Below are 72,089 nucleotides of genomic sequence, written 5' to 3' on the forward strand. Positions count from 1 at the left end.
CCATTTCTGTGCCACTTGTATTTTCATACCATATCCATTCTGTGCCACATCTAGTTCTGTACTGCCCCACAGTTCCTCTATTTATCTATGATAGAAGGAATGTGACTACCATTTCTGTACTATGCCCATTTCTGTGCCACTTGTATTTTCATACCATATCCATTCTGTGCCACATCTAGTTCTGTACTGCCCCACAGTTCCTCTATGATAGAAGAAATGTGACTATACCATTTCTGTTGCACTAATATTTTTCTTCTACACCCAATTGTTTACCGTTTCTGTGCCACACCCATTTCTGTGCCACACCCATTTTCGTGCCACACCCATTCCTGTGTTATGCCCATTTCTGTGCTACGCCCATGTCTATAAATGTGACTATACCATTTCTGTTGAACTAATATTTTGCTTCTGAAAACAATTTGTGTAACACCTATTTTTTCTTCTACACCCAATTTTTTACCACACCCACTTCTGTGCCACAGTTATGCTTACATAATTTCATTCTTGCATTACAATTTATTAGTGTCCACTATTTCCTCATTGCAGGTGAAGATATTAAAGAAAACATTCGTTTGATGTTGACAGAAGCTGTTAGGAAGCGACTGATGGCACATCGTAGAATCGGATGTCTGTTATCAGGTAATCATAGTTTATATTAATGTAGGATGCTGTTGTGAGTATGGGGTCTATTGTTTGAACCATCACACCTGAAAATATTCCTTAAAAATCAACAAAAAAGCATTCCTCAATCCTTAAAACACTGGGAAACCAGCAAGTACAAAAAATTACCAAGTCAAGCGTGTAGAGTGGTTAAATATTACAGAAGGAGAAACTGCTTTTGCTATCTTATTGCCAGAGTACTGTAGAATACTTTATTTTCGCTTGGAATTTATTTTCGCTATTTTCGCTGAAGGGATGATTCCGTGAAAATAAAATCCAGTGAATATACCTTTTTTCCTATATTTAACATTAAGCTCATCAAAAATCAGTGAAAATAAATTCCATACAAAACGCCTAAAAAGCTTTTTCAGCAAAAATTAATTCCAGCGAAAATAAAGTATTCCACAGTATTACACAACGTGTACAATAAGATGTTGATTGTGAGCTTAATCCTATTTCATCCTAGTTTTAGTTTCTGTATATTAGTTTTGATTTATCTATATATTTATAATTATTTAAAATGTTTCTTTGATGTTTGATGCTTTCACCCACTATTCAACAGGACCATCTTACACTGTGTTCCTGAAACATCTCATCCCAAACAGATAAACCGTCCATATCCAAGCACATCCTATACCATTTCAGCCACCGAACATCCCATCTCCAGCCTCAAATATACCCATCTTTATCTAGCATTAGCACATGAACATCCTATCTCAAACCTCAAATATACCCATCTTTATCTAGCATTAGCACATGAACATCCCATCTCAAACCTCAAACATACCCATCTTTACCCTAGCATTAGCACATGAACATATCCCATCTCAAACCTCAAACATACCCATCTTTACCCTAGCATTAGCACATGAACATCCCATCTCCAAACCTCAAATAAACCCATCTTTACCCTAGCATTGGCACATGTACAACCCATCTCAAACCTCAAACATACCCATCTTTACCCTAGCATTAGCACATGTACATCCCATCTCAAACCTCAAACATACCCATCTTTACCCATTAGCACATGGACATATCCCATCTCAAACCTCAAACATACCCATCTTTACCCTAGCATTAGCACATGTACAACCCATCTCAAACCTCAAACATACCCATCTTTACCCTAGCATTAGCACATGTACATCCCATCTCAAACCTCAAACATACCCATCTTTACCTTAGCATTAGCACATGAACATCCCATCTCCAAACTCAAACATACCCATCTTTACCCTAGCATTAGCACATGTACAACCCATCTCAAACCTCAAACATACCCATCTTTACCCTAGCATTAGCACATGTACAACCTATCTCAAACCTCAAACATACCCATTTTTACCCTAGCATTAGCACATGTACATCCCATCTCAAACCTCAAACATGCCCATCTTTACCTTAGCATTAGCACATGTACAACCTATCTCAAACCTCAAACATACCCATCTTTACCCTAGCATTAGCACATGTACATCCCATCTCAAACCTCAAACATGCCCATCTTTACCTTAGCATTAGCACATGTACATCCCATCTTAAACATACCCATCTTTACCCTAGCATTAGCACATGAACATCCCATCTCCCATCTCAAACCTCAAACATACCCATCTTTACCCTAGCATTAGCACATGAATATATCCCATCTCGAAACATCAAACATACCCATTTTTACCCTAGCATTAGCACATGACCATATCTCATCTTCAAACCCAAACATACCCATCTTTACTCTAGCATTAGCACATGAACATCCCAACTCCAAACTCAAACATACCCATCTTTACCCTAGCATTAGCACACTAACAACCCATCTCTAAACTTAAACATACCCATCTTACCCTAGCATTAGCACATGAGCGTCCCATTTTAACCATATGTATCAACTCCTAACTCCTAATCTTTAACATCAACCCATTCCATTCCTAGCATTACCTACGAGGACATATACATGATTCCTATTATTTCTGTACTTGTAGGTGGTCTGGATTCCAGTCTGATTTGTTCATTACTGATAAAGACTGCAAAAGAACAAGGAATCACTTACCCAGTGCAGACATTTTCAATTGGTATGGAAGGAAGTCCTGATCTTAAAGCAGCAAGGAAGGTACACAATAAAAAAAAATGTTTAATTTAAAATTGTGATTTTAGAATTATTTAGACAATGAAGATATTAGATATACAAATGTAGTAGGTGGAACTGATTTAACAGTTCACAAATTTAACCTATGTTTTCACTTAACATTGTATTGAGAAATTATTATGAAATATTTGTAAATCTGCAAAAAATTATTGGTTGATGTTATTTGCTTAAACCTTTTCATCATACTATCTCACCCAAATTTGTCTGCGTTTTTTTTATATTCTTCAATATTTTCAGATTTAAACCCTAATTTTAGAGCCAACAAACAAAATTTGAGTTAATTTTCATGTTTTTTAGCTCTGCAGTCGACTTTGTATGAATCTGTCTTCCGCATCAACTTTTTCGACCTCTTCCTGAAAACTACAAGCCTGATTGCTTTGATACTTGATGTATATGTACCTTGGGTAGACCTTACTTAGTTTTGTTCATTTCATAATGATATCTTTAATTCTCTAATATTTTTGTTATTTTTGTTAAAGAGTGATATTTTTGAGTTCTTGTTAAAAAACCACAAGTCCAATTGCTTTGATATTATACATATAGGTACCTCAGATGGACCTGTCTCAGATTTGTTAATTTTGTGATGATATCTTCAATTCTCTAATTTTGATAAATATTTTGGGAAAAATTGATATTTTTGACTTAAAAACAGCAAATCTGATTGATTTGATATTAAACATAAAGATACTACAGATGTTCATTTTCTAATGATATCTCAGCAAAGAGGCTGCTTGTTTAAAATTTGACTATTTTTATCCCAATCTTTTGAAGAAAAGTGCAGACTATAAACTGGACTATTTTGTGAATTGGTGATGAAAAGGTTATGAAACCAGAAACTAGAGCCTGTGACACTAGTTGTATATGTACATTTCACAGAAACATTATTATTCTTATGAAGGTGGCAAATTACCTAGGTACTGAACACCATGAAGTAGTATTCACAGCAGAAGAGGGAATTGAAGTATTAGAAGATGTTATCTATTCTTTGGAAACCTATGATATTACTACAATTAGAGCTTCTGTGGGTAAGTCAGCTATCTGTGACAAAAATAATTATCTTCTAATGAAATCAAAGAAATTATGAAAACAAAAAATTATGAAAGTGAATTTCAGTCTTATAAAAACAAAAGAATTATAAAATATAGTTTTCACAAAAAAATTATAAATACATTTCAGAAATCACAGCAAGTCTCAGAAGTACTGGGCAGCCAATTTGCAAACTCATTGGCGAATTGGTTAACTGCTTTGGTTTTGCCTAAACAGTTGGCTTTCGAATCTTGTTGGTGTCGACTTGTGATCATGCCCACTCTTGGCGAGTCTATATTGTAGTAGGGGACATAGAATGTTTTCTAAATTCCCCATTTCAAAGGTGATGTGCTGTGTTAAGCCATCAAAACCAAAGCAGTTAGCCAATTCACTGGAGAGTTTGCAAATTGCTGACCCAATACTTCTGAGACTTGTTGTAAAACAAATGAAAGTGAAAATCATCAGTTAAAAACAGAAAAAATGTGAAAACACAAATTCAGAAATAAAAACATAGGAATCACAAACATAAAAACAAAAGAATTATGAAAATAAATATTATCTAATGCATGTACAATTAAAGGAATTATGAAATTGATGATCCATTATTAAAACAATAAATTTATTTAAAAGTAATGAAAACTAAATAATTACGGAAAAGCAAGCAGTGGAATTATCAAAAACTAAATTTTCAAAACAAAAGAATCATTGAAAACAAGATCCAACAATAAAAAAATATGAATTATAAAAACAAAACTCACAGGAATAAAAACAAAAGAATTATGGGAACAAAGATCCAACAATAAAACAAATGAATTATGAAAACAAAACTTACAGGAATAGAAACAAAAGAATTATGGAAACAAAGATCCAACAATAAAAACAAATGAATTATGAAAACAAAACTTACAGGAATAGAAACAAAAGAATTATGGAAACAAAGATCCAACAATAAAAACAAATGAATTATGAAAACAAAACTTACAAGAATAGAAACAAAAGAATTATGGAAACAAAGATCCAACAATAAAAACAAATGAATTATGAAAACAAAACTTACAGGAATAGAAACAAAAGAATTATGGAAACAAAGATCCAACAATAAAAACAAATGAATTATGAAAACAAAACTTACAGGAATAGAAACAAAAGAATTATGGAAACAAAGATCCAACAATAAAAACAAATGAATTATGAAAACAAAACTTACAGGAATAGAAACAAAAGAATTATGGAAACAAAGATCCAACAATAAAAACAAATGAATTATGAAAACAAAACTTACAGGAATAGAAACAAAAGAATTATGGAAACAAAGATCTAACAATAAAAACAAATGAATTATGAAAACAAACTCACAAGAAGGAAACAAAAGAAATATGAAAACAAAAATTCAGCAATAAAAACAAAAAAATTAAAGATTATAGCCATCTGAAACATAACAGTATTCTTTTCAATTTAAGGTACAAAAGTAAAACTATTATCATTTTACATTTATTGTCATGTTACCTACAAAGATGAAGGAAGAGAATATCAATCAATAAAATAAAATACTGTTTAGGACATTTTACTATTGTTATCTATGGCAAGAATATATCTCAATGTCCCAAAATATAATATTGTTCGGTAACATAGGATCAATAAAAGATATGTAGTGTTTTACTTATTTACCCTCTGAAATAAAGTTTTTAAATTACCTTATGTAGGTAGTTTTAATTTTAAAAATGACATTATGTAAAATATGTACTCTACTCTCCAATTCTAATGCTACCTCTGGAAATAAACTGACTGAGAAGGGCTTTAGAATTGGTGGAATTCTGCCAAAACCATCTTCACCGAAAATAGATCTGACAATTGCATCCTCGTACAAATTTATTGACTCTGTTTTCCGTCTTTATACAGGAATGTATTTAGTATCAAAGTACATCAATAAAATGACTGACAGTGTTGTCATCTTTTCTGGCGAAGGAGCTGACGAAGTATGTCAGGGTTATATCTATTTTCATAAAGCACCATCAGCTGAGGAAGCTTCTGTAGATAGCCATCGACTTCTGAAAGATCTCTACATGTTTGATGTACTACGAGCTGATAGGACAACTGCAGCGCACGGGTATGTTGTTAAATCAAGTCGGCATCTTTGTAAAACCAGTATTTAGAAACTTGTAATGATTAAAGCAGGGGAGTAGTCACCTGCGCATGCGTCAGATAGCCATAGCGTGTCATTGTTCACAAACAAGCGTCTACCCATGAGCCTTTGCGTTTTTACCGTCTGTTGTTATCGTCCCTTGGGACTCAATTCTCGCACGTGCGCATGTGATGACCCTCCTGCTTTAAAGAACAAGCTAAAACTCTTCCATTAAAGACTTTCCGTTTTTGACATTGTGAAATTCTTTCGTTTTGGGGGAGAAAAAATTCTGAAAAAAATGATTTTGACAAGATAAATCAAAAATTTATATTAAAAATAATTCATGTATTCGAAATGTATTTACTTAGTAAATAATTTTCATAATTACCAGTTACACAAGAATATTACAGAAAAAAAGATAATTTGCTATATTCTCTATATTTACGGTATGCCTTTTATTTGTATTGAATTATGACTGAAATAAGCTGAATGAAATTACAAACTATGTATGTAGTGTGTTCAACAACTCATTTGTGAACTAACTTTATATGATAAATATGATTTTACTTGGTAAAAGTACTGTATTTTTTGCATAAAAATGAAAGAATTTCAAAATATTGAAAACGGAAAGTCTTTATCGTAGTGTTCTAACTTGTTGAAAACATAAGTGTTATGTGATAACAACATACCCTGGATCGAAAGAATAATATTATTTTTAACTTGCCTGTAATGATAATGAAGGTTGCACGGTATAGTGTTTTTTATTGTGACCAAGTAATTTGTGTCCAAACTTTTTCCCCAAAATCTTGACCATATTTAATTTTTACAAGTCCTACATGTACGTATGTGGGAATAATTAACATCCCCATTGTATTTGGTTTTGAAATACACTACATTATTTCCAGGTGTCAGATTAGATCACTCAATGTTGCTAGATGATCTGCAGGTCTGACCTTCATTTGTTTCTAATTTATCATGCTTACAGGAAAATGTTTTTCTATTATATTTCACCGTCAAATTAACCGAAATAAAACATTCTTTCACAGGTAAGATATACAATAATTTCTTTTCTGTTCTATTTTTAGTCTGGAGTTGCGTGTTCCTTTCCTGGACCACCATTTCACTTCATATTTCCTTTCCCTACCATCTGAATTAAAACAACCAACGAAGGGTATTGAGAAATATATACTGCGATCAGCTTTTGATGGCCTTGGTTTGCTTCCAGATGATATTTTATGGAGACCAAAAGAGGCTTTTAGTGATGGCGTTTCATCAGAGAAACGTTCTTGGTTTGAAGTTCTACAAGATTATATTGAAACTCAGGTAAGGATATAATTTATGTATCATGTGAAAATTTTCGATATCAGACCCGCAGTGTATGCAATTTGGGATTGTGACATCAGAGTTTAGCCTTCTTTCAAGATGGGAACATTTTTTTGAGACGACTGAAATATGGGATACCTGGAATATGATAAATCTGAATGTTTTTTGCTATATACCGATGGTTACAGACGTTCATCAATTTTTGTTTTTGGATTTAAAGTTGCATATCTTGTCAACGCATAGCATTTGTTTTCCTAGTTTATGCCTTCCACTACTGCTTGCTTGTAAGATGCATGAAGGTGACAGAATTACTTCACAATTTAGTAAATTGTAAATTGCTTTAATTCTGTGAGAGATGAATCACAAAGTTCTAGGAAGAGTGAAAAGATCACTTATGATTTTTTGTCCCATGAAAGTTAAAAAACACTGAAAATTAAACCATTTACAGCTTTTTGTGTTGTTTTTGTATTTTTATCATATGGCCTATCATATGGCCTATTGGTATCACATGACCTGCAGCCAATTTTCAAACTTTGAATGATGACCAATTAAATTTATTGGTTAATTTGATTCTCTCATCCAGGTTAATGAAGAGGTATTAGAAGATGCCGCTAAGAAATACCCATTCAATCCACCCAAGACGAAAGAAGGATATTTTTATAGATCCGTGTATGAAAAACATTTTCACGGCCAGGCTGAAAATCATATCAAATATATCTGGATGCCAAGTTGGAGTGAAACCAGTGACCCCTCGGCAAGGACACTCAAACATTATAAGAGCTCTTAAGATTAGGAAATAGAGGTTGGAATCTTGTGGTGTGGCTGTTAATATTTTAATCAGTGAAGATGCCATTCTGTCTTCCATGTTCTCCCCAGCTGTATAACCATCAAATGATACATTAAATTTCTATCAAACTTATACCGCAGCTGTCATGAATTGGAAATTGTTTTTTGACCAATGTTGGTGTGTAAGACGTTTCGAATAAAGTAGTGAATTTATGTCATTTCTGAGTTGTTGGTTCTTTGATCTCATGTATTATGCCATAACCATTTTATATGACCACGACAATTCTAGAATGCCTATTGGTCAATTCACGACAGCTGTGGTGTAAAGATCTTCACTACTATGAAAACACTAACAATGGTGATTTTTTTTTAAATGTATTTTAATTTAATTGATCTATATTTTTAGTTCTAGATCTTCTTAAACTGTGCCTTTGTGTTTATGTCTTCCAAATTATTACTTGCAAATATTATCTCATATTTTTGTCCAACTTTTGAATTGATTTCTTGATGTGATGATGGTGTTTAGTAACAAACTTCGATGATATTTAGTAGTGAATAAAGGATGAATACTCTGATTAACGTGTCAATAATTAATCATATGTCAACTTTTGTCAACTTTCACAAAACATACCTGCATTCAAACCAGTTCCCTCTTTTCATCACAAATTCACAAAATAGTCCGGTTTATATAGTCTGCATTTTCCTTCAGAAGATTGAGAAAAAAATAGCCACATTTTTTAAGTAAAAAGTAAAAACTTACTCAAAATTTGTCTGTTGTCTCCAAAATTTGGGTTCATTTCCTGAAATATTGAAGAATATAAGAAAAAAGTGCAGAAAATTTGGGCGAGAAAGTCTGGTGGTGAAAAGATCCATGTGAAATTATGTTATGTCTATTTTGTTCGAAAGGAAACAAGGAAAGACAAACAACTAACCAAATTGGCAGCCAATATCTGTCAATGTTTGCAAGCATTGACCTATGTGATTATTGTGAATATTTCAGATTCCTTGAAAAGCGTATAAATTGTTTGTCACAAAGTAACGAGAAATCTTACTGTAAGTCATCATGTGATTGGTTGATCCCTGTATTCACCAATAGTGATAACACTGCCATGGTGTATCTATCATATCCACATGTTGTGTGTTTCTTTCTAAAACTAGTCTAATATAGATGATTACTTGTAAGATAATTGAAAACATCGTTTTCGTCTATTTTTCTAACGATGACTTGTTGCGCACATTGTTTCTGCATCATGAAAAGCATCTTGTTAAAAACTGTTCTCATTAATGGATGCTGTACAACAAAAAATATGATCAGAGATAAACCTACTACCATTACTATCCATGTACCGGTAAGTGGCCACTATATTTCAGATTTGTCCATAGAATGATTTCATTTTGCTGTAATAGGCATCTACCATTTTGCAAGGTTTCACTGTGATCAGGTCATTGACCTCAGTGTGGGTGGGTGTGCCAACAATTATATTCATTTTCAAATTTAACCAATAGATTTTTGTTATTTCAAAACAAATTTGTATAAATGTAGCCAGTTTATCATTGTATAATATGATTTGTGGTTTGACTTTTCTCTGGTGGTCACCCATTGCTCCAACCCGTTTGTGTCATCGTCAATATTCAAATAGATTCTAGATATTTTTAATTTTCGAGATCGTTGAGTTGTGCGACATTCCTAAATGATGATATTAAAATGAGTTTTGTCCTAAGAATATGTATTACAGGTGATACTAGCAGGGTGGAGGTATTAGGAATCACGTCCAACAGCTCAGTTCACTGGAGTCAGGGGTCAGCATTCACTATGTTATCAGGTTGCCTTTGTCATAAAGAGGTTCCACCCAATGCAATTAATTCTGTAAGGTGAATTAGCAATTGACATGCAAATTGGAGTGTATCTAACAGAGAACCAAGTGAACAGGTTGGCTAGTTTGGTAGTGCGATACACCCTGATTTTTTTCTGAACTCTACCAATTAAAATAGAAGACTAAGTTCAGGGATTCAGGATTTCTGTTTCAACTAACATTCAAACTAAGGACATTCCAAAGTGTTTTGACATTCTTTTTCCTACAGTGAATTGGACATGGTTTTCAATTTCACTTCTACACTGAAGATAAGCACATTGTTGACCTAAATATCAACACAAATGTATATTTCACTTCCACACAAGGGGCCCTTATTTCTACAAGTGTGTTTCACTTAGGGCTTCTCTGTAATTCTACGTCACATTACCCCTTCCTCAAGCTCAATGCACCAGGGTTGATTTTACACTCAACCTAACAGACCCCTACACTAAAGTTAAGCACATTCTTGATCTATATATCAAAACAAATGTGTATTTCACTTCCACGCAAGGGGCCCTTATTTCTACAAGTGTGTTTCACTTGGGGCTTCTCTGTAATTCTACGTCACATTACCCCTTCCTCAAGCTCAATGCACCAGGGTTGATTTTACACTCAACCTAACAGACCCCTACACTAAAGTTAAGAACATTCTTGATCTTTATATCAAAACAAATGTGTATTTCACTTCCACGCAAGGGGCCCTTATTTCTACAAGTGTGTTTCACTTAGGGCTTCTCTGTAATTCTACGTCACATTACCCCTTCCTCAAGCTCAATGCACCAGGGTTGATTTTACACTCGACCTAACAGACCCCTACACTAAAGTTAAGCACATTCTTGACCTTTATATCAAAACAAATGTGTATTTCACTTCCACGCAAGGGGCCCTTATTTCTACAAGTGTGTTTCACTTAGGGCTTCTCTGTAATTCTACGTCACATTACCCCTTCCTCAAGCTCAATGCACCAGGGTTGATTTTACACTCGACCTAACAGACCCCTACACTAAAGTTAAGCACATTCTTGACCTTTATATCAAAACAAATGTGTATTTCACTTCCACGCAAGGGGCCCTTATTTCTACAAGTGTGTTTCTGTATAATTCCTAGTCACATTTAGCCCCTTCTAAGGCTCAATGCACCTGCCAAACATACCTAACATATTAAATTACAATTGCAGTTCTCTCAATTTTATGAAATGTTGCAAATTATTAAGAACACACAATTTAATTGTGATATTCTATATCCTTATTACTGATAATTAAATGTTTTCCTTTTCCCCATTCCTGTGATGAGAAGTGGGTGTTGAAATTTGTTGCATACTGCTATCCAAAGTCTAACAAATTAAAAAACTAAAAATAAATAAAACTTTATTCAAATTTCTCATGAGAGTGGCTTCCTACTTGCTATGCTAGATACAAATATAAAAGAAAATTTCAAAATAATAAATAAAAACAAAAGAAAATATAGCTGCAAAGCAGCAATCACCGGTTTTCAAGACCATGGCACATGGCCAAGTCACATGCAATGCATGGCAATGTATGACTGTTTGCAATAGCCCTCAAAATTAACGTTGGTTCCATGTTTGTATATGTGTTCGTGTCCGAGATATTATAGCCATGCATATTTAATGAGTTCCATGACCATATATAGTCACCGGGTATGTTTGTCAGTTCTCTTGTCCAATGTCTTCAATATAGCATTGGTTCAATGTTCCTACTTGCAACAGTGCCTAATATATTAGAGACATGCATATTTAATGAGTTCTATGACCATATATGGTCATCGAATGTGTTGGTCAATTCTCTTGTCCGAAGTCTTCAATATAGGTTTGGGTACATGTCTATATCTTTAAAAGTGCTCGAGATATTATGGATATGCGTATTTAATGAGATCTATGACCATATATGGTCATCAACTATGTTGGTCAATTATTTTGTCCAATGTCTTCAATATAGCATTCGTTCAATGTTTGTACTTGCAATAGTGCCTGAGATATTAGAGACATGCATATTTAATGAGTTATATGACCATGTATGGTCATTTTATATGTTGGTCAATTTTTTTGTCCAATGCCTTCAATATAGGTTTGGGTAAATGTCTATATCTTTAAAAGCGCTCGAGATATTATGGATATGCATATTTAATGCGTTCTATGACCATATATGGTCATCAAATACGTTGGTCAATTCTCTCGGCCAATGTCTTCAATATAGCGTTGGTTCCATGTTTGTACTTGCAGTAGTGCCTGAGATATTAGAGACATGCATATTTAATGAGTTGCATGACCATATATGGTCATCCAATATTTTGGTCAATTCTCTTGTCCAATGTCTTCAATATAGCGTTAGTTCCATGTTTGTATATACAATAGTTCTCAATATATGTCAATTCAATGTGTATCGTATATAGGCCCTCCCCCCTTTCCCATAATGCAACATTGCTGACTATTTTATATAAAATGTGAAAAATATTCATAAATCAACTGCTCCAAAACTACTGGTCACACTTTCAAGATTCTTTGATTAATCGGTAGTATGTATGATGTTCTTCAAAATTATGGCGTGGAATTTTGATACGATCAAAATTATGCAAATGAGATGCAACACAATATTTCAGAAAATTCTAGAAAAAAAAGTCACATGACCGTTCAACTTTTTTTTCATGAAATACTTAGTTCTTGGGCCAATGCTGCTTTTTAGCGAAAGTTTGAGACTCCTAGACCCTCAGAAAGGTGTTTAAATGAGCATGCCATTTTTCGCCTTAAATTCAAAATGGCCGCCGTACCACGTGACCAGTATGCGTCATCTTAGGATATGCACTAGATCTCATCAGACTTTACAAACATGTGCAAACATTTTCAAGATATGTGCAACGGTGTTCGAATGGCGCTTAGCGAAAAATCTGGCGGAATAATAATAATAATAAATATAGCTGCGTTGCAGCAATGTCGGGTTTCGAGCCCACTGACTTATTAGCAGCGTTCCAAAATCAGCATCATTGACAATAATATATTAAAGGAAATTGCATGGCCTTCATACTAAACATGTTGCATGTTCCTGTCTGTAACAGTGCTTAAGGTATTACAATCTTGCATATTTAATGATGTCCCATGACCATATATGGTCATCGGATGTTTTTGTCAGCTCTGTTGTGCAATAACTTCAATATTGCATTGGTTGCATTTTCCTATCTGTAAAAGTGCTTGAGATATAACATTTATGCATGCAGTTAGTCACATCTCTTGTTCCATAGATTCGATATTGCACAGGTTGCATGTTCCCGTCTGTAACAGTGCTTGAGTTATTACATTTATGCATATTTAATGATGTCACATGACCGTGTATGGGCATCAGATGTGTTAGTCACATATCTTGTCTCATAGCTTCGATATTGCACAGGTTGTGTGTTTCTATATGTTACTGTGTTTCAAATATAACATTTATGCATATTTGATGAGGTCACATGGCCATATATGGTCATCACATTAGTTAGTCACATCTCTTGTCCCATAGCTTCGATATTGCACAGGTTGCATGTTCCCGTCTGTAACAGTGCTTGAGTTATTACATTTATGCATATTCAAGGAGGTCACATGACCATATATGGTCATCTTGTTTGTTAGTAAAATTTCATGTACCATCACTTCAATATTGCACTGGTTGCATGTTCCTGTCTGTAACTGTGCTTGAGTTATTACATTTATGTATATTTGATGAAGTCACATGACCATATATGGTCATCACATTAGTTAGTCACATCTCGTGTCTTATAGCTTCGATATTGCACAGGTTGCATGTCCCTATCTGTAACAGTGCTTGATATATTACATTCATGCATATTTAATGAGATCACATGACCATATATGGTCATCTTGTTTGTTAGTAGAATTTCATGTACCATCACTTCAATATTGCAGTGGTTGCATGTTCCTATCTGTAACAGTCCTTGAGATATTGCAATTATGTCTATAAAATGAGGTCACGTGACCATATAAAAGAACCAAAAAATATGAAAAAACATTCTAAAATCTTCTTATAAAAAACGGCTTATCGCCTGGAGTCCATATTTTGGAATTAAATACTATGTCATATGATCTTTCAAAGTTATTCAGGGTTAGTTGATTTGTCGAAAATTATGCAAATGAGATGCAAAACAAAATTTAAAAAAATTCTTTAAAAAAAAGTCACGTGACCGCTAAAGTTTTTTTTCATGAACTTTGTAGCTCTTGTCGCACTGCTACTATCATAAAAAAATTGGAGCACTCAGACCCTCAGAAAGGTGCGCAATTCGGCATTGAAAATTTCGCTTTTAATCTAAGATGGCGGCCTGGTCATGTGACCTATGTGTCTGAACTTAGGATATGCACCAGATCTCATACAGCTTTACCATTGTGGCAAGTATGGAACTGATCGGTCCAACGGTGTTGACATAAAGCGTGACCAAAAATTTAGGCGGAAGAATAATAATAATAATAATAATAATAATAATAATAAACGGAACAATTACAAAAGGGTTTCGACCAAATGGGCTCGAAACCCTAAATATAGCTGCATAGCAGCAATCACCGGTTTTCAAGACCATGGCACATGGCCAAGTCACATGCAATGCATGGCCATGTATGACTGTTTGCAATAGCCCTCAAAATTAATGTTGGTTCCATGTTTGTATATGTGATAGTGTCCGAGATATTATAGCTATGCATATTTAATGAGTTCCATGACCATATATAGTCATCGGGTATGTTTGTCAATTCTCTTGTCCAATGTATTTAATACAGCATTGGTTCAATGTTCCTACTTGCAACAGTGCCTAAGATATTAGAGACTTGCATATTTAATGAGTTCTATGACCATATATGGTCATTTAAAATGTTGGTCAATTCTTTTTTCCAATGCCTTCAGTATAGGTTTGGGTACATGTCTCTATCTTTAAAAGTGCTTGAGATATTATGGATATGCATATTTAATGAGTTTTATGACCATATATGGTCATCAACTATGTTGGTCAATTCTTTTCTCCAATGTCTTCAATATAGCATTGGTTCAATGTTTGTACTTGCAATCGTGCCTGAGATATTAGAGACATGCATATTAAATAAGTTCTATGACCATATATAGTCATTTTATATGTTGGTCATTTTTTTTGTCCAATGCCTTCAATATAGGTTTGGGTATATGTCTACATCATTAAAAGTGCTTGAGATATTATGGATATGCATATTTAATGAGTTCGATGACCATATATGGTCATTTAAAATGTTGGTCAATTCTTTTGTCCAATGCCTTCAGTATAGGTTTGGGTACATGTCTCTATCTTTAAAAGTGCTTGAGATATTATGGATATGCATATTTAATGAGTTCTATGACCATATATGGTCATCAACTATGTTGGTCAATTCTTTTCTCCAATGTCTTCAATATAGCATTGGTTCCATGTTTGTACTTGCAATCGTGCCTGAGATATTAGAGACATGCATATTAAATGAGTTCTATGACCATATATAGTAATTTTATATGTTGGTCATTCTTTTTGTCCAATGCCTTCAATATAGGTTTGGGTATATGTCTACATCTTTAAAAGTGCTTGAGATATTATGGATATGCATATTTAATGAGTTATATGACGATATATGGTCATCTACTATGTTGGTCAATTCTTTTGTCCAATGACTTCAATATAGCATTGGTTCCATGTTCCTACCTGCAACAGTGCCTAAGATATTAGAGGCATGCATATTTAATGAGTTCTATGAGCATATATGGTCATCTTATATGTTGGACAATTCTCTTGTCCAATGTCTTCAGTATAGGTTTGGGTACATGTCCCTATCTTTAAAAGTGCTCGAGATATTATGGATATGCATACTTAATGAGTTCTATGACCATATATGGTAATCGAATATGTTGGTCAATCCTTTTGTCTAATGTCTTCAATATAGTATTGGTTCCATGTTTGTGCTTACAATAGTACTCGAGATATTAGAGACATGCATATTTAATGAGTTGTATGACCATATATGGTCATCGACTGTGTTGGTCAATTATCTTGTCCAATGTCTTCAACATAGGTTTGGGTACATGTCTCTATCTTTAAAAGTGTTCGAGATATATGGATATGCATATTTAATCAGTTCTATGACCATATATGGTCATCGAATATGTTGGTCAATTCTCTAGTCCTATATCTTCAATATAGCGTTGATTCCATGTTTGAACTTGCAATAATGCCTGAGATATTAGAGACACGCATATTTAATGAGTTATATGACCATATATAGTCATACACTATGTTGATCAATTCTTTTGTTCAATGTCTTCAATATAGCATTGGTTCCATGTTTATACTTGCAATAGTGCCTGAGATATTAAAGACATGCATATTTAATGAGTTACATGACCATATATGGTCATCCAATATTTTGGTCAATTCTTTTCTCCAATGTCTTCAATATAGCGTTAGTTCCATGTTTGTACTTGCAATAGTGCCTGAGATATTAGAGACATGCATATTTAATGAGTTGCATGACCATTTATGGTCATCCAATATTTTGGTCAATTCTCTTGTCCAATGTCTTCAATATAGCGTTAGTTCCATGTTTCTATATGCAATAGTTCTCAATATATGTCAATTCAATGTGTATCGTATATGGGCCCTCCCCCCTTTCCCATAATGCAACATTGCTGACTATTTTATATAAAATGTGAAAAATATTCATAAATCAACTGCTCCAAAACTACTGGTCGCACTTCCATGATTCTTTGATTAATCTGTAGTATGTATGATGTTCTTCAAAATTATGGCGTGGAATTTTGATACGATCAAAATTATGCAAATGAGATGCAAAACAATATTTCAGAAAATTCTAGAAAAAAAAGTCACATGACCGTTCAACTTTTTTTTCATGAAATACGTAGCTCTAAGGCCAATGCTTCTTTTAACCGAAAGTTTGAGACTCCTAGACCCTCAGAAAGGTGTTTAAATGAGCATGCCATTTTTCGTCTTAAATTCAAAATGGCCGCCGTACCACGTGACCAATATGCGTCATCTTAGGATATGCACTAGATCTCATCAAACTTTACAAACATGTGCAAACATTTTCAAGATATGTGCAATGGTGTTCGAATGGCGCTTAGCGAAAAATCTGGCGGAATAATAATAAAAAACATAACGATTACAATAGGTTTCCAAGACATGTGTCTTGAAAACCTAAATATAGCTGCATAGCAGCAATCACCGGTTTTCAAGACCATGGCACATTGCCAAGTCACATGCAATGCATGGCCATGTATGACTGTTTGCAATAGCCCCGAAAATTAACGTTGGTTCCATGTTTGTATATGTGATCGTGTCCGAGATATTATAGCCATGCATATTTAATGAGTTCCATGACCATATATAGTCACCGGGTATGTTTGTCAGTTCTCTTGTCCAATGTCTTCAATATAGCATTGGTTCAATGTTCCTACTTGCAACAGTGCCTAAGATATTAGAGACTTGCATATTTAATGAGTTCTATGACCATATATGGTCATTTAAAATGTTGGTCAATTCTTTTGTCAATGCCTTCAGTATAGGTTTGGGTACATGTCTATATCTTTAAAAGTGCTCGAGATATTATTGATATGCATATTTAATGAGTTCTATGACCATATATGGTCATCGAATGTGTTTGTCAACTCTATTGTCCGAAGTCTTCAATATAGCATTGATTCCATGTTTGTACTTGCAATAGTGCCTGAGATATTAGAGACATGCATATTTAATGAGTTATATGACCATATATGGTCATTTTATATGTTGGTCAATTTTTTTGTCCAATGCCTTCAATATAGGTTTGGGTACATGTCTCTATCTTTAAAAGTGCTCGAGATATTATGGATATGCATATTTAATGAGTTCTATGACCATATATGGTCATTGAATGTGTTGGTCAATTCTTTTGTCCGAAGTCTTCAATATAGCATTGGTTCCATGTTTGTACTTGCAATAGTGCCTGAGATATTAGAGACATGCATATTTAATGAGTTATATGACCATATATGGTCATTTTATATGTTGGTCAATTTTTTTGTCCAATGCCTTCAATATAGGTTTGGGTACATGTCTCTATCTTTAAAAGTGCTCGAGATATTATGGACATGCATATTTAATGAGTTGCATGACCATATATGGTCATCCAATACTTTGGTCAATTCTCTTGTCCAATGTCTTCAATATAGCGTTAGTTCCATGTTTGTATATACAATAGTTCTCAATATATGTCAATTCAATGTGTATCGTATATAGGCCCTCCCCCCTTTCCCATAATGCAACATTGCTGACTATTTTATATAAAATGTGAAAAATATTCAAAAATCAACTGCTCCAAAACTACTGGTCGCACTTTCATGATTCTTTGATTAATATGTAGTATGTGTGATGTTCTTCAAAATTAAGGCGTGGAATTTTGATACGATCAAAATTATGCAAATGAGATGCAAAACAATATTTTAGAAAATTCTAGAAAAAAAAGTCACATGACCGTTCAACTTTTTTTTCATGAAATACGTAGCTCTAAGGCCAATGCTTCTTTTAAGCGAAAGTTTGAGACTCCTAGACCCTCAGAAAGGTGTTTAAATGAGCATGCCATTTTTTGCCTAAAATTCAAAATGGCCGCCGTACCACGTGACCAATATGCGTCATCTTAGGATATGCATTAGATCTCATCATACTTTACAAACATATGAAAAAATTTTCAAGATATGTGCAACGGTGTTCGAATGGCGCTTAGCGAAAAATCTGGCGGAATAATAATAATAATAATAATAATAATAAATATAGCTGCATAGCAGCAATCAACGGTTTTCAAGACCATGGCACATGGCCAAGTCACATGCAATGCATGGCCATGTATGACTGTTTGCAATAGCCCTCAAAATTAGCTTTGGTCCCATGTTTGTATATGTGATAGTGCCTAAGATATTAGAGGCATGCATATTTAATGAGTTCTGTGACCATATATGGTCATCTCATATGTTGGACAATTTTCTTGTCCAATGTCTTCAGTATAGGTTTGGGTACATGTCCCTATCTTTAAAAGTGCTCGAGATATTATGGATATGCATATTTAATGAGTTATATGACCATATATGGCAATCGAATATGTTGGTCAATCCTTTTGTTCAATGTCTTCAATATAGCATTGGTTCCATGTTTGTGCTTGCAATAGTGCTCGAGATATTAGAGACATGCATATTTAATGAGTTGTATGACCATATAAGGTCATCGACTGTGTTGGTCAATTCTTTTTTCCAATGTCTTCAATATAACATTGGTTTCATGTTTGTGCTTGCAATAGTGCCTGAGATATTAGAGACATGCATATATAAAGAGTACTATGACCATATACGGTCATCGAACGTATTGGTCAATTCTCTTGTCCAATACCTTCAATATAGGTTTGGGTACATGTCTCTATCTTTAAAAGTGCTCGAGATATATGGATATGCATATTTAATCAGTTCTATGACCATATATGGTCATCGAATATGTTGGTCAATTCTCCCGTCCTATGTCTTCAATATAGCATTGGTTGCATGTTTGTACTTACAATAATGCCTGATATATTAGAGACACGCATATTTAATGAGTTTTATGACCATATATGGTAATCAACTATGTTGATCAATTCTTTTGTTCAATGTCTACAATATAGCATTGGTTCCATGTTTATACTTGCAATAGTGCCTGAGATATTAAAGACATGCATATTTAATGAGTTACATGACCATATATGGTCATCCAATATTTTGGTCAATTCTCTTGTCCAATGTCTTCAATATAGCGTTAGTTCCATGTTTGTACTTGCAATAGTGCCTGAGATATTAGAGACATGCATATTTAATGAGTTGCATGACCATATATGGTCATCCAATATTTTGGTCAATTCTCTTGTCCAATGTCTTCAATATAGCGTTAGTTCCATGTTTGTATGTGCAATAGTTCTCAATATATGTCAATTCAATGTGTATCGTATATGGGCCCTCCCCCCTTTCCCATAATGCAACATTGCTGACTATTTAATATAAAATGTGAAAAATATTCATAAATCAACTGCTCCAAAACTACTGGTCGCACTTGCATGATTCTTTGATTAATCTGTAGTATGTATGATGTTCTTCAAAATTATGGCGTGCAATTTTGATACGATCATAATTATGCAAATGAGATGCAAAACAATATTTTAGAAAATTCTAGAAAAAAAAGTCACATGACCGTTCAACTTTTTTTTCATGAAATACGTAGCTCTATGGCCAATGCTTCTTTTAAGCGAAAGTTTGAGACTCCTAGACCCTCAGAAAGGTGTTTAAATGAACATGCCATTTTTTGCCTAAAATTCAAAATGGCCGCCGTACCACGTGACCAATATGCGTCATCTTAGGATATGCACTAGATCTCATCAGACTTTACACACATGTGCAAACATTTTCAAGATATGTGCAACGGTTTTCGAATGGCGCTTAGCGAAAAATCTGGCGGAATAATAATAATAATAAATATAGCTGCATAGCAGCAATCACCGGTTTTCAAGACCATGGCACATGGCGAAGTCACATGCAATGCATGGCCATGTATGACTGTTTGCAATAGCCCTCAAAATTAACGTTGGTTCCATGTTTGTATATGTGATAGTGTCCGAGGTATTATAGCCATGCATATTTAATGAGTTCCATGACCATATATAGTCATCAGGTATGTTTGTCAATTCTCTTGTCCAATGTCTTCATTATAGCATTGGTTCAATGTTCCTACTTGTAACAGTGCCTAAGATATTAGAGACTTGCATATTTAATGAGTTCTATGACCATATATGGTCATTTAAAATGTTGGTCAATTCTTTTGTCCAATGCCTTCAGTATAGGTTTGGGTACAAGTCTCTATCTTTAAAAGTGCTCGAGATATTATGGATATGCATATTTAATGAGTTATATGACCATATATGGTCATCGAATGTGTTGGTCAATCCTTTTGTCCAATGTCTTCAATATAACATTGGTTCCATGTTTGTGTTTGCAATAGTGCCTGAGATATTAGAGACATGCATATTTAATGAGTTCTATGACCTTATATGGTCATCGAATGTGTTGGTCAATTCTCTTGTCCAATGTCTTCAATATAGATTTGGGTACATGTCTATATCTTTAAAAGTGATCGAGATATTATGGATATGCATATTTAATGAGTTCTATGACCATATATGGTCATCGAATATGTTGGTCAATTCTTTTGTCCAATGTCTTCAATATAGCATTGGTTCCATGTTTGTACTTGCAATAGTGCCTGAGATATTAGAGACATGCATATTTAATGAGTTGCATGACCATATATGGTCATCCAATATTTTGGTCCATTCTTTTGTCCAATGCCTTCAATATAAGTTTGGGTACATGTCTCTATCTTTAAAAGTGCTCGAGATATTATGGATATGCATTATTAATGAGTTCTATGACCATATATGGTCATTGACTGTGCTTGTCAATTCTTTTGTCCAATGTCTTCAATATAGGGTTGGTACCATGTTTGTACTTGCAATAGTGCAGAAGATATTAGAGACATGCATATTCAATGAGTTCCATGACCATATATGGTCATCGAATGTGTTGGTCAAATCTCTTGTCCAATGTCTTCACTATAGGTTTGGGTACATGTCTATATCTTTAAAAGTGCTCGAGATATTATAGATACGCATATTTAATGAGTTCTATGACCATATATGGTCATCAACTATGTTGATCAATTCTTTTTTTTCAATGTCTTCAATATAACATTGGTTCCATGTTTGTAATTGCAATAGTGCATAAGATATTAGAGACATGCATATTTAATGAGTTTTATGACCATATATGGTCATCAACTATGTTGGTCAATTCTGTTGTCCAATGTCTTCAATATAGGGCTGGTACCATGTTTGTACTTGCAATAGTGCATAAGATATTAGAGACAGCATATTTAATGAGTACTATTACCATATATGGTCATCGATGTTTGTAATTGCAATAGTGCATAAGATATTAGAGACACGCATATTTAATGAGTTATATGACCATATATGGTCATCAACTATGTTGATCAATTCTTTTGTTCAATGTCTTCAATATAACATTGGTTCCATGTTTGTACTTGCAATAGTGCCTGAGATATTAGAGACATGCATATTCAATGAGTTCCATGACCATATATGGTCATCGAATGTGTTGGTCAAATCTCTTGTCCAATGTCTTCACTATAGGTTTGGGTACATGTCTCTATCTTTTAAAGTGCTAGAGATATTATGGATATGCATATTTAAGGAGTTATATGACCATATATGGTCATTGAATATGTTGGTCAATTCTCTCTCCCAATGTCTTCAATATAGCCATGGTTCCATGTTTGTACTTGCAATAGTGCCTGAGATATTAGAGACATGCATATTTGATGAGTTATATGACCATATATGGTCATCCAATATTTTGGTCGATTCTCTTGTCCAATGTCTTCAATATAGCGTTGGTTCCATGTTTGTATATGCAATAGTTCTCAATATATGGCAATTCAATGTGTATCGTATATGGGCCCTCCCCCCTTTCCCATAATGCATCATTGCTGACTATTTTATATAAAATGTGAAAAATATTCATAAATCAACTGCTCCAAAACTACTGGTCGCACTTTCATGATTCTTTGATTAATCTGTAGTATGTATGATGTTCTTCAAAATTATGGCGTGGAATTTTAATACGATCAAAATTATGCAAATGAGATGCAAAACAATATTTCAGAAAATTCTAGAAAAAAAAGTCACATGACCGTTCAACTTTTTTTTCATGAAATACGTAGCTCTAGGACCAATGCTTCTTTTAAGCGAAAGTTTGAGACTCCTAGACCCTCAGAAAGGTGTTTAAATGAGCATGCCATTTTTTGCCTAAAATTCAAAATGGCCGCCGTACCACGTGACCAATATGCGTCATCTTAGGATATGCATTAGATCTCATCATACTTTACAAGCACATGAAAAAATTTTCAAGATATGTGCAACGGTGTTTGAATGGCGCTTAGCGAAAAATCTGGCGGAATAATAATAATAATAATAATAATAATAATAATAAAAAACATAACAATTACAAAAGGTTTCCAAGACATGTGTCTTGAAAACCTAATAAACATAACAATTACAAAAGGTTTCCAAGACATGTGTCTTGAAAACCTAATAATAATAAATATAGCTGCATAGCAGCAATGACCGGTTTTCAAGACCATGGCACATGGCCAAGTCACATGCAATGCATGGCCAGGTATGACTGTTTGCAATAGCCCCCAAAATTAACGTTGGTCCCATGTTTGTATATGTGATAGTGTCCAAGATATTATTGCCATGCATATGTAATGAGTTATATGACCATATATAGTCATCAGGTATGTTTGTCAATTCTCTTGTCCAATGACTTCAATATAGCATTGGTTCCATGTTCCTACCTGCAACAGTGCCTAAGATATTAGAGGCATGTATATTTAATGAGTTCTATGACCATATATGGTCATCTCATATGTTGGACAATTCTCTTGTCCAATGTCTTCAGTATAGGTTTGGGTACATGTCCCTATCTTTAAAAGTGCTCGAGATATTATGGATATGCATACTTAATGAGTTCTATGACCATATATGGTAATCGAATATGTTAGTCAATCCTTTTGTCCAATGTCTTCAATATAGTATTGGTGCCATGTTTGTGCTTACAATAGTACTCGAGATATTAGATACATGCATATTTAATGAGTTGTATGACCATATATGGTCATTGACTGTGTTGGTCAATTATCTTGTCCAATGTCTTCAATATAGCGTTAGTTCCATGTTTGTATATACAGTAGTTCTCAATATATGTCAATTCAATGTGTATTGTATATGGGCCCTTTCCCATAATGCAACATTGCTGACTATTTTATATAAAATGTGAAAAATATTCATAAATCAACTGCTCCAAAACTACTGGTCGCACTTTCATGATTCTTTGATTAATCTGTAGTATGTATGATGTTCTTCAAAATTATGGCGTGGAATTTTGATACGATCAAAATTATGCAAATGAGATGCAAAACAATATTTCAGAAAATTCTAAAAAAAAAAGTCACATGACCGTTCAACTTTTTTTTCATGAAATACGTAGCTCTAGGGCCAATGCTTCTTTTAAGCGAAAGTTTGAGACTCCTAGACCCTCAGAAAGGTGTTTAAATGAGCATGCCATTTTTTGCCTAAAATTCAAAATGGCCGCCGTACCACGTGACCAATATGCGTCATCTTAGAATATGCACTAGATCTCATCAAACTTAACAAATTCTCTTGTCCAATGTCTTCAATATAGCATTGGTTCAATGTTCCTACTTGCAACAGTGGCGAAGATATTAGAGACTTGCATATTTAATGAGTTCTATGACCATATATGGTCATCGAATATGTTGGTCAATCCTTTTGTGCAATGTCTTCAATATAGCATTGGTTCCATGTTTGTGTTTGCGATAGTACCTGAGATATAAGAGACATGCATATTTAATGAGTTCTATGACCATATATGGTCATCGAATGTGTTGGTCAATTTTTTTGTCCAATGCCTTCAATATAGATTTGGGGACATGTCTCTGTCTTTGAAAGTGCTCGAGATATTATGGATATGCATATTTAATGGCTTCTATGACCATATATGGTCATCGAATATGTTAGTCAATTCTCTCGGCCAATGTCTTCAATATAGCGTTAGTTCCATGTTTGTATGTGCAATAGTTCTCAATATATGTCAATTCAATGTGTATCGTATATGGGCCCTCCCCCTTTCCCATAATGCAACATTGCTGACTATTTAATATAAAATGTGAAAAATATTCATAAATCAACTGCTCCAAAACTACTGGTCGCACTTGCATGATTCTTTGATTAATCTGTAGTATGTATGATGTTCTTCAAAATTATGGCGTATATGATTATGGCGCATATTATGACCATATATGGTCATGGAATGTGTTGGTCAATTCTTTTGTTCAATGTCTTCAATATAGCATTGGTTCCATGTTTGTACTTGCAATAGTGCCTGAGATATTAGAGACACGCATATTTAATGAGTTCTATGACCATATATGGTCATACACTATGTTGATCAATTCTTTTGTTCAATGTCTTCAATATAGCATTGGTTCCATGTTTTGTACTTGCAATAGTGCCTGAGATATTAGAGACATGCATATTTAATGAGTTGCATGACCATATATGGTCATCCAATATTTTGGTCAATTCTCTTGTCCAATGTCTTCAATATAGCGTTAGTTCCATGTTTGTATGTGCAATAGTTCTCTATATATGTCAATTCAATGTATATCGTAAATGGGCCCTCCCCCCTTTCCCATAATGCAACATTGCTGGCTATTTTATATAAAATGTGAAAAATATTCATAAATCAACTGCTCCAAAACTACTGGTCGCACTTGCATGATTCTTTGATTGATCTGTAGTATGTATGATGTTCTTCAAAATTATGGCGTAGAAATTTGATACGATCAAAATTATGCAAATGAGATGCAAAACAATATTTCAGAAAATTCTAGAAAAAAAAGTCACATGACCGTTCAACTTTTTTTTCATGAAATACGTAGCTCTAGGGTCAATGCTTCTTTTAAGCGAAAGTTTGAAACTCCTAGACCCTCAGAAAGGTGTTTAAATGAGCATGCCATTTTTCGCCTAAAATTCAAAATGGCCGCCGTACCACGTGACCAATATGCGTCATTTTAGGATATGCACTAGATCTCATCAAACTTTACAAACATATGAAAAAATTTTCCAGATATGTGCAACGGTGTTCGAATGGCGCTTAGCGAAAAATCTGGCGGAATAATAATAATAAAAAACATAACGATTACAATAGGTTTCCAAGACATGTGTCTTGAAAACCTAAATATAGCTGCATAGCAGCAATCAACGGTTTTCAAGACCATGGCACATGGCCAAGTCACATGCAATGCATGGCCAGGTATGACTGTTTGCAATAGCCCTCAAAATTAACGTTGGTCCCATGTTTGTATATGTGATAGTGTCCGAGATATTATTGCCATGCATATGTAATGAGTTATATGACCATTTATAGACATCGGGTATGTTTGTCAATTCTCTTGTCCAATGTCTTCAATATAGCATTGGTTCCATGTCCTGACCTGCAACAGTGCCTAAGATGTTAGAGGCATGCATATTTAATGAGTTGTATGACCATATATGGTCATCTCATATGTTGGACAATTCTCTTGTCCAATGTCTTCAGTATATGTTTGGGTACATGTCAATATCTTTAAAAGTGCTCGAGATATTATGGATATGCATATTTAATGAGTTCTATGACCATATATGGTAATCGAATATGTTGGTCAATCCTTTTGTCCAATGTCTTCAATATAACATTGGTTTCATGTTCGTGCTTGCAATAGTTCCTGAGATATTAGATACATGCATATTTAATGAGTTATATTACCATATATGGTCATCGAATGTGTTGGTCAATTTTCTTGTCCAATACCTTCAATATAGGTTTGGGTACATGTCTCTATCATTAAAAGTCCATATTTAATCAGTTCTATGACCATATATGGTCATCGAATATGTTGGTCAATTCTCTCGTCCTATGTCTTCAATATAGCGTTGGTTCCATGTTTGTACTTGCAATAATGCCTGAGATATTAGAGACACGCATATTTAATGAGTTATATGACCATATATAGTCATCAACTATGTTGATCAATTCTTTTGTTCAATGTCTTCAATATAACATTGGTTCCATGTTTGTACTTGCAATAGTGCCTGAGATATTAGAGACATGCATATTCAATGAGTTCCATGACCATATATGGTCATCGAATGTGTTGGTCAATTCTCTTGTCCAATGTCTTCACTATAGGTTTGGGTACATGTCTATATCTTTAAAAGTGCTCGAGATATTATAGATATGCATATTTAATGAGTTCTATGACCATATATGGTCATCAACTATGTTGGTCAATTCTTTTGTCCAATGTCTTCAATATAGCGTTGGTTCCATGTTTGTACTTGCAATAGTGCCTGAGATATTAGAGACATGCATATTTAATGAGTTGCATGACCATATATGGTCATCCAATATTTTGGTCAATTCTCTTGTCCAATGTCTTCACTATAGGTTTGGGTACATGTCTATATCTTTAAAAGTGCTCGAGATATTATAGATATGCATATTTAATGAGTTCCATGACCATATATAGTCATCGGGTATGTTTGTCAATTCTCTTGTCCAATGTATTTAATATAGCATTGGTTCAATGTTCCTACTTGCAACAGTGCCTAAGATATTAGAGACTTGCATATTTAATGAGTTCTATGACCATATATGGTCATTTAAAATGTTGGTCAATTCTTTTGTCCAATGCCTTCAGTATAGGTTTGGGTACATGTCTCTATCTTTAAAAGTGCTTGAGATATTATGGATATGCATATTTAATGAGTTCTATGACCATATATGGTCATCAACTATGTTGGTCAATTCTTTTCTTCAATGTCTTCAATATAGCATTGCATCCATGTTTGTACTTGCAATCGTGCCTGAGATATTAGAGACATGCATATTAAATGAATTCTATGACCATATATAGTCATTTTATATGTTGGTCATTTTTTTTGTCCAATGCCTTCAATATAGGTTTGGGTATATGTCTACATCATTAAAAGTGCTTGAGATATTATGGATATGCATATTTAATGAGTTCTATGACCATATATGGTCATTTAAAATGTTGGTCAATTCTTTTGTCCAATGCCTTCAGTATAGGTTTGGGTACATGTCTCTATCTTTAAAAGTGCTTGAGATATTATGGATATGCATATTTAATGAGTTCTATGACCATATATGGTCATCAACTATGTTGGTCAATTCTTTTCTCCAATGTCTTCAATATAGCATTGGTTCCATGTTTGTGCTTGCAATCGTGCCTGAGATATTAGAGACATGCATATTAAATGAGTTCTATGACCATATATAGTCATTTTATATGTTGGTCATTCTTTTTGTCCAATGCCTTCAATATAGGTTTGGGTATATGTCTACATCTTTAAAAGTGCTTGAGATATTATGGATATGCATATTTAATGAGTTCTATGACGATATATGGTCATCTACTATGTTGGTCAATTCTTTTGTCCAATGACTTCAATATAGCATTGGTTCCATGTTCCTACCTGCAACAGTGCCTAAGATATTAGAGGCATGCATATTTAATGAGTTCTATGAGCATATATGGTCATCTTATATGTTGGACAATTCTCTTGTCCAATGTCTTCAGTATAGGTTTGGGTACATGTCCCTATCTTTAAAAGTGCTCGAGATATTATGGATATGCATACTTAATGAGTTCTATGACCATATATGGTAATCGAATATGTTGGTCAATCCTTTTGTCCAATGTCTTCAATATAGTATTGGTTCCATGTTTGTGCTTACAATAGTACTCGAGATATTAGAGACATGCATATTTAATGAGTTGTATGACCATATATGGTCATCGACTGTGTTGGTCAATTATCTTGTCCAATGTCTTCAACATAGGTTTGGGTACATGTCTCTATCTTTAAAAGTGTTCGAGATATATGGATATGCATATTTAATCAGTTCTATGACCATATATGGTCATCGAATATGTTGGTCAATTCTCTCGTCCTATGTCTTCAATATAGCGTTGATTCCATGTTTGAACTTGCAATAATGCCTGAGATATTAGAGACACGCATATTTAATGAGTTATATGACCATATATAGTCATACACTATGTTGATCAATTCTTTTGTTCAATGTCTTCAATATAGCATTGGTTCCATGTTTATACTTGCAATAGTGCCTGAGATATTAAAGACATGCATATTTAATGAGTTACATGACCATATATGGTCATCCAATATTTTGGTCAATTCTTTTCTCCAATGTCTTCAATATAGCGTTAGTTCCATGTTTGTACTTGCAATAGTGCCTGAGATATTAGAGACATGCATATTTAATGAGTTGCATGACCATTTATGGTCATCCAATATTTTGGTCAATTCTCTTGTCCAATGTCTTCAATATAGCGTTAGTTCCATGTTTCTATATGCAATAGTTCTCAATATATGTCAATTCAATGTGTATCGTATATGGGCCCTCCCCCCTTTCCCATAATGCAACATTGCTGACTATTTTATATAAAATGTGAAAAATATTCATAAATCAACTGCTCCAAAACTACAGGTCGCACTTCCATGATTCTTTGATTAATCTGTAGTATGTATGATGTTCTTCAAAATTATGGCGTGGAATTTTGATACGATCAAAATTATGCAAATGAGATGCAAAACAATATTTCAGAAAATTCTAGAAAAAAAAGTCACATGACCGTTCAACTTTTTTTTCATGAAATACGTAGCTCTAAGGCCAATGCTTCTTTTAAGCGAAAGTTTGAGACTCCTAGACCCTCAGAAAGGTGTTTAAATGAGCATGCCATTTTTCGTCTTAAATTCAAAGTGGCCGCCGTACCACGTGACCAATATGCGTCATCTTAGGATATGCACTAGATCTCATCAAACTTTACAAATATGTGCAAACATTTTCAAGATATGTGCAACGGTGTTCGAATGGCGCTTAGCGAAAAATCTGGCGGAATAATAATAAAAAACATAACGATTACAATAGGTTTCCAAGACATGTGTCTTGAAAACCTAAATATAGCTGCATAGCAGCAATCACCGGTTTTCAAGACCATGGCACATGGCCAAGTCACATGCAATGCATGGCCATGTATGACTGTTTGCAATAGCCCTGAAAATTAACGTTGGTTCCATATTTGTATATGTGATAGTGTCCGAGATATTATAGCCATGCATATTTAATGAGTTTCATGACCATATATAGTCATCAGGTATGTTTGTCAATTCTCTTGTCCAATGTCTTCAATATAGCATTGGTTCAATGTTCCTACTTGTAACAGTGCCTAAGATATTAGAGACTTGCATATTTAATGAGTTCTATGACCATATATGGTCATTTAAAATGTTGGTCAATTCTTTTGTCCAATGCCTTCAGTATAGGTTTGGGTACATGTCTCTATCTTTAAAAGTGCTCGAGATATTAGAGACATGCATATTTAATGAGTTCTATGACCATATATGGTCATCGAATATGTTGGTCAATTCTTTTGTCCAATGTCTTCAATATAGCGTTGGTTCCATGTTTGTACTTGCAATAATGCCTGAGATATTAGAGACACGCATATTTAATGAGTTCTATGACCATATATGGTCATACAATATGTTGATCAATTCTTTTGTTCAATGTTTTCAATATAGCATTGGTTCCATGTTTGTACTTGCAATAGTGCCTGTGATATTAAAGACATGCATATTTAATGAGTTCTATGACCATATATGGTCATCGAATATGTTGGTCAATTCTCTCGGCCAATGTCTTCAATATAGCGTTGGTTCCATGTTTGTACTTGCAGTAGTGCCTGAGATATTAGAGACATGCATATTTAATGAGTTGCATGACCATATATGGTCATCCAATATTTTGGTCAATTCTCTTGTCCAATGTCTTCAATATAGCGTTAGTTCCATGTTTGTATATACAATAGTTTTCAATTTATGTCAATTCAATGTGTATCATATATAGGCCCTCCCCCCTTTCCCATAATGCAACATTGCTGACTATTTTATATAAAATGTGAAAAATATTCATAAATCAACTGCTCCAAAACTACTGGTCGCACTTTCATGATTCTTTGATTAATCTGTAGTATGTATGATGTTCTTCAAAACTATGGCGTGGAATTTTGATACGATCAAAATTATGCAAATGAGATGCAAAACAATATTTCAGAAAATTCTAGAAAAAAAAGTCACATGACCGTTCAACTTTTTTTTCATGAAATACGTAGCTCTAGGGTCAATGCTTCTTTTAAGCGAAAGTTTGAGACTCCTAGACCCTCAGAAAGGTGTTTAAATGAGCATGCCATTTTTCGCCTTAAATTCAAAATGGCCGCCGTACCACGTGACCAATATGCGTCATCTTAGGATATGCACTAGATCTCATCAAACTTAACAAACATGTGAAACAATTTTCCAGATATGTGCAACGATGTTCGAATGGCGCTTAGCGAAAAATCTGGCGGAATAATAATAATAATAAATATAGCTGCATAGCAGCAATGACCGGTTTTCAAGACCATGGCACATGGCCAAGTCACATGCAATGCATGGCCAGGTATGACTGTTTGCAATAGCCCCCAAAATTAATGTTGGTCCCATGTTTGTATATGTGATAGTGTCCAAGATATTATTGCCATGCATATGTAATGAGTTATATGACCATATATAGTCATCAGGTATGTTTGTCAATTCTCTTGTCCAATGACTTCAATATAGCATTGGTTCCATGTTCCTACCTGCAACAGTGCCTAAGATATTAAAGGCATGCATATTTAATGAGTTCTATGACCATATATGGTCATCTCATATGTTGGAGAATTCTCTTGTCCAATGTCTTCAGTATAGGTTTGGGTACATGTCCCTATCTTTAAAAGTGCTCGAGATATTATGGATATGCATATTTAATCAGTTCTATGACCATATATGGTCATCGAATATGTTGGTCAATTCTCTCGTCCTATGTCTTCAATATAGCGTTGGTTCCATGTTTGTACTTGCAATAATGCCTGAGATATTAGAGACACGCATATTTAATAAGTTATATGACCATATATGGTCATCAACTATGTTGATCAAATCTTTTGTTCAATGTCTTCAATATAACATTGGTTCCATGTTTGTACTTGCAATAGTGCCTGAGATATTAGAGACATGCATATTCAATGAGTTCCATGACCATATATGGTCATCGAATGTGTTGGTCAATTCTCTTGTCCAATGTCTTCACTATAGGTTTGGGTACATGTCTATATCTTTAAAAGAGCTCGAGATATTATAGATATGCATATTTAATGAGTTCTATGACCATATATGGTCATCAACTATGTTGGTCAATTCTTTTGTCCAACGTTTTCAATATAGCGTTGGTTCCATGTTTGTACTTGCAATAGTGCCTGAGATATTAGAGACATGCATATTTAATGAGTTGCATGACCATATATGGTCATCCAATATTTTGGTCAATTCTCTTGTCCAATGTCTTCAATATAGCGTTAGTTCCATGTTTGTATATACAATAGTTCTCAATATATGTCAATTCAATGTGTATCGTATATGGGCCCTCCCCCCTTTCCCACAATGCAACATTGCTGACTATTTTATATAAAATGTGAAAAATATTCATAAATCAACTGCTCCAAAACTACTGGTCGCACTTTCACGATTCTTTGATTAATCTGTAGTATGTATGATGTTCTTCAAAATTATGGCGTGGAATTTCGATACGATCAAAATTATGCAAATGAGATGCAAAACAATATTTCAGAAAATTCTAAAAAAAAAAGTCACATGACCGTTCAACTTTTTTTTCATGAAATACGTAGCTCTAGGGCCAATGCTTCTTTTAAGCGAAAGTTTGAGACTCCTAGACCCTCAGAAAGGTGTTTAAATGAGCATGCCATTTTTTGCCTAAAATTCAAAATGGCCGCCGTACCACGTGACCAATATGAGTCATCTTAGGATATGCATTAGATCTCATCAAACTTTACAAACATATGAAAAATTTTTTAAGATATGTGCAACGGTGTTCGAATGGCGCTTAGCGAAAAATCTGGCGGAATAATAATAATAATAATAAATATAGCTGCATAGCAGCAATCACCGGTTTTCAAGACCATGGCACATGGCCAAGTCACATGCAATGCATGGCCATGTATGACTGTTTGCAATAGCCCTGAAAATTAATGTTGGTTCCATGTTTGTATATGTGATAGTGTCCCAGATATTATAGCCATGCATATTTAATGAGTTCCATGACCATATATAGTCATCGGGCATGTTTGTCAATTCTCTTGCCCAATGTCTTCAATATAGCATTGGTTCAATGTTCCTACTTGTAACAGTGCCTAGGATATTAGAGACTTGCATATTTAATGAGTTATATGACCATATATGGTTATTTAAAATATTGGTCAATTCTTTTGTCCAATGCCTTCAGTATAGGTTTGGGTACATGTCTCTATCTTTAAAAGTGCTCGAGATATTATGGATATGCATATTTAATGAGTTCTATGACTATATATGGTCATCGAATGTGTTGGTCAATCCTTTTGTCCAATGTCTTCAATATAACATTGGATTCATGTTTGTGTTTGCAATAGTGCCTGAGATATTAGAGACATGCATATTTAATGAGTTCTATGACCATATATGGTCATCGAATGTGTTGGTCAATTCTCTTGTCCAATGTCTTCAATATAGGTTTGGGTACATGTCTATATCTTTAAAAGTGCTCGAGATATTATGGATATGCCTATTTAATGAGTTATATGACCATATATGGTTATTTAAAATATTGGTCAATTCTTTTGTCCAATGTCTTCAATATAGCATTGGTTCCATGTTTGTACTTGCAATAGTGCCTGAGATATTAGAGACATGCATATTTAATGAGTTCTATGACCACATATGGTCATCGAATGTGTTGGTCAATTCTCTTGTCCAATGTCTTCAATATAGGTTTGGGTACATGTCTATATCTTTAAAAGTGATCGAGATATTATAGATATGCATGTTTAATGAGTTCTATGACCATATATGGTCATCGAATATGTTGGTCAATTCTTTTGTCCAATGTCTTCAATATAGCATTGGTTACATGTTTGTACTTGCAATAGTGCATAATATATTAGAGACATGCATATTTAATGAGTTCTATGACCATATATGGTCATCAACTATGTTGGTCAATTCTGTTGTCCAATGTCTTCAATATAGGGTTGGTACAATGTTTGTACTTGCAATAGTGCATAATATATTAGAGACATGCGTATTTAATGAGTTCTATGACCATATATGGTCATCAACTATGTTCGTCAATTCTTTTGTTCAATGCTTTCAATATAGGTTTGGGTACATGTCTCTATCTTTTAAAGTGCTAGAGATATTATGGATATGCATATTTAAGGAGTTCTATGGCCATATATGGCCATCAACTATGTTGGTCAATTCTTTTGTCCAATGTCTTCAATATAGCATTGGTTCCATATTTGTACTTGCAATAGTGCATGAGATATTAGAGACATGCATATTTAATGAGTTATATGACCATATATGGTCATTGAATATGTTGGTCAATTCTCTCGTCCAATGTCTTCAATATAGCCATGGTTCCATGTTTGTGCTTGCAATAGTGCCTGAGCTATTAGAGACATGCATATTTAATGAGTTGCATGACCATATATGGTCATCGAATGTGTTGGTCAATTCTCTTGTCCAATGCTTTCAATATAGGTTTAGGTACATGTCTCTATCTTTTAAAGTGCTAGAGATATTATGGATATGCATATTTAATGAGTTCTATGACCATATATGGTCATCAACTATGTTGGTCAATTCTTTTGTTCAATGTCTTCAATATAGCATTGGTTCCATGTTTGTACTTGCAATAGTGCATGAGATATTAGAGACATGCATATTTAATGAGTCATATGACCATATATGGTCATTGAATATGTTGGTCAATTCTCTCGTCCAATGTCTTCAATATAGCCATGGTTCCATGTTTGTACTTGCAATAGTGCATGAGATATTAGAGACATGCATATTTAATGAGTTTTATGTCCATATATGGTCATCCAATATTTTGGTCAATTCTCTTGTCCAATGTCTTCAATAAAGCGTTGGTTCCATGTTTGTATATGCAATAGTTTTCAATATATGGCAATACAATGTGTATCGTATTAAGGGCCCTCCCCCCTTTCCCATAATGCATCATTGCTCACTATTTTATATAAAATGTGAATAATATTCATAAATCAACTCCTCCAAAACTGTTGGTCGCACTTTCATGATTCTTTGATTAATCGGTAGTATGTATGATGTTCTTCAAAATTATGGCGTGGAATTTTGATACGATCAAAATTATGCAAATGAGATGCAAAACAATATTTCAGAAAATTCTAGAAAAAAAAGTCACATGACCGTTCAACTTTTTTTTCATGAAATACGTAGCTCTAGGGCCAATGCTTCTTTTAAGCGAAAGTTTGAGACTCCTAGACCCTCAGAAAGGTGTTTAAATGAGCATGCCATATTTCGTCTTAAATTCAAAATGGCCGCCGTACCACGTGACCAACATGCGTCATCTTAGGATATGCACTAGATCTCATCAACCTTTACAAACATATGAAAATTTTTTCCAGATATGTGCAACGGTGTCGAAATGGCGCTTAGCGAAAAAATCTGGCGGAATAATAAAAAACATAACGATTACAATAGGTTTCCAAGACATGTGTCTTGAAAACCTAATAATAAATATAGCTGCGTTGCAGCAATGTCGGGTTTCGAGCCCACTGACTTATTAGCAGCGTTCCAAAATCAGCATCATTGACAATAATATATTAAAGGAAATTGCATGGCCTTCATACTAAACATGTTGCATGTTCCTGTCTGTTACAGTGCTTAAGGTATTACAATCTTGCATATTTAATGATGTCCCATGACCATATATGGTCATCGGATGTTTTTGTCAGCTCTGTTGTGCAATAACTTCAATATTGCATTGGTTGCATTTTCCTATCTGTAACAGTGCTTGAGATATAACATTTATGCATATTTGATGAGGTCACATGACCATATGTGGTCATCACATTAGTTAGTCACATCTCTTGTTCCATAGATTCGATATTGCACAGGTTGCATGTTCCCGTCTGTAACAGTGCTTGAGTTATTACATTTATGCATATTTAATGATGTCACATGACCGTGTTTGGGCATCAGATGTGTTAGTTACATATCTTGTCTCATAGCTTCGATATTGCACAGGTTGTGTGTTTCTATCTGTTACTGTGTTTCAAATATAACATTTATGCATATTTGATGAGGTCACATGACCATATATGGTCATCACATTAGTTAGTCACATCTCTTGTTCCATAGATTCGATATTGTACAGGTTGCATGTTCCCGTCTGTAATAGTGCTTGAGTTATTACATTTATGCTTATTTGACGAGGTCACATGACCATATATGGTCATCGGATATGTTAGTGACTTCTGTTGTGCAATAGCTTCAATATTGCACTGGTTGCATGTTCCTATCTGTAACAGTGCTTCAGATATAACATTTATGCATATTTGATGAGGTCACATGACCATATATGGTCATCGGATGTGTTAGTCACATCTGTTGTGCAATAGCTTCAATATTGCACTGGTTGCATGTTCCTATCTGTAACAGTACTTGAGTTATTACATTTATGCATATTTGATGAAATTACATGACCATATATGGTCATCACATTAGTTAGCCACATCTCTTGTCTCATAGCTTCGATATTGCATAGGTTGCATGACTCTATCTGTGATTCTGCTTGAGATATTACAATTATGCATATTTAATGACGTCACATGACCATATACGGTCATCACATTAGTTACTCACATCTCATGTCCCACAGCTTCGATTTTGCACAGGTTGCATGTTTATGTCTGTAACAGTTCTTGAGAGAATTCAATTATGCATATTTAATGAAGTCACATGACCATATATGGTCATCACATTAGTTAGCCACATCTGTTGACCCATACCTTCGATATTGCACAGGTTGCATGTCCCTAACTCTTGCAGTGCTTGATATATTATATTTATGCATATTCAATGAGGTCGCATGACCATATATGGTCATCTTGTTTGTTAGTAAAATTTCATGTACCATCACTTCAATATTGCACTGGTTGCATGTTCCCGTCTGTAACTGTGCTTGAGTTATTACATTTATGCATATTTGATGAAGTCACATGACCATATATGGTCATCACATTAGTTAGTCACATCTCGTGTCTTATAGCTTCGATATTGCACAGGTTGCATGTCCCTATCTGTAACAGTGCTTGATATATTACATTTATGCATATTTAATGAGATCACATGACCATATATGGTCATCTTGTTTGTTAGTAGAATTTCATGTACCATCACTTCAATATTGCACTGGTTGCATGTTCCTATCTGTAACAGTGCTTGAGATATTGCAATTATGTCTATAAAATGAGGTCACATGACCATATAAAAGAACAAAAAAATATGAAAAAACATTCTAAAATCTTCTTATAAAAAACGGCTTATCGCCTGGACTCGATATTTTGGAATTAAATACTATGTCATATGATCTTTCAAAGTTATTCAGGGTTAGTTGATTTGTCGAAAATTATGCAAATGAGATGCAAAACAAAATTTAAAAAAATTCTAAAAAAAAAAGTCACGTGACCGCTAAAGTTTTTTTTGATGAGATTTGTAGCCCTTGTCGCACTGCTACTATCATAAAAAAATTGGAGCACTCAGACCCTCAGAAAGGTGCGCAATTCGTCATTGAAAATTTCGCCTTTAATCCAAGATGGCGGCCTGGTCATGTGACCTACGTGTCTGAACTTAGGATATGCACCAGATCTCATATAGCTTTACCATTGTGGCAAGTATTGAATTGATCGGTCCAACGGCGTTGACATAAAGCGTGACCAAAAATTTAGGCGGAAGAATAATAATAATAATAATAATAATAATAATAATAAACGGAACAATTACAAAAGGGTTTCGACCAAATGGGCTCGAAACCCTAATAATAATAAATATAGCTGCATAGCAGCAATCACCGGTTTTCAAGACCATGGCACATGGCCAAGTCACATGCAATGCATGGCCATGTATGACTGTTTGCAATAGCCCTGAAAATTAACGTTGGTTCCACGTTTGTATATGTGATAATGTCCGAGATATTATAGCCATGCATATTTAATGAGTTCCATGACCATATATAGTCATCGGATATGTTTGTCAATTCTCTTGTCCAATGTCTTCAATATAGCATTGGTTCAATGTTCCTACTTGCAACAGTGCCTCAGATATTAGAGACTTGCATATTTTATGAGTTCTATGACCATATATGGTCATGTAAAATGTTGGTCAATTCTTTTGTCCAATGCCTTCAGTATAGGTTTGGGTACATGTCTCTATCTTTAAAAGTGCTCTAGATATTATGGATATGCATATTTAATGAGTTCTATGACCATTTATGGTCATCGAATGTATTGGTCAATTCTCTTGTCCAATGTCTTCAATATAGGTTTGGGTACATGTCTCTATCTTTAAAAGTGCTCGAGATATTATGGATATGCATTTTTAATGAGTTCTATGACCATATATGGTCATTGACTGTGCTGGTCAATTCTTTTCTCCAATGTCTTCAATATAGCATTTGTTCCATGTTTGTACTTGCAATTGTGCCTGAGATATTAGAGACATGTATATTTAATGAGTTCTATGACCATATATGGTCATCGAATATGTTGGTCAATTTTCTTGTCCAATGCCTTCAATATAAGTTTGGGTACATGTCTCTATCTTTAAAAGTGCTCGAGATATTATGGATATGCATTTTTAATGAGTTCTATGACCATATATGGTCATCGATTGTGTTGGTCAATTCTCTTCTTCAATATCTACAATATAGCGTTGGTTCCGTGTTTGTACTTGCAATAGTGCATGAGATATTAGGGACATGCATATTTAATGAGTTCTATGACCATATATGGTCATCGAATATGTTGGTCAATTCTCTCGTCCAATGTCTTCAATATAGCGTTAGTTGCATGTTTGTATATGCAATAGTTCTCAATATATGTCAATTCAATGTTTATCGTATATGGGCCCTCCCCCCTTTCCCATAATGCAACATTGCTGACTATTTTATATAAAATGTGAAAAATATTCATAAATCAACTGCTCCAAAACTACTGGTCGCACGTTCACGATTCTTTGATTAATCTGTAGTATGTATGATGTTCTTAAAAATTATGGCGTGGAATTTTGATACGATCAAAATTATGCAAATGAGATGCAAAACAATATTTCAGAAAATTCTAGAAAAAAAAGTCACATGACCGTTCAACTTTTTTTTCATGAAATATGTAGCTCTAGGGCCAATGCTTCTTTTAAGCGAAAGTTTGAGACTCCTAGACCCTCAGAAAGGTGTTTAAATGAGCATGCCATTTTTTGCCTAAAATTCAAAATGGCCGCCGTACCACGTGACCAATATGCGTCATCTTAGGATATGCACTAGATCTCATCAGACTTTACAAACATCTGAAAAAATTTTCAAGATATGTGCAACGGTGTTCGAATGGCGCTTAGCGAAAAATCTGGCGGAATAATAATAATAATAAATATAGCTGCATAGCAGCAATGACCGGTTTTCAAGACCATGGCACATGGCCAAGTCACATGCAATGCATGGTCAGGTATGACTGTTTGCAATAGCCCCCAAAATTAACGTTGGTCCCATGTTTGTATATGTGATAGTGTCCAAGATATTATTGCCATGCATATGTAATAAGTTATATGACCATATTTAGTCATCAGGTATGTTTGTCGATTCTCTTGTCCAATGACTTCAATATAGCATTGGTTCCATGTTCCTACCTGCAACAGTGCCTAAGATATTAGAGGCATGCATATTTAATGAGTTCTATGACCATATATGGTCATCTCATATGTTGGACAATTCTCTTGTCCAATGTCTTCAATATAGGTTTGGGTACATGTTTCTATCTTTAAAAGTGTTCGAGATATATGGATATGCATATTTAATCAGTTCTATGACCATATATGGTCATCGAATATGTTGGTCAATTCTCTCGTCCTATGTCTTCAATATAGCGTTGATTCCATGTTTGAACTTGCAATAATGCCTGAGATATTAGAGACACGCATATTTAATGAGTTATATGACCATATATGGTCATACACTATGTTGATCAATTCTTTTGTTCAATGTCTTCAATATAGCATTGGTTCCATGTTTATACTTGCAATAGTGCCTGAGATATTAAAGACATGCATATTTAATGAGTTACACGACCATATATGGTCATCCAATATTTTGGTCAATTCTCTTGTCCAATGTCTTCAATATAGCGTTAGTTCCATGTTTGTACTTGCAATAGTGCCTGAGATATTAGAGACATGCATATTTAATGAGTTGCATGACCATTTATGGTCATCCAATATTTTGGTCAATTCTCTTGTCCAATGTCTTCAATATAGCGTTAGTTCCATGTTTGTATATGCAATAGTTCTCAATATATGTCAATTCAATGTGTATCGTATATGGGCCCTCCCCCCTTTCCCATAATGCAACATTGCTGACTATTTTATATAAAATGTGAAAAATATTCAAAAATCAACTGCTCCAAAACTACTGGTCGCACTTCCATGATTCTTTGATTAATCTGTAGTATGTATGATGTTCTTCAAAATTATGGCGTGGAATTTTGATACGATCAAAATTATGCAAATGAGATGCAAAACAATATTTCAGAAAATTCTAGAAAAAAAAGTCACATGACCATTCAACTTTTTTTTTCTGATATACGTAGCTCTAGGGCCAATGCTTCTTTTAAGCGAAAGTTTGAGACTCCTAGGCCCTCAGAAAGGTGTTTAAATGAGCATGCCATTTTTCGCCTTAAATTCAAAATGGCCGCCGTACCACGTGACCAACATGCGTCATCTTAGGATATGCATTAGATCTCATCAAACTTTACAAATATATGAAAACATTTTCAAGATATGTGCAACGGTGTTCAAATGGCGCTTAGCGAAAAATCTGGCGGAATAATAATAATAATAATAATAATAATAATAATAATAATAATAATAATAATAATAAAAAACATAACAATTACAAAAGGTTTCCAAGACATGTGTCTTGAAAACCTAATAATAATAAAAACATAACAATTACAAAAGGTTTCCAAGACATGTGTCTTGAAAACCTAATAAATATAGCTGCGTTGCAGCAATGGCGGGTTTCGAGCCCACTGACTTATTAGCAGCATTCCAAAATCAGCATCATTGACAATAATATATTTAAGGAAATTGCATGGCCTTCATACTAAACATGTTGCATGTTCCTGTCTGTAACAGTGCTTAGGGTATTACAATCTTGCATATTTAATGATGTCCCATGACCATATATGGTCATCGGATGTTTTTATCAGCTCTGTTGTGCAATAACTTCAATATTGCATTGGTTGCATTTTCCTATCTGTAACAGTGCTTGAGATATAATATTTATGCATATTTGATGAGGTCACATGACCGTATGTGGTCATCACATTAGTTAGTCACATCTCTTGTTCCATAGATTCGATATTGCACAGGTTGCATATTCCCGTCTGTAATAGTGCTTGAGTTATTACATTTATGCTTATTTGATGAGGTCACATGACCATATATGGTCAACGGATATGTTAGTCACTTCTGTTGTGCAATAGCTTCAATATTGCACTGGTTGCATGTTCCTATCTGTAACAGTGCTTGAGATATAACATTTATGCATATTTGATGAGGTCACATGACCATATATGGTCATCGGATGTGTTAGTCACTTCTGTTGTGCAATAGCTTCAATATTGCACTGGTTGCATGTTCCTATCTGTAACAGTGCTTGAGTTATTACATTTATGCATATTTGATGAAGTTACATGACCATATATGGTCATCACATTAGTTAGTCATATCTCTTGTCACATAGCTTCGATATTGCATAGGTTGCATGTCTCTATCTGTGATTCTGCTTGAGATATTACAATTATGCATATTTAATGACGGCACATGACCATATACGGTCATCACATTAGTTACTCACATCTCATGTCCCATAGCTTCGATTTTGCACAGGTTGCATGTTTCTATCTGTAACAGTGCTTGAGATAATTCAATTATGCATATTTAATGAAGTCACATGACCATATATGGTCATCACATTAGTTTGTCACATCTCTTGACCCATACCTCCGATATTGCACAGGTTGCATGTAACTAACTCTTGCAGTGCTTGATATATTACATTTATGCATATTCAATGAGGTCACATGACCATATATAGTCATCTTGTTTGTTAGTAAAATTTCATGTACCATCACTTCAATATTGCACTGGTTGCATGTTCCCGTCTGTAACTGTGCTTGAGTTATTACATTTATGCATATTTGATGAAGTCACATGATCATATATGGTCATCACATTAGTTAGTCACATCTCGTGTCTTATAGCTTCGATATTGCACAGGTTGCATGTCCTTATCTGTAACAGTGCTTGATATATTACATTTATGCATATTTAATGAGATCACATGACCATATATGGTCATCTTGTTTGTTAGTAGAATTTCATGTACCATCACTTCAATATTGCACTGGTTGCATGTTCCTATCTGTAACAGTGCTTGAGATATTGCAATTATGTCTAAAAAATGAGGTCACGTGACCATGTAAAAGAACAAAAAAATATGGAAAAACATTCTAAAATCTTCTTATAAAAAACGGCTTATCGCCTGGACTCAATATTTTGGAATTAAATACTATGTCATATGATCTTTCAAAGTTATTCAGGGTTAGTTGATTTGTCGAAAATTATGCAAATGAGATGCAAAACAAAATTTAAAAAAATTCTTAAAAAAAAAGTCACGTGACCGCTAAAGTTTTTTTTGATGAAATTTGTAGCCCTTGTCGCACTGCTACTATCATAAAAAAATTGGAGTACTCAGACCCTCAGAAAGGTGCGCAATTCGGCATTGAAAATTTCGCATTTAATCCAAGGTGGCGGCCTGGTCATGTGACCTATGTGTCTGAACTTAGGATATGCACCAGATCTCATATAGCTTTACCATTGTGGCAAGTATTGAATTGATCGGTCCAACGGCGTTGACATAAAGCGTGACCAAAAATTTAGGCGGAATCATAATAATAATAAATATAGCTGCGTTGCAGCAATGTCGGGTTTCGAGCCCACTGACTTATTAGCAGCATTCCAAAATCAGCATCATTGACAATAATATATTAAAGGAAATTGCATGGCCTTCATACTAAACATGTTACATGTTCCTGTCTGTAACAGTGCTTAAGGTATTACAATCTTGCATATTTAATGATGTCACATGACCATATATGGTCATCGGATGTTTTTGTCAGCTCTGTTGTGCAATAACTTCAATATTGCATTGGTTGCATTTAACTATCTGTAACAGTGCTTGAGATATAACATTTATGCATATTTGATGAGGTCACATGACCATGTGTGGTCATCACATTAGTTAGTCACATCTCTTGTTCCATAGATTCGATATTGCACAGGTTGCATGTTCCCGTCTGTAACAGTGCTTGAGTTATTACATTTATGCATATTTAATGATGTCACATGACCGTGTATGGGCATCAGATGTGTTAGTCACATATCTTGTCTCATAGCTTCGATATTGCACAGGTTGTGTGTTTCTATCTGTTACTGTGTTTCAAATATAACATTTATGCATATTTGATGAGGTCACATGACCATATATGGTCATCACATTAGTTAGTCACATCTCTTGTTCCATAGATTCGATATTGCACAGGTTGCATGTTCCCGTCTGTAATAGTGCTTGAGATATAACATTTATGCATATTTGATGAGGTCACATGAACATATATGGTCATCGGATGTGTTAGTCACTTCTGTTGTGCAATAGCTTCAATATTGCACTGGTTGCATGTTCCTATCTGTAACAGTGCTTGAGTTATTACATTTATGCATATTTGATGAAATTACATGACCATATATGGTCATCACATTAGTTAGCCACATCTCTTGTCTCATAGCTTCGATATTGCATAGGTTGCATGTCTCTATCTGTGATTCTGCTTGAGATATTACAATTATGCATATTTAATGAGGTCACATGACCATATACGGTCATCACATTAGTTACTCACATCTCATGTCCCACAGCTTCGATTTTGCACAGGTTGCATGTTCATGTCTGTAACATTGCTTGAGATAATTCAATTATGCATATTTAATGAAGTCACATGACCATATATGGTCATCACATTAGTTAGTCACATCTCTTGACCCATACCTTCGATATTGCACAGGTTGCATGTCCCTAACTCTTGCAGTGCTTGATATATTACATTTATGCATATTCAATGAGGTCACATGACCATATAAGGTCATCTCGTTTGTTAGTAAAATTTCATGTACCATCACTTCAATATTGCACTGGTTGCATGTTCCCGTCTGTAACTGTGCTTGAGTTATTACATTTATGCATATTTGATGAAGTCACATGACCATATATGGTCATCACATTAGTTAGTAACATCTCGTGTCTTATATGTTCGATATTGCACAGGTTGCGTGTCCCTATCTGTAACAGTGCTTGATATATTACATTTATGCATATTTAATGAGATCACATGACCATATATGGTCATCTTGTTTGTTAGTAGAATTTCATGTACCATCACTTCAATATTGCACTGGTTGCATGTTCCTAACTGTAACAGCGCTTAAGATATTGCAATTATGTCTATAAAATGAGGTCACGTGACCATATAAAAAAACAAAAAAATATGAAAAAACATTCTAAAATCTTCTTATAAAAAACGGCTTATCGCCTGGACTTCCATATTTTGGAATTAAATACTATGTCATATGATCTTTCAAAGTTATTCAGGGTTAGTTGATTTGTCGAAAATTATGCAAATGAGATGCAAAACAAAATTTCAAAAAATTCTATAAAAAAAAGTCACGTGACCGCTAAAGTTTTTTTTGATGAAATTTGTAGCCCTTGTCGCACTGCTACTATCATAAAAAAATTGGAGCACTCAGACCCTCAGAAAGGTGCGCAATTCGGCATTGAAAATTTCGCCTTTAATCCAAGATGGCGGCCTGGTCATGTGACCTATGTGTCTGAACTTAGGATATGCACCAGATCTCATACAGCTTTACCATTGTGGCAAGTATGGAACTGATCGGTCCAACGGTGTTGACATAAAGCGTGACCAAAAATTTAGGCGGAAGAATAATAATAATAATAATAATAATAATAATAAATATAGCTGCGTTGCAGCAATGTCGGGTTTCGAGCCCACTGACTTATTAGCAGCGTTCCAAAATCAGCATCATTGACAATAATATACTAAAGGAAATTGCATGGCCTTCATACTAAACATGTTACATGTTCCTGTCTGTAACAGTGCTTAAGATATTACAATTATGCATATTTAATGAAGTCACATGACCATATATGGTCATCGGATGTTTTTGTCAGCTCTGTTGTGCAATAACTTCAATATTGCATTGGTTGCATGTTCCTATCTGTAACAGTGCTTGACATATAACATTTATGCATATGTGATGAGGTCACATGACCATATATGGTCATCACATTAGTTAGTCACATCTCTTGTTCCATATATTCGATATTGCACAGGTTGCATGTTCCAGTCTGTAACAGTGCTTGAGTTATTACATTTATGAATATTTAATGATGTCACATGACCGTGTATGGTCATCAGATGTTTTAGTCATCTGTCTTGTGCAAGACCTTCAATATTGCACTAGTTGCATGTTCCTGTCTGTAACAGTGCTTGAGTTATTACATTTATGCATATTTGATTAGGTCACATGACCATATATGGTCATCACATTAGTTAGTCACATCTCTTGTCTCATAGCTTCGATATTGCACAGGTTGCATGTTCCCATCTGTAACAGTGCTTGAGTTATTACATTTATGCATATTTGATGAAGTCACATGACCATATATGGTCATCACATTAGTTCGTCACATCTCATGTCTTATAGCTTCGATATTGCACAGGTTGCATGTCCCTATCTGTAACAGTGCTTGATGTATTACATTTATGCATATTTAATGAGGTCACATGACCATATATAGTCATCACATTAGTTAGTCACATCTCGTGTCTTATAGCTTCGATATTGCACAGGTTGCATGTTCCCATCTGTAACAGTGCTTGAGTTATTACATTTATGCATATTTGATGAAGTCACATGACCATATATGGTCATCACATTAGTTCGTCACATCTCATGTCTTATAGCTTCGATATTGCACAGGTTGCATGTCCCTATCTGTAACAGTGTTTGATATATTACATTTATGCATATTTAATGTGGTCACATGACCATATATGGTCATCTTGTTCGTTAGTAAAATTTCATGTACCATCACTTCAATATTGCACTGGTTGCATATTCCTATCTGTAACAGTGCTTGAGATATTGCAATTATGTCTATAAAATGAGGTCACGTGACCATATAAAAGAACAAAAAAAATATGAAAAAACATTCTAAAATCTTCTTATAAAAAACGGCTTATCGCCTGGATTTCATATTTTGGAATTAAATACTATGTCATATGATCTTTCAAAGTTATTCAGGGTTAGTTGATTAGTCGAAAATTATGCAAATGAGATGCAAAACAAAATTAAAAAAATTCTAGAAAAAAATTAGTCACGTGACCGCTAAAGTTTTTTTTGATGAAATTTGTAGCCCTTGTCGCACTGCTACTATCATAAAAAAATTGGAGCACTCAGACCCTCAGAAAGGTGCGCAATTCGGCATTGAAAATTTCGCCTTTAATCCAAGATGGCGGCCTGGTCATGTGACCTATGTGTCTGAACTTAGGATATGCACCAGATCTCATACAGCTTTACCATTGTGGCAAGTATGGAACTGATCGGTCCAACGGTGTTGACATAAAGCGTGACCAAAAATTTAGGCGGAAGAATAATAATAATAAATATAGCTGCGTTGCAGCAATGTCGGGTTTCGAGCCCACTGACGTATTAGCAGCGTTCCAAAATCAGCATCATTGACAATAATATATTAAAGGAAATTGCATGGCTTTCATACTAAACATGTTACATGTTCCTGTCTGTAACAGTGCTTAAGGTATTACAATCTTGCATATGTAATAATGTCCCATGACCATATTCGGTCATCGGATGTTTTTTTCTGCTCTGTTGTACAATAACTTCAATATTGCATTGGTTGCATGTTCCTATCTGTAACAGTGCTTGAGATATAACATTTGTGCATATTTGATGAGGTCACCTGACCATATATGGTCATCACATTAGTTAGTCACATCTCTTGTTCCATAGATTCGATATTGCACAGGTTGCATATTCCCGTCTGTAATAGTGCTTGAGTTATTACATTTATGCTTATTTGATGAGGTCACATGACCATATATGGTCAACGGATATGTTAGTCACTTCTGTTGTGCAATAGCTTCAATATTGCACTGGTTGCATGTTCCTATCTGTAACAGTGCTTGAGATATAACATTTATGCATATTTGATGAGGTCACATGACCATATATGGTCATCGGATGTGTTAGTCACTTCTGTTGTGCAATAGCTTCAATATTGCACTGGTTGCATGTTCCTATCTGTAACAGTGCTTGAGTTATTACATTTATGCATATTTAATGACGGCACATGACCATATACGGTCATCACATTAGTTACTCACATCTCATGTCCCATAGCTTCGATTTTGCACAGGTTGCATGTTTCTATCTGTAACAGTGCTTGAGATAATTCAATTATGCATATTTAATGAAGTCACATGACCATATATGGTCATCACATTAGTTAGTCACATCTCTTGACCCATACCTCCGATATTGCACAGGTTGCATGTAACTAACTCTTGCAGTGCTTAATATATTACATTTATGCATATTTAATGAGATCACATGACCATATATGGTCATCTTGTTTGTTAGTAGAATTTCATGTACCATCACTTCAATATTGCACTGGTTGCATGTATCTATCTGTAACAGTGCTCGAGATATTGCAATTATGTCTAAAAAATGAGGTCATGTGACCATGTAAAAGAACAAAAAAATATGGAAAAACATTCTAAAATCTTCTTATAAAAAACGGCTTATCGCCTGGACTCAATATTTTGGAATTAAATACTATGTCATATGATCTTTCAATGTTATTCAGGGTTAGTTAATTTGTCGAAAATTATGCAAATGAGATGCAAAACAAAATTTAAAAAAATTCTAAAAAAAAAAGTCACGTGACCGCTAAAGTTTTTTTTGATGAAATTTGTAGCCCTTGTCGCACTGCTACTATCATAAAAAAATTGGAGCACTCAGACCCTCAGAAAGGTGCGCAATTCGGCATTGAAAATTTCGCCTTTAATCCAAGATGGCGGCCTGGTCATGTGACCTATGTGTCTGAACTTAGGATATGCACCAGATCTCATACAGCTTTACCATTGTGGCAAGTATGAAACTGATCGGTCCAACGGTGTTGACATAAAGCGTGACCAAAAATTTAGGCGGAAGAATAATAATAATAATAATAATAATAATAATAATAAACGGAACAATTACAAAAGGGTTTCGACCAAATGGGCTCGAAACCCTAAATATAGCTGCGTTGCAGCAATGTCGGGTTTCGAGCCCACTGACTTATTAGCAGCGTTCCAAAATCAGCATCATTGACAATAATATATTAAAGGAAATTGCATGGCCTTCATACTAATCATGTTGCATGTTCCTGTCTGTAACAGTGCTTAAGGTATTACAATCTTGCATATTTAATGATGTCACATGACCATATATGGCCATCACATTAGTTAGTCACATCTCTCGTCTCATAGCTTCGATATTGCACATGTTGCATGTTCCCGTCTGTAACAGTGCTTGAGTTATTACATTAATGCATATTTAATGATGTCACATGATCATATATGGTCATAGGATATGTTAGTCACCTTCCTTGTGCAATACATTCAATACTGTACTTGTTGCATGCTCCTGTCTGAAACAGAGCTTGAGTTATTATATGTATGCATATTTGATGAGGTCACATGACCATATACGGATATTGAATATTTTAGTCACCTCTGTTGTGCAATAACTTCAATATTGCACTGGTTACATGTTCCTATCTGTAACAGTGCTTGAGATATAACATTTATGCATATTTGATGAGGTCACATGACCATATATGGTCATCGGATATGTTAGTCACCTTCCTTGTGCAATACCTTCAATACTGCACTGGTTGCATGTTCCTGTCAGAAACAGTGCTTGAGTTATTACATTTATGCATATTTAATGATGTCACATGACCGTGTATGGGCATCAGATGTGTTAGTCACATATCTTGTCTCATAGCTTCGACATTGCACATGTTGTGTGTTTCTATCTGTTACTTTGTTTCAAATATAACATTTATGCATATTTGATGAGGTCACATGACCATATATGGTCATCACATTAGTTAGTCACATCTCTTGTCCCATAGCTTCGATATTGCACAGGTTGCATGTTCCCGTCTGTAACAGTGCTTGAGTTATTACATTTATGCATATTTGATGAGGTCACATGATCATATATAGTCATCACATTAGTTAATCACATCTCTTGACCCATAGCTTCGATATTGCACAGGTTGCATGTCCCTAACTCTTACAGTGCTTGATATATTACATTTATGCATATTCAATGAGGTCACATGACCGTATATGGTCATCTTGTTTGTTAGTAAAATTCCATGTACCATCACTTCAATATTGCACTGGTTGCATGTTCCTGTATGTAACTGTGCTTGAGTTATTACATTTATGTATATTTGATGAAGTCACATGACCATATATGGTCATGACATTAGTTAGTCACATCTCGTGTCTTATAGCTTCGATATTGCACAGGTTGCATGTCCCTATCTGTAACAGTGCTTGATATATTACATTCATGCATATTTAATGAGATCACATGACCATATATGGTCATCTTGTTTGTTAGTAGAATTTCAAGTACCATCACTTCAAAATTGCACTGGTTGCATGTTCCTATCTGTAACAGTGCTTGAGATATTGCAATTATGTCTATAAAATGAGGTCACGTGACCATATAAAAGAACAAAAAAATATGAAAAAACATTCTAAAATCTTCTTATAAAAAACGGCTTATCGCCTGGACTAGATATTTTGGAATTAAATACTATGTCATATGATCTTTCAAAGTTATTCAGGGTTAGTTGATTTGTCGAAAATTATGCAAATGAGATGCAAAACAAAATTTAAAAAAATTCTAAAAAAAAAAGTCACGTGACCGCTAAAGTTTTTTTTGATGAGATTTGTAGCCCTTGTCGCACTGCTACTATCATAAAAAAATTTGAGCACTCAGACCCTCAGAAAGGTGCGCAATTCGGCATTGAAAATTTCGCCTTTAATCCAAGATGGCGGCCTGGTCATGTGACCTACGTGTCTGAACTTTGGATATGCACCAGATCTCATATAGCTTTACCATTGTGGCAAGTATTGAATTGATCGGTCCAACGGCGTTGACATAAAGCGTGACCAAAAATTTAGGCGGAAGAATAATAATAATAAATATAGCTGCGTTGCAGCAATGTCGGGTTTCGAGCCCACTGACTTATTAGCAGCGTTCCAAAATCAGCATCATTGACAATAATATATTAAAGGAAATTGCATGGCCTTCATACTAAACATGTTGCATGTTCCTGTCTGTAACAGTGCTTAATGTATTACAATCTTGCATATTTAATGATGTCCCATGACCATATATGGTCATCGGATGTTTTTGTCAGCTCTGTTGTGCAATAACTTCAATATTGCATTGGTTGCATTTTCCTATCTGTAACAGTGCTTGAGATATAACATTTATGCATATTTGATGAGGTCACATGACCATATATGGTCATCACATTAGTTAGTCACATCTCTTGTTCCATAGATTCGATATTGCACAGGTTGCATGTTCCCGTCTGTAATAGTGCTTGAGTTATTACATTTATGCTTATTTGATGAGGTCACATGACCATATATGGACATCGGATATGTTAGTGACTTCTGTTGTGCAATAGCTTCAATATTGCACTGGTTGCATGTTCCTATCTGTAACAGTGCTTGAGATATAACATTTATGCATATTTGATGAGGTCACAAGACCATATATGGTCATCGGATTTGTTAGTCACTTCTGTTGTGCAATAGCTTCAATATTGCACGGGTTGCATGTTCCTATCTGTAACAGTGCTTGAGTTATTACATTTATGCATATTTGATGAAATTACATGACCATATATGGTCATCACATTAGTTAGCCACATCTCTTGTCTCATAGCTTCGATATTGCATAGGTTGCATGTCTCTATCTGTGATTCTGCTTGAGATATTACAATTATGCATATTTACTGACGTCACATGACCATATACGATAATCACATTAGTTACTCACATCTCATGTCCCACAGCTTCGGTTTTGCACAGGTTGCATGTTCATGTCTGTAACAGTGCTTGAGATAATTCAATTATGCATATTTAATGAAGTCACATGACCATATATGGTCATCACATTAGTCACATCTCTTGACCCATACCTTCGATATTGCACAGGTTGCATGTCCCTAACTCTTGCAGTGCTTGATATATTACATTTATGCATATTCAATGAGGTCACATTACCATATATGGTCATCTTGTTTGTTAGTAAAATTTCATGTACCATCACTTCAATATTGCACTGGTTGCATGTTCCCGTCTGTAACTGTGCTTGAGTTATTACATTTATGCATATTTGATGAAGTCACATGACCATATATGGTCATCACATTAGTTAGTAACATCTCGTGTCTTATAGCTTCGATATTGCACAGGTTGCATGTCCCTATCTGTAACAGTGCTGGATATATTACATTTATGCATATTTAATGAGATCACATGACCATATATGGTCATCTTGTTTGTTAGTAGAATTTCATGTACCATCACTTCAATATTGCACTGGTTGCATGTTCCTAACTGTAACAGTGCTTAAGATATTGCAATTATGTCTATAAAATGAGGTCACGTGACCATATAAAAGAACAAAAAAATATGAAAAAACATTCTAAAATCTTCTTATAAAAAACGGCTTTTCGCCTGGACTTCCATATTTTGGAATTAAATACTATGTCATATGATCTTTCAAAGTTATTCAGGGTTAGTTGATTTGTCGAAAATTATGCAAATAAGATGCAAAACAAAATTTCAAAAAATTCTAAAAAAAAAAGTCACGTGACCGCTAAAGTTTTTTTTGATGAAATTTGTAGCCCTTGTCGCACTGCTACTATCATAAAAAAATTGGAGCACTCAGACCCTCAGAAAGGTGCGCAATTCGGCATTGAAAATTTCGCCTTTAATCCAAGATGGCGGCCTGGTCATGTGACCTATGTGTCTGAACTTAGGATATGCACCAGATCTCATACAGCTTTACCATTGTGGCAAGTATGGAACTGATCTGTCCAACGGTGTTGACATAAAGCGTGACCAAAAATTTAGGCGGAAGAATAATAATAATAAATATAGCTGCGTTGCAGCAATGTCGGGTTTCGAGCCCACTGACTTATTAGCAGCGTTCCAAAATCAGCATCATTGACAATAATATATTAAAGGAAATTGCATGGCCTTCATACTAAACATGTTACATGTTCCTGTCTGTAACAGTGCTTAAGGTATTACAATCTTGCATATTTAATGATGTCACATGACCATATATGGTCATCTGATATTTTTTGTCAGCTCTGTTGTGCAATAACTTCAATATTGCATTGGTTGCATGTTCCTATCTGTAACAGTGCTTGAGATATAACATTTATGCATATTTGATGAGGTCACATGACCATATATGGTCATCACATTAGTTAGTCACATCTCTTGTTCCATAGATTCGATATTGCACAGGTTGCATGTTCCCGTCTGTAATAGTGCTTGAGTTATTACATTTATGCTTATTTGATGAGGTCACATGACCATATATGGTCATCGGATATGTTAGTCACTTCTGTTGTGCAATAGCTTCAATATTGCACTGGTTGCATGTTCCTATCTGTAACAGTGCTTGAGATAATTCAATTATGCATATTTAATGAAGTCACATGACCATATACGGTCATCACATTAGTTACTCACATCTCATGTCCCACAGCTTCGATTTTGCACAGGTTGCATGTTCATGTCAGTAACAGTGCTTCAGATAATTCAATTATGCATATTTAATGAAGTCACATGACCATATATGGTCATCACATTAGTTAGTAACATCTCGTGTCTTATAGCTTCGATATTGCACAGGTTGCATGTCCCTATCTGTAACAGTGCTTGATATATTACATTTATGCATATTTAATGAGATCACATGACCATATATGGTCATCTTGTTTGTTAGTAGAATTTCATGTACCATCACTTCAATATTGCACTGGTTGCATGTTCCTATCTGTAACAGTGCTTAAGATATTGCAATTATGTCTATAAAATGAGGTCACGTGACCATATAAAAGAACAAAAAAATATGAAAAAACATTCTAAAATCTTCTTATAAAAAACGGCTTTTCGCCTGGACTTCCATATTTTGGAATTAAATACTATGTCATATGATCTTTCAAAGTTATTCAGGGTTAGTTGATTTGTCGAAAATTATGCAAATGAGATGCAAAACAAAATTTAAAAAAATTCTAAAAAAAAAAGTCACGTGACCGCTAAAGTTTTTTTTGATGAAATTTGTAGCCCTTGTCGCACTGCTACTATCATAAAAAAATTGGAGCACTCAGACCCTCAGAAAGGTGCGCAATTCGGCATTGAAAATTTCGCCTTTAATCCAAGATGGCGGCCTGGTCATGTGACCTATGTGTCTGAACTTAGGATATGCACCAGATCTCATACAGCTTTACCATTGTGGCAAGTATGGAACTGATCGGTCCAACGGTGTTGACATAAAGCGTGACCAAAAATTTAGGCGGAAGAATAATAATAATAATAATAATAATAATAATAATAAACGGAACAATTACAAAAGGGTTTCGACCAAATGGGCTCGAAACCCTAATAATAATAATAATAATAATAAATATAGCTGCGTTGCAGCAATGTCGGGTTTCGAGCCCACTGACTTATTAGCAGCGTTCCAAAATCAGCATCATTGACAATAATATATTAAAGGAAATTGCATGGCCTTCATACTAAACATGTTGCATGTTCCTGTCTGTTACAGTGCTTAAGGTATTACAATCTTGCATATTTAATGATGTCCCATGACCATATATGGTCATCGGATGTTTTTGTCAGCTCTGTTGTGCAATAACTTCAATATTGCATTGGTTGCATTTTCCTATCTGTAACAGTGCTTGAGATATAACATTTATGCATATTTGATGAGGTCACATGACCATATGTGGTCATCACATTAGTTAGTCACATCTCTTGTTCCATAGATTCGATATTGCACAGGTTGCATGTTCCCGTCTGTAACAGTGCTTGAGTTATTACATTTATGCATATTTAATGATGTCACATGACCGTGTTTGGGCATCAGATGTGTTAGTTACATATCTTGTCTCATAGCTTCGATATTGCACAGGTTGTGTGTTTCTATCTGTTACTGTGTTTCAAATATAACATTTATGCATATTTGATGAGGTCACATGACCATATATGGTCATCACATTAGTTAGTCACATCTCTTGTTCCATAGATTCGATATTGTACAGGTTGCATGTTCCCGTCTGTAATAGTGCTTGAGTTATTACATTTATGCTTATTTGACGAGGTCACATGACCATATATGGTCATCGGATATGTTAGTGACTTCTGTTGTGCAATAGCTTCAATATTGCACTGGTTGCATGTTCCTATCTGTAACAGTGCTTCAGATATAACATTTATGCATATTTGATGAGGTCACATGACCATATATGGTCATCGGATGTGTTAGTCACATCTGTTGTGCAATAGCTTCAATATTGCACTGGTTGCATGTTCCTATCTGTAACAGTACTTGAGTTATTACATTTATGCATATTTGATGAAATTACATGACCATATATGGTCATCACATTAGTTAGCCACATCTCTTGTCTCATAGCTTCGATATTGCATAGGTTGCATGACTCTATCTGTGATTCTGCTTGAGATATTACAATTATGCATATTTAATGACGTCACATGACCATATACGGTCATCACATTAGTTACTCACATCTCATGTCCCACAGCTTCGATTTTGCACAGGTTGCATGTTTATGTCTGTAACAGTTCTTGAGAGAATTCAATTATGCATATTTAATGAAGTCACATGACCATATATGGTCATCACATTAGTTAGCCACATCTGTTGACCCATACCTTCGATATTGCACAGGTTGCATGTCCCTAACTCTTGCAGTGCTTGATATATTATATTTATGCATATTCAATGAGGTCGCATGACCATATATGGTCATCACATTAGTTAGTCACATCTCGTGTCTTATAGCTTCGATATTGCACAGGTTGCATGTCCCTATCTGTAACAGTGCTTGATATATTACATTTATGCATATTTAATGAGATCACATGACCATATATGGTCATCTTGTTTGTTAGTAGAATTTCATGTACCATCACTTCAATATTGCACTGGTTGCATGTTCCTATCTGTAACAGTGCTTGAGATATTGCAATTATGTCTATAAAATGAGGTCACATGACCATATAAAAGAACAAAAAAATATGAAAAAACATTCTAAAATCTTCTTATAAAAAACGGCTTATCGCCTGGACTCGATATTTTGGAATTAAATACTATGTCATATGATCTTTCAAAGTTATTCAGGGTTAGTTGATTTGTCGAAAATTATGCAAATGAGATGCAAAACAAAATTTAAAAAAATTCTAAAAAAAAAAGTCACGTGACCGCTAAAGTTTTTTTTGATGAGATTTGTAGCCCTTGTCGCACTGCTACTATCATAAAAAAATTGGAGCACTCAGACCCTCAGAAAGGTGCGCAATTCGTCATTGAAAATTTCGCCTTTAATCCAAGATGGCGGCCTGGTCATGTGACCTACGTGTCTGAACTTAGGATATGCACCAGATCTCATATAGCTTTACCATTGTGGCAAGTATTGAATTGATCGGTCCAACGGCGTTGACATAAAGCGTGACCAAAAATTTAGGCGGAAGAATAATAATAATAATAATAATAATAATAATAATAAACGGAACAATTACAAAAGGGTTTCGACCAAATGGGCTCGAAACCCTAAATATAGCTGCGTTGCAGCAATGTCGGGTTTCGAGCCCACTGACTTATTAGCAGCGTTCCAAAATCAGCATCATTGACAATAATATATTAAAGGAAATTGCATGGCCTTCATACTAAACATGTTGCATGTTCCTGTCTGTAACAGTGCTTAAGGTATTACAATCTTGCATATTTAATGATGTCCCATGACCATATATGGTCATCGGATGATTTTGTCAGCTCTGTTGTGTCATAACTTCAATATTGCATTGGTTGCATTTTCCTATCTGTAACAGTGCTTGAGATGTAACATTTATGCATATTTGATGAGGTCACATGACCATATGTGGTCATCACATTAGTTAGTCACATCTCTTGTTCCATAGATTCGATATTGCACAGGTTGCATGTTCCCGTCTGTAACAGTGCTTGAGTTATTACATTTATGCATATTTAATGATGTCACATGACTGTGTATGGGCATCAGATGTGTTAGTCACATATCTTGTCTCATAGCTTCGATATTGCACAGGTTGTGTGTTTCTATCTGTTACTGTGTTTCAAATATAACATTTATGCATATTTGATGAGGTCACATGACCATATATGGTCATCACATTAGTTAGTCACATCTCTTGTTCCATAGATTCGATATTGCACAGGTTGCATGTTCCCATCTGTAATAGTGCTTGAGTTATTACATTTATGCTTATTTGATGAGATCACATGACCATATATGGTCATCGGATATGTTAGTGACTTCTGTTGTGCAATAACTTCAATATTGCACTGGTTGCATGTTCCTATCTGTAACTGCTTGAGTTATTACATTTATGCATATTTGATGAAATTACATGACCATATATGGTCATCACATTAGTTAGCCACATCTCTTGTCTCATAGCTTCGATATTGCATAGGTTGCATGTCTCTATCTGTGATTCTGCTTGAGATATTACAATTATGCATATTTAATTACGTCACATGACCATATAGGGTCATCACATTAGTTACTCACATCTCATGTCCCACAGCTTCGATTTTGCACAGATTGCATGTTCATGTCTGTAACAGTGCTTGAGATAATTCAATTATGCATATTCAATGAGGTCACATGACCATATATGGTCATCTTCTTTGTTAGTAAAATTTCATGTACCATCACTTCAATATTGCACTGGCTGCATGTTCCCGTCTGTAACTGTGCTTGAGTTATTACATTTATGCATATTTGATGAAGTCACATGACCATATATGGTCATCACATTAGTTAGTCACATCTCGTGTCTTATAGCTTCGATATTGCACAGGTTACATGTCCCTATCTGTAACAGTGCTTGATATATTACATTTATGCATATTTAATGAGATCACATGACCATATATGGTCATCTTGTTTGTTAGTAGAATTTCATGTACCATCACTTCAATATTGCACTGGTTGCATGTTCCTATCTGTAACAGTGCTTGAGATATTGCAATTATGTCCATAAAATGAGGTCACGTGACCATATAAAAGAACAAAAAAATATGAAAAAACATTCTAAAATCTTCTTATAAAAAACGGCTTATCGCCTGGACTCCATATTTTGGAATTAAATACTATGTCATATGATCTTTCAAAGTTATTTAGGGTTAGATAATTTGTCGAAAATTATGCAAATGAGATGCAAAACAAAATTTAAAAAAATTCTAAAAAAAAAAGTCATGTGACCGCTAAAGTTTTTTTTGATGAAATTTGTAGCACTTTTCGCACTGCTACTATCATAAAAAAATTGGAGCACTCAGACCCTCAGAAAGGTGCGCAATTCGGCATTGGAAATTTCGCCTTTAATCCAAGATGGCGGCCTGGTCATGTGACCTATGTGTCTGAACTTAGGATATGCACCAGATCTCATACAGCTTTACCATTGTGGCAAGTATGAAACTGATCGGTCCAACGGTGTTGACATAAAGCGTGACCAAAAATTTAGGCGGAAGAATAATAATAATAATAATAATAATAAATATAGCTGCGTTGCAGCAATGTCGGGTTTCGAGCCCACTGACTTATTAGCAACATTCCAAAATCAGCATCATTGACAATAATATATTAAAGGAAATTGCATGGCCGTCATACTAAACATGTTACATGTTCCTGTCTGTAACAGTGCTTAAGGTATTATAATCTCGCATATTTAATTATGTCCCATGACCATATATGGTCATCTGATGTTTTTGTCAGCTCTGTTGTGCAATAACTTCAATATTGCATTGGTTGCATGTTCCTATCTGTAACAGTGCTTGAGATATAGCATTTATGCATATTTGATGAGGTCACATGACCATATATGGTCATCACATTAGTTAGTCACATCTCTTGTTCCATAGATTCGATATTGCACAGGTTGCTTGTTCCCGTCTGTAATAGTGATTGAGTTATTACATTTATGCTTATTTGATGAGGTCACATGACCATATATGGTCATCGGATATGTTAGTGACTTCTGTTGTGCAATAGCTTCAATATTGCACTGGTTGCATGTTCCTATCTGTAACAGTGCTTGAGATATAACATTTATGCATATTTGATGAGGTCACATGACCATATATGGTCATCGGATGTGTTAGTCACTTCTGTTGTGCAATAGCTTCAATATTGCACTGGTTGCATGTTCCTATCTGTAACAGTGCTTGAGTAATTACATTTATGCATATTTGATGAAATTACATGACCATATATGGTCATCACATTAGTTAGCCACATCTCTTGTCTCATAGCTTCGATATTGCATAGGTTGCATGTCTCTATCTGTGATTCTGCTTGAGATATTACAATTATGCATATTTAATGACGTCACATGACCATATACGGTCATCACATTAGTTACTCACATCTCATGTCCCACAGCTTCGATTTTGCACAGGTTGCATGTTCATGTCTGTAACAGTGCTTGAGATAATTCAATTATGCATATTTAATGAAGTCACATGACCATATATGGTCATAACATTAGTTAGCCACATCTCTTGACCCATACCTTCGATATTGCACAGGTTGCCTGTCCCTAACTCTTGCAGTGCTTGATATATTACATTTATGCATATTCAATGAGGTCACATGACCATATATGGTCATCTTGTTTGTTAGTAAAATTTCATGTACCATCACTTCAATATTGCACTGGTTGCCTGTTCCCGTCTGTAACTGTGCTTGAGTTATTACATTTATGCATATTTGATGAAGTCACATGACCATATATGGTCATCACATTAGTTAGTCACATCTCGTGTCTTATAGCTTCGATATTGCACAGGTTGCATGTCCCTATCTGTAACAGTGCTTGATATATTACATTTATGCATATTTAATGAGATCACATGACCATATATGGTCATCGGATATGTTAGTGTCTTCTGTTGTGCAATAGCTTCAATATTGCACTGGTTGCATGTTCCTATCTGTAACAGTGCTTGAGATATTGCAATTATGTCTATAAAATGAGGTCACGTGACCATATAAAAGAACAAAAAAAATATGAAAAAACATTCTAAAATCTTCTTATAAAAAACGGCTTTTCGCCTGGACTTCCATATTTTGGAATTAAATACTATGTCATATGATCTTTCAAAGTTATTCAGGGTTAGTTGATTTGTCGAAAATTATGCAAATGAGATGCAAAACAAAATTTAAAAAAATTCTAAAAAAAAAAGTCACGTGACCGCTAAAGTTTTTTTTGATGAAATTTGTAGCCCTTGTCGCACTGCTACTATCATAAAAAAATTGGAGCACTCAGACCCTCAGAAAGGTGCGCAATTCGGCATTGAAAATTTCGCCTTTAATCCAAGATGGCGGCCTGGTCATGTGACCTATGTGTCTGAACTTAGGATATGCACCAGATCTCATACAGCTTTACCATTGCGGCAAGTATGAAACTGATCGGTCCAACGGTGTTGACATAAAGCGTGACCAAAAATTTAGGCGGAAGAATAATAATAATAATAATAATAAATATAGCTGCATTGCAGCAATGTTGGGTTTCGAGCCCACTGACTTATTAGCAGCGTTCTAAAATCAGCATCATTGACAATAATATATTAAAGGAAATTGGATGGCCTTCATACTAAACATGTTACATGTTCCTGTCTGTAACAGTGCTTAAGGTATTACAATCTTGCATATTTAATAATGTCCCATGACCATATACGGTCATCGGATGTTTTTTTCAGCTCTGTTGTGCAATAACTTCAATATTGCATTAGTTGCATGTTCCTATCTGTAACAGTGCTTGAGATATAACATTTGTGCATATTTGATGAGGTCACCTGATCATATATGGTCATCACATTAGTTAGTCACATCTCTTGTTCCATAGATTCGATATTGCACAGGTTGCATATTCCCGTCTGTAATAGTGCTTGAGTTATTACATTTATGCTTATTTGATGAGGTCACATGACCATATATGGTCAACGGATATGTTAGTCACTTCTGTTGCGCAATAGCTTCAATATTGCACTGGTTGCATGTTCCTATCTGTAACAGTGCTTGAGATATAACATTTATGCATATTTGATGAGGTCACATGACCATATATGGTCATCGGATGTGTTAGTCACTTCTGTTGTGCAATAGCTTCAATATTGCACTGGTTGCATGTTCCTATTTGCAACAGTGCTTGAGTTATTACATTTATGCATATTTGATGAAGTTACATGACCATATATGGTCATCACATTAGTTAGTCATATCTCTTGTCACATTGCTTCGATATTGCATAGGTTGCATGTCTCTATCTGTGATTCTGCTTGAGATATTACAATTATGCATATTTAATGACGGCACATGACCATATACGGTCATCACATTAGTTACTCACATCTCATGTCCCATAGCTTCGATTTTGCACAGGTTACATGTTTCTAACTGTAACAGTGCTTGAGATAAATCAATTATGCATATTTAATTAAGTCACATGACCATATATAGTCATCACATTAGTTAGTCACATCTCTTGACCCATACCTCCGATATTGCACAGGTTGCATGTAACTAACTCTTGCAGTGCTTGATATATTACATTTATGCATATTCAATGAGGTCACATGACCATATATAGTCATCTTGTTTGTTAGTAAAATTTCATGTACCATCACTTCAATATTGCACTGGTTGCATGTTCCCGTCTGTAACTGTGCTTGAGTTATTACATTTATGCATATTTGATGAAGTCACATGACCATTTATGGTCATCACATTAGTTAGTCACATCTCGTGTCTTATAGCTTCGATATTGCACAGGTTGCATGTCCCTATCTGTAACAGTGCTTGATATATTACATGTATGCATATTTAATGAGATCACATGACCATATATGGTCATCTTGTTTGTTAGTAGAATTTCATGTACCATCACTTCAATATTGCACTGGTTGCATGTTCCTATCTGTAACAGTGCTTGAGATATTGCAATTATGTCTATAAAATGAGGTCACGTGACCATATAAAAGAACAAAAAAAATATGAAAAAACATTCTAAAATCTTCTTATAAAATACGGCTTATCGCCTGGACTCGATATTTTGGAATTAAATACTATGTCATATGATCTTTCAAAGTTATTCAGGGTTAGTTGATTTGTCGAAAATTATGCAAATGAGATGCAAAACAAAATTTAAAAAAATTCTAAAAAAAAAAGTCACGTGACCGCTAAAGTTTTTTTTGATGAAATTTGTAGCCCTTGTCGCACTGCTACTATCATAAAAAAATTGGAGCACTCAGACCCTCAGAAAGGTGCGCAATTCGGCATTGAAAATTTCGCCTTTAATCCAAGATGGCGGCCTGGTCATGTGACCTACGTGTCTGAACTTAGGATATGCACCAGATCTCATATAGCTTTACCATTGTGGCAAGTATTGAATTGATCGGTCCAACGGCGTTGACATAAAGCGTGACCAAATATTTAGGCGGAAGAATAATAATAATAATAATAATAATAATAATAATAAACGGAACAATTACAAAAGGGTTTCGACCAAATGGGCTCGAAACCCTAAATATAGCTGCGTTGCAGCAATGTCGGGTTTCGAGCCCACTGACTTATTAGCAGCGTTCCAATATCAGCATCATTGACAATAATATATTAAAGGAAACTGCATGGCCTTCATACTAAACATGTTACATGTTCCTGTCTGTAACAGTGCTTAAGGTATTACAATCTTGCATATTTAATGATGTCCCATGACCATATATGGTCATCGGATGTTTTTGTCAGCTCTGTTGTGCAATAACTTCAATACTGCATTGGTTGCGTTTTCCTATCTGTAACAGTGCTTGAGATATAACATTTATGCATATTTGATGAGGTCACATGACCATATGTGGTCATCACATTAGTTATAAACATCTCTTGTTCCATAGATTCTATATTGCACAGGTTGCATGTTCCCGTCTGTAACAGTGCTTGAGTTATTACATTTATGCATATTTGATGAGGTCACATGATCATATATAGTCATCACATTAGTTAGTCACATCTCTTGACCCATAGCTTCGATATTGCACAGGTTGCATGTCCCTAACTCTTACAGTGCTTGATATATTACATTTATGCATATTCAATGAGGTCACATGACTATATATGGTCATCTTGTTTGTTAGTAGAATTTCATGTACCATCACTTCAATATTGCACTGGTTGAATGTTCCCGTCTGTAACTGTGCTTGAGTTATTACATTTATGCATATTTGATGAAGTCACATGACCATATATGGTCATCACATTAGTTAGTCTCATCTCGTGTCTTATAGCTTCGATATTGCACAGGTTGCATGTCCCTATCTGTAACAGTGCTTGATATATTACATTTATGCATATTTAATTAGATCACATGGCCATATATGGTCATCTTGTATGTTAGTAGAATTTCATGTACCATCACTTCAATATTGCACTGGTTGCATGTTCCTATCTGTAACAGTGCTTGAGATATTGCAATTATGTCTATAAAATGAGGTCACGTGACCATATAAAAGACCAACAAAATATGAAAAAACATTCTAAAATCTTCTCCTAAAAAACGGCTTATCGCCTGTACTTCATATTTTGGAATTAAATACTATGTCATATGATCTTTCAAAGTTATTCAGGGTTAGTTGATTTGTCGAAAATTATGCAAATGAGATGCAAAACAAAATTAAAAAAAATTCTAAAAAAAAAAGTCACGTGACCGCTAAAGTTTTTTTTGATGAAATTTGTAGCCCTTATCGCACTGCTACTATCATAAAAAAATTGGAGCACTCAGACCCTCAGAAAGGTGCGCAATTCGACATTGAATATTTTGCCTTTAATCCAAGATGGCGGCCTGGTCATGTGACCTATGTGTCTGAACTTAGGATATGCACCAGATCTCATACAGCTTTACCATTGTGGCAAGTATGGGACTGATCGGTCCAACGGTGTTGACATAAAGCGTGACCAAAAATTTAGGCGGAAGAATAATAATAATAATAATAATAATAATAATAATAAACGGAACAATTACAAAAGGGTTTCGACCAAATGGGCTCGAAACCCTAATAATAATAAACGGAACAATTACAATAGGGTTTCGACCAAATGGGCTCGAAACCCTAATAATAATAAATATAGCTGCGTTGCAGCAATGTCGGGTTTCGAGCCCACTGACTTATTAGCTGCGTTCCAAAATTAGCATCATTGACAATAATATATTAAAGGAAATTGCATGGCCTTCATACTAAACATGTTGCATGTTCCTGTCTGTAACAGTGCTTAAGGTATTACAATCTTGCATATTTAATGATGTCCCATGACCATATATGGTCATCAGATGTTTTTGTCAGCTCTGTTGTGCAATAACTTCAATATTGCATTGGTTGCATTTTCCTATCTGTAACAGTGCTTGAGATGTAACATTTATGCATATTTGATGAGGTCACATGACCATATGTGGTCATCACATTAGTTAGTCACATCTCTTGTTCCATAGATTCGATATTGCACAGGTTGCATGTTCCCGTCTGTAACAGTGCTTGAGTTATTACATTTATTCATATTTAATGATGTCACATGACCGTGTATGGGCATCAGATGTGTTAGTCACATATCTTGCCTCATAGCTTAGATATTGCACAGGTTGTGTGTTTCTTTCTGTTACTGTGTTTCAAATATAACATTTATGCATATTTGATGAGGTCACATGACCATATATGGTCATCACATTAGTTAGTCACATCTCTTGTTCCATATATTCGATATTGCACAGGTTGCATGTTCCCGTCTGTAATAGCGCTTGAGTTATTACATTTATGCTTATTTGATGAGGTCATATGACCATATATGGTCATCGGATATGTTAGTGACTTCTGTTGTGCAATAGCTTCAATATTGCACTGGTTGCATGTTCCTATCTGTAACAGTGCTTGAGATATAACATTTATGCATATTTGATGAGGTCACATGACCATATATGGTCATCGGATGTGTTAGTCACTTCTGTTGTGCAATAGCTTCAATATTGCACTGGTTGCATGTTCCTATCTGTAACAGTGCTTGAGTTATTACATTTATGCATATTTGATGAAATTACATGACCATATATGGTCATCACATTAGTTAGCCACATCTCTTTTCTCATAGCTTCGATATTGCATAGGTTGCATGTCTCTATCTGTGATTCTGCTTGATATATTACAATTATGCATATTTAATGACGTCACATGACCATATACGGTCATCACATTAGTTACTCACATCTCATGTCCCACAGCTTCGATTTTGCACAGGTTGCATGTTCATGTCTGTAACAGTGATTGAGATAATTCAATTATGCATATTTAATGAAGTCACATGACCATATATGGTCATCACATTAGTTAGCCACATCTCTTGACCCATACCTTCGATATTGCACAGGTTGCATGTCCCTAACTCTTGCAGTGCTTGATATATTACATTTATGCATATTCAATGAGGTCACATGACCATATATGGTCATCTTGTTTGTTAGTAAAATTTCATGTACCATCACTTCAATATTGCACTGGTTGCATGTTCCCGTCTGTAACTGTGCTTGAGTTATTACATTTATGCATATTTGATGAAGTCACATGACCATATATGGTCATCACATTAGTTAGTCACATCTCGTGTCTTATAGCTTCGATATTGCACAGGTTGCATGTCCCTATCTGTAACAGTGCTTGATATATTACATTTATGCATATTTAATGAGATCACATGACCATATATGGTCATCTTGTTTGTTAGTAGAATTTCATGTACCATCACTTCAATATTGCACTGGTTGCATGTTCCTATCTGTAACAGTGCTTGAGATATTGCAATTATGTCTATAAAATGAGGTCACGTGACCATATAAAAGAACAAAAAAATATGAAAAAACATTCTAAAATCTTCTTATAAAAAACGGCTTTTCGCCTGGACTTCCATATTTTGGAATTAAATACTATGTCATATGATCTTTCAAAGTTATTCAGGGTTAGTTGATTTGTCGAAAATTATGCAAATGAGATGCAAAACAAAATTTAAAAAAATTCTAAAAAAAAAAGTCACGTGACCGCTAAAGTTTTTTTTGATGACATTTGTAGCCCTTGTCGCACTGCTACTATCATAAAAAAATTGGAGCACTCAGACCCTGAGAAAGGTGCGCAATTCGGCATTGAAAATTTCGCTTTTAATCCAAGATGGCGGCCTGGTCATGTGACCTATGTGTCTGAACTTAGGATATGCACCAGATCTCATACAGCTTTACCACTGTGGCAAGTATGGAACTGATCGGTCCAACGGTGTTGACATAAAGCGTGACCAAAAATTTAGGCGGAAGAATAATAATAATAATAATAATAATAATAATAATAAACGGAACAATTACAAAAGGGTTTCGACCAAATGGGCTCGAAACCCTAATAATAATAATAAACGGAACAATTACAAAAGGGTTTCGACCAAATGGGCTCGAAACCCTAATAAACGGAACAATTACAATAGGGTTTCGACCAAATGGGCTCGAAACCCTAATAAATATAGCTGCGTTGCAGCAATGTCGGGTTTCGAGCCCACTGACTTATTAGCAGCGTTCCAAAATCAGCAACACTGACAATAATATATTAAAGGAATTGCATGGTCTTCATACTAAACATGTTACATGTTCCTGTCTGTAACAGTGTTTAAGGTATTACAGTCTTGCATATTTAATGATGTCCCATCACCATATATGGTCATCGGATGTTTTTGTCAGCTCTGTTGTGCAATAACTTCAATATTGCATTGGTTGCATGTTCCTATCTGTAACAGTGCTTGAGATATAACATTTACGCATATTTGACGAGGTCACATGACCATATATGGTCATCACATTAGTTAGTCACATCTCTTGTTCCATAGATTCAATATTGCACAGGTTGCATGTTCCTGTCTGTAACAGTGCTTGAGTTATTACATTTATGCATATTTAATGATGTCACATGACCGTGTATGGGCATCAGATATGTTAGTCATCTCTCTTGTGCAAGACTTTCAATATTGCACTAGTTGCATGTTCCTGTCTGTAACAGTGCTTGAGTTAATACATTTATGCCTATTTGTTGAGGTCACATGACCATATGTGGTCATCACATTAGTTATTCACATCTCTTGTCCCATAGTTTCGATATTGCACAGGTTGCATGTGACAGTGCTTGAGTTATTATATTTATGCATGTTTGATGAGGTCACATGACCATATATGGTCATCAGATATGGCTGTCATCTCTGTTGTGCAGTAACTTCAATATGGCATTGGTTGCATGTTCCTATCTGTAACAGTGCTGGAGTTATTACATTTATGCATATTTGATGAGGTCATATGACCATATATGGTCATCGGATATGTTAGTCACCTCTGTTGTGCAATAACTTCAATATTGCACTGGTTGTATGTTTCTATCTGTAACAGTGCTAGAGATGCATATTTGATGATGTCACATGACCATATATGGTCATCACATTAGTTAGTCACATCTCTTGTCTCATAGCTTCGATATTGCACAGGTTGCATGTTCCCGTCTGTTTACTGTGCTTGAGTTATTACATTTATGCATGTTCAATGAGGTCACATGACCATATATGGTCATCTTGTTTGTTAGTAAAATTTCATGTACCATCACTACAATATTGCACTGGTTGCATGTTCCCGTCTGTAACTGTGCTTGAGTTATTACATTTATGCATATTTGTTGAAGTCACATGACCATATATGGTCATCACATTAGTTACTCACATCTCATGTCCCATAGCTTCGATTTTGCACAGGTTGCATGTTCATGTCTGTAACAGTGCTTGAGTTATTTCATGTATGCATATTTGATGAAGTTACATGACCATATATGGTCATCACATTAGTTAGTCACATCTCTTGTCTCACAGCTTCGATATTGCACAGGTTGCATGTTTCTAACTGTAACAGTGCTTGAGATAATTCAATTATGCATATTTAATGAAGTCACATAACCATATATGGTCATCACATTAGTTAGTCACATCTCTTGACCCATACCTTCGATATTGCACAGGATGCATGTCCCTAACTCTTACAGTGCTTGATATATTACATTTAATCATATTCAATGAGGTCACATGACCATATATGGTCATCTTGTTTGTTAGTAAAATTTCATGTACCATCACTTCAATATTGCACTGGTTGCATGTTCCCGTCTGTAACTGTTCTTGAGTTATTACATTTATGCATATTTGATGAAGTCACATGACCATATATGGTCATCACATTAGTTAGTCACATCTCGTGTCTTATAGCTTCGATATTGCACAGGTTGCATGTCGCTATCTGTAACAGTGCTTGATATATTACATTTATGCATATTTAATGAGATCACATGACCATATATGGTCATCTTGTTTGTTAGTAGAATTTCATGTACCATCACTTCAATATTGCACTGGTTGCATGTTCCTATCTGTAACAGTGCTTGAGATATTGCAATTATGTCTATAAAATGAGGTCACGTGACCATATAAAAGAACAAAAAAAATATGAAAAAACATTCTAAAATCTTCTTTTAAAAAACGGCTTATCGCCTGGACTTCATATTTTGGAATTAAATACTATGTCATATGATCTTTCAAAGTTATTCAGGGATAGTTGATTAGTCGAAAATTATGCAAATGAGATGCAAAAGAAAATTAAAAAAATTCTAGAAAAAAATTAGTCACGTGACCGCTAAAGTTTTTTTTGATGAAATTTGTAGCCCTTGTCGCACTGCTACTATCATAAAAAAATTGGAGCACTCAGACCCTCAGAAAGGTGCGCAATTCGGCATTGAAAATTTCGCCTTTAATCCAAGATGGCGGCCTGGTCATGTGACCTATGTGTCTCAACTTAGGATATGCACCAGATCTCATACAGCTTTACCATTGTGGCAAGTATGGAACTGATCGGTCCAACGGTGTTGACATAAAGCGTGACCAAAAATTTAGGCGGAAGAATAATAATAATAATAATAATAAATATAGCTGCGTTGCAGCAATGTCGGGTTTCGAGCCCACTGACATATTAGCAGCGTTCCAAAATCAGCATCATTGACAATAATATATTAAAGGAAATTGCATGGCCTTCATACTAAACATGTTACATGTTCCTGTCTGTAACAGTGCTTAAGGTATTACAATCTTGCATATTTAATAATGTCCCATGACCATATACGGTCATCGGATGTTTTTTTCAGCTCTGTTGTGCAATAACTTCAATATTGCATTGGTTGCATGTTCCTATCTGTAATAGTGCTTGAGATATAACATTTGTGCATATTTGATGAGGTCACCTGACCATATATGGTCATCACATTAGTTAGTCACATCTCTTGTTCCATAGATTCGATATTGCACAGGTTGCATATTCCCGTCTGTAATAGTGCTTGAGTTATTACATTTATGCTTATTTGATGAGTCACATGACCATATATGGTCAACGGATATGTTAGTCACTTCTGTTGTGCAATAGCTTCAATATTGCACTGGTTGCATGTTCCTATCTGTAACAGTGCTTGAGATATAACATTTATGCATATTTGATGAGGTCACATGACCATATATGGTCATCGGATGTGTTAGTCACTTCTGTTGTGCAATATCTTCAATATTGCACTGGTTGCTTGTTCCTATCTGTAACAGTGCTTGAGTTATTACATTTATGCATATTTGATGAAGTTACATGACCATATATGGTCATCACATTAGTTAGTCATATCTCTTGTCACATGGCTCCGATATTGCATAGGTTGCATGTCTCTATCTGTGATTCTGCGTGAGATATTACAATTATGCATATTTAATGACGGCACATGACCATATACGGTCATCACATTAGTTACTCACATCTCATGTCCCATAGCTTCGATTTTGCACAGGTTGCATGTTTCTATCTGTAACAGTGCTTGAGATAATTCAATTATGCATTTTTAATGAAGTCACATGACCATATATGGTCATCACATTAGTTAGTCACATCTCTTGACCCATACCTCCGATATTGCACAGGTTGCATGTAACTAACTCTTGCAGTGCTTGATATATTACATTTATGCATATTCAATGAGGTCACATGACCATATATAGTCATCTTGTTTGTTAGTAAAATTTCATGTACCATCACTTCAATATTGCACTGGTTGCATGTTCCCGTCTGTAACTGTGCTTGAGTTAGTACATTTATGCATATTTGATGAAGTCACATGACCATATATGGTCATCACATTAGTTAGTCACATCTCGTGTCTTATAGCTTCGATATTGCACAGGTTGCATGTCCCTATCTGTAACAGTGCTTGATATATTACATTTATGCATATTTAATGAGATCACATGACCATATATGGTCATCTTGTTTGTTAGTAGAATTTCATGTACCATCACTTCAATATTGCACTGGTTGCATGTTCCTATCTGTAACAGTGCTTGAGATATTGCAATTATGTCTAAAAAATGAGGTCACGTGACCATGTAAAAGAACAAAAAAATATGGAAAAACATTCTAAAATCTTCTTATAAAAAACGGCTTATCGCCTGGACTCGATATTTTCGAATTAAATACTATGTCATATGATCTTTCAAAGTTATTCAGGGTTAGTTGATTTGTCGAAAATTATGCAAATGAGATGCAAAACAAAATTTAAAAAAATTCTAAAAAAAAAAGTCACGTGACCGCTAAAGTTTTTTTTGATGAGATTTGTAGCCCTTGTCGCACTGCTACTATCATAAAAAAATTGGAGCACTCAGACCCTCAGAAAGGTGCGCAATTCGGCATTGAAAATTTCGCCTTTAATCCAAGATGGCGGCCTGGTCATGTGACCTACGTGTCTGAACTTAGGATATGCACCAGATCTCATATAGCTTTCCCATTGTGGCAAGTACTGAATTGATCGGTCCAACGGCGTTGACATAAAGCGTGACCAAAAATTTAGGCGGAAGAATAATAATAATAATAATAATAATAATAATAATAAACGGAACAATTACAAAAGGGTTTCGACCAAATGGGCTCGAAACCCTAAATATAGCTGCGTTGCAGCAATGTCGGGTTTCGAGCCCACTGACATATTAGCAGCGTTCCAAAATCAGCATCATTGACAATAATATATTAAAGGAAATTACATGGCCTTCATACTAAACATGTTACATGTTCCTGTCTGTAACAGTGCTTAAGGTATTACAATCTTGCATATTTAATAATGTCCCATGACCATATACGGTCATCGGATGTTTTTTTCAGCTCTGTTGTGCAATAACTTCAATATTGCATTGGTTGCATGTTCCTATCTGTAACAGTGCTTGAGATATAACATTTGTGCATATTTGATGAGGTCACCTGACAATATATGGTCATCACATTAGTTAGTCACATCTCTTGTTCCATAGATTCGATATTGCACAGGTTGCATATTCCCGTCTGTAATAGTGCTTGAGTTATTACATTTATGCTTATTTGATGAGGTCACATGACCATATATGGTCAACGGATATGTTAGTCACTTCTGTTGTGCAATAGCTTCAATATTGCACTGGTTGCATGTTCCTATCTGTAACAGTGCTTGAGATATAAAATTTATGCATATTTGATGAGGTCACATGACCATATGTGGTCATCGGATGTGTTAGTCACTTCTGTTGTGCAATAGCTTCAATATTGCACTGGTTGCTTGTTCCTATCTGTAAAAGTGCTTGAGTTATTACATTTATGCATATTTGATGAAGTTACATGACCATATATGGTCATCACATTAGTTAGTCATATCTCTTGTCACATGGCTCCGATATTGCATAGGTTGCATGTCTCTATCTGTGATTCTGCTTGAGATATTACAATTATGCATATTTAATGACGGCACATGACCATATACAGTCATCACATTAGTTACTCACATCTCATGTCCCATAGCTTCAATTTTGCACAGGTTGCATGTTTCTATCTGTAACAGTGCTTGAGATAATTCAATTATGCATATTTAATGATGTCACATGACCATATATGTTCATCACATTAGTTAGTCACATCTCTTGACCCATACCTCCGATATTGCACAGGTTTCATGTAACTAACTCTTGCAGTGCTTGATATATTACATTTATGCATATTCAATGAGGTCACATGACCATATATAGTCATCTTGTTTGTTAGTAAAATTTCATGTACCATCCCTTCAATATTGCACTGGTTGCATGTTCCCGTCTGTAACTGTGCTTGAGTTATTACATTTATGCATATTTGATGAAGTCACATGACCATATATGGTCATCACATTAGTTAGTCACATCTCGTGTCTTATAGCTTCGATATTGCACAGGTTGCATGTCCCTATCTGTAACAGTGCTTGATATATTACATTTATGCATATTTAATGAGATCACATGACCATATATGGTCATCTTGTTTGTTAGTAGAATTTCATGTATCATCACTTCAATATTGCACTGGTTGCATGTTCCTATCTGTAACAGTGCTTGAGATATTGCAATTATGTCTA

At 34.8% G+C, this 72,089-nt stretch overlaps 1 protein-coding gene across 1 annotated transcript; it reads left to right on the forward strand.

Moving 5' to 3' along the window:
- Positions 1-482: 482 nt before the first annotated feature.
- On the forward strand, positions 483-8,641 carry LOC100369657 (asparagine synthetase [glutamine-hydrolyzing]-like; the record flags this gene model as incomplete). The annotated part of the gene is made up of 6 exons (XM_085496296.1): positions 483-639; positions 2,646-2,773; positions 3,708-3,834; positions 5,735-5,942; positions 7,043-7,280; positions 7,864-8,641. Coding segments are annotated over 6 exons (1,062 nt in total), but the record flags the coding sequence as incomplete, so codon positions are not given.
- Between the last annotated feature and the right edge of the window lie 63,448 nt (positions 8,642-72,089).

The sequence above is a fragment of the Saccoglossus kowalevskii genome, unplaced genomic scaffold, assembly GCF_978046115.1.
Source record: "Saccoglossus kowalevskii unplaced genomic scaffold, keSacKowa6.1 SCAFFOLD_89, whole genome shotgun sequence".
Lineage (NCBI taxonomy): Eukaryota > Metazoa > Hemichordata > Enteropneusta > Harrimaniidae > Saccoglossus > Saccoglossus kowalevskii.